General features: G+C 43.1%; 4 protein-coding genes across 6 annotated transcripts in view; 3 read left to right on the top strand and 1 right to left on the bottom strand.

The window, feature by feature from the left end:
- The first annotated feature begins 892 nt into the window (after positions 1 to 892).
- Positions 893 to 2,838, top strand: foxq1b (forkhead box Q1b). The gene has a single exon (XM_023823464.2). It carries the CDS (start codon positions 1,367 to 1,369, stop codon positions 2,348 to 2,350), a length of 984 nt encoding a protein of 327 aa, XP_023679232.1. The 5' UTR covers positions 893 to 1,366; the 3' UTR covers positions 2,351 to 2,838.
- A 7,640-nt stretch (positions 2,839 to 10,478) lies between these two features.
- On the top strand, positions 10,479 to 14,405 carry foxf2b (forkhead box F2b). Its single transcript, XM_023823467.2, has 2 exons — positions 10,479 to 12,007; positions 13,775 to 14,405. The coding sequence occupies exons 1-2, from the start codon at positions 11,035 to 11,037 to the stop codon at positions 13,951 to 13,953; spliced, it is 1,152 nt and encodes a 383-aa protein (XP_023679235.1). The 5' UTR covers positions 10,479 to 11,034; the 3' UTR covers positions 13,954 to 14,405.
- A 16,400-nt stretch (positions 14,406 to 30,805) lies between these two features.
- Positions 30,806 to 32,945, top strand: LOC111850034 (forkhead box C1-A). The gene has a single exon (XM_023823455.2). It carries the CDS (start codon positions 31,079 to 31,081, stop codon positions 32,501 to 32,503), a length of 1,425 nt encoding a protein of 474 aa, XP_023679223.1. The 5' UTR covers positions 30,806 to 31,078; the 3' UTR covers positions 32,504 to 32,945.
- An 8,044-nt stretch (positions 32,946 to 40,989) lies between these two features.
- gmds (GDP-mannose 4,6-dehydratase) overlaps positions 40,990 to 72,089 on the bottom strand; it is a 197,740-nt gene continuing 166,640 nt past the window's right edge. For all 3 annotated transcript variants that reach the window (XM_023823733.2, XM_023823732.2, XM_023823735.2), the window contains 3 exons: positions 69,882 to 69,978; positions 42,943 to 43,011; positions 40,990 to 41,597 (listed from right to left, as the gene is read on the bottom strand). In XM_023823733.2, coding sequence (XP_023679501.1) covers positions 41,535 to 41,597; positions 42,943 to 43,011; positions 69,882 to 69,978 — 229 coding nt within the window. In that variant the 3' untranslated portion in view covers positions 40,990 to 41,534. The remainder of the gene's footprint in view (positions 41,598 to 42,942; positions 43,012 to 69,881; positions 69,979 to 72,089) is intronic.

Here is a 72,089-nt window from a genome sequence, read left to right on the forward strand (position 1 = left end):
GGGTCGATAAGATGCCAATAGCTTGCTTCTTCTTCAGTAGACACTTTTTACACGTGGGAATAAAGCTCTTGGAAAAGACGTTCAAGTGCAACACCTGTCATTCTCATTTAGTGCACTAAAGGGGTCCAGGACTTTAAGTGGTTAAATCAACAGGTGTATACGTTTGAGGGAAAGTACAATACACAGCAGAACGTGGACCGATGGAACCTATAAAATTACACTAAGCAAACGTCATATTAAAGTTATGTTTAATGAAGGATTCATCAGCAACTCATGATAACATCATAGGTAATATTATTTCCCATACAAATGACTGTCACACGTAAATGTTAAAAGTCCGTGTATTTTATAGAAACCATTTATTCTCATTAAAAACGGTGACCCTTTTTTTAAAATGAAGCAGCTACCAATTTCATATATGTCAAGGATTAATTCTTATAGATCTATAATTGACGTGCGATTTTTTTTTTGTATTCAGCATTAAAAATACACGGTGCAGTGCTGTCTATAGACAAAGGTTAAATGAAAAACAATAATTGCTGAAATCGTCGTAGGATGATGAAAATTGCTTCCAGCTTTGGTGGTTTTTAAAGCGTCACGTTGCCTGCTTCAATCAGTGGTCCAGCAGGAAGTGTATCTTAAATAATTGAACATATATCCATTTCAACTTAAAGCACATTTGCATGCCTATATATGTACATGTGCATAAATACTTCCCTATCCTTCTGAGATACAGGTACATCTATAGTGATGCATGGAAACAAGCGTCGGGTACTGGAAGGGAACAAAAATCAAAGGCATCGCAGGAAACTAAGCGGTGTCTGGGAAACGTACGCCACCTGCTTGTCTCACGCGACAGTCCTGCTGCCGGTGCACACCTCTACTCAGGTCTGACAGGTATGTGGAACAGCGAGAACAACTTAGCAAGGTTCCCATAAAATCGCTCAGGGCACTAAAGAGTAAATGCAATTTATACAAAATTATAGAGTGCATTATCACGCACTTGTCAACATACATTATATTGGTTACGTTGTTTATTTGTGAACGCGCAGTTATTAAGTCATTTTAATACATATCTGAAGTCCCGCCTCGTGGGCTGGACCGCCGAAGTGATAATATTATAATAGGGGCTTCTGCAAGTCTCAAGAGACACTTGGGGATTTAGCTCCTCTCCGGTTATGACTTGGGTGCTTTAAATTAAACGTGCCAGGTGAAACAAAAGTGTGCTGTTTGTATAGCCTAGAAGAATTGTTCGCAACGTTCTCTGATTGTTCGCTTGCTTTAATTTTACACGCGAATAACGACGAGAGCTTGTCTAGCCGACAACTGCCGACAGCAGCAGCGAGAGGCATAGACAACCAAAGCCATGAAACTCGAAGTCTTCTCCGCGAACCACTTTATGGAGAAACCGCAGGAGTTGTGCAGCGATGTGGAGGGCAGCGTGCCCTCGCCTCTCTCCGGGGAAGAAGAGCTGGGCTCCGATGGGGACTTCGTCGCCAACAGTCCTGCACCTGCTATTCCCAGCGCTGACGGGAAAGCCAAACCTTACACACGGCGACCCAAGCCACCTTACTCCTACATTGCCCTGATCGCTATGGCCATTCGCGACTCTACAACTGGTCGCCTCACACTGGCAGAAATCAACGACTATCTCATGAAGAAATTCCCCTTTTTCAGAGGAAGCTATACTGGCTGGAGAAACTCGGTCCGCCACAACTTGTCGCTCAACGACTGTTTTCTGAAAGTTTTACGGGATCCATCCAGACCCTGGGGGAAGGACAATTACTGGATGCTGAACCCCCACAGCGAGTACACGTTTGCCGACGGGGTCTTCCGCCGCCGAAGGAAGCGCATCACCAAAAAATGTGCCAACAACCCAGAGCACCCTTCAACCGAGGATGCACCAAACCCTGCGGGCGCATCGTCATCCACAGAAGAGGGGTCTAACACTAAGTTCTCCAGCTCCTTCGCTATTGACAGCATCCTCAGCAAACCTTTCAAAAGAAAGGAAGAGCGCTACCCTGAGCCAGACGCCACCGCCGCCGGGACAAGAGCGGTGTGGTCAAGTAGCGCACAGGTGATGCCTTACGTAATGGGCTATCCGACGACGCCAGTGTCCCACTTACAGCCGTTGTTCCCAGTCAGCCCCGGTGCCGCCCACTTACTGCAAGCATACAGCGGCGGCTACTCAGGGCCGATCCTCGGCGTGGAGCAGAGAAGGGACATTCTTACCGCTTTCCACTTGAGCCCAGAGTGCTTGACAAGCGCTGAGACTTTTCCCCCTGTTCAGATACCTGCCATGAGACTGGGTAGCTATCACCCATTCAAAATAGACTCTTTGCTTTCCTAAGACATACAGCAACGTAATTTTCTTTTTTCCCCACCGGCACTTTCGTATATGCACTGTAAATTGTTTAGTGACAAAATGCATTTTACTGCACTTAGCGTGTCAACGAGACAGTGCGAAATCTGTTGTTGTTAACATTAGCTAACCACGATGACTTGTAAAAATGTGTGTTCAGGTAAATGCCAAACAAGAAAGGAATAATTTTGAGGAACGATATTGTAATTTATTCCTATTTTGACGATAAACGGTTCATAGGTCATTTCTGTTGTACAACACGGCACTCACATGCCAAAAAATGGTAAATACTTTTATTCTATTTATGTTATGTCTTGCGGTTGTTGCTGTCAATGTTGTTTTTCAAACTATTTTAAGTATGATTGTAATGTCTGGTATCGACAAAGCTCGAATCGAGCTGAACCAGTCGTCATTACACACTTGTAAGTCATTCTGCCTGATTTGACCAGTAAAGTATTGTGTGTTTTACTTCTAAATTATGTGTTAGCGTTATTTTTTCTAATGAAACATTTGGTCAAAAAACATGCATAAAACATTGACGTCGAGTTAATGGCAGACGTGTGTCAGCGTTCCAGCCAAATCTCTTATGTGTATGTAAAGGCGACAAACCTGATTGCACAAACTTACACAGACGCCGATAAAAAAAAATAAAATCTTCACCTTTGGGTGGATGATCCGGCAAGAACATGAGGGTAAGTGGCAGCACGTCAACATGTCGTTGTAACACTGATAGGCAGGAAGATGATAATTTATTGCAGTACCAAGAACACTATTTCAGTCTCCGGTCTCGTATCACTTAATTTCGAATTAGGCTTTGAAAGGCCTTGTTTGCAGCAGTTCACAACAAAAATGATTATTTAAAAAAGAAACGCAATTTCTCCCTGTGCAAAGTTGCAAAAATATAATAAATATTGATTTCGTTCCGCAGATTTACATGTAGTTCAGTTTATTCAGCTGTATGAAACACGGAAAGCTAGTGATTTTTTTTAAATACCTCCCGTTCTTCGTCTTTGCGCAACTTAATTCTCCTTCTGACATGTTCGTTAAATGTGCATTATAGGACTTACTATAATAAAACCATTTCATGGAGATACAATGGCCTCATTAAAGTGCTACAAGTCTGTTACAAAAAAGTAACCGATATAACCACCATGCTCCACAGCTGAATCATTATTAGGCTACTTTATGAATTATGAATTATGAATAATTATATTAATCGACGTTGTATAACTGACAAAGGAAAAAAAGTAGCAAAATTATTTCAGAATTTGTATGAATGAAGCATTTATACGCAAATTAAAGAATTATCCTTAAACAAATTAAACATTTTATAACGAAACGGTATAGGCCTATCTATAAAACGTGTTTAGCTATAGACATGTGTAAGGTAAATTCAGACTGAACAGAGTCTAACATTAACTCTAGATTTCCCATCAAAATGATTGCCTCTATAATAGGCATTTCCTTTTAAGAGCTGAAGAACATAAAATTTAACTGTTTAGTCAAAGTATACCTAGATATTCCCGAAAAAACAACATGTTTGATGGTATAATATGCGTTCTACTGAGATTTGAATCCACAACCGCAGTCCAGATCGTTTACATACTACAGTTTATTATTGACTTGTACCCTACCTTGGTTTAGACAACCTGACAGTTTATTTATCTCCGAGGGCTTCTTTCCTTCTCAGAATGCGAGACCCACTTGAAGCTTCATTCTTCCCTCTCAAAAAGTCCAGTGTGCAAAATGTGTAGATGTCTCGGTTCGTTTTGTTTCGAAGATCAAAATTCGTCCAGGAAATCGCTGTTTGGAACCGTGAAAGTAGGAACATTTAAGCTATATCCCTTTGTAATTTGATAAGTTCCAGGTGACAAGAACAGTACAATATTTAAAGTTTTTTTCTCAAAAACAGTCTGTAACATCGGACGAAATATATATAATTAATGGAAGAATCCATCAAACATTTATGATATAAATAAAATGACAACAATAATACTTAGTGGATTACAATTAAAAATAAACATTACTTGTATTTAACTATTAATTTATATGCATATAGACATGGAGAATGAAACATCGTTACCTTAAAGAAAAATCAGTAGCTACATTAATTAAAGTTTAATTACAATAAAAGTTAACCGTCACTAAGATATAATATGTATTTGGTCAATATATATGAACAGTAATGCGTTTCTGTTGCAGCTTAATTTTGCGTTTTATACAACGTCATAAAAAGGTGATGCATTTTATAAGTTTGAGAAAAAATATTTACAGTGAAAACATCACAACGATTAAACTGCCGCAAACACATTCTGTGTAAAAACATCTTTACTCAATGGGGTTATTTGTTATCATTCGTAAATGTCCAATCTCGAAGCATGAAACAACAAATCTACTGTTTAAACTGAATCTTAAAATACTTTCATAAGGCTGTGACACGGATTGGTTCTGAGAGCCAGAAACAGACTCAGGCGCTCCTTAAGCTTATACATCTCTCACTTTGTCTTATAGACATTACTCTAAAACGTGTAAAGTTGTGTTAAGCAAATTATACTAAATGCTGTATAATATATACTACAATGCTACAACAGATAAAGCAGTAACCTAAACAAAGCAATTAAGGATAGCACTCTGTAATTAGTCTCACAATGTACTGGCATCCTAATAATAAGAAAAAAACCCTTTCCAGTATGCCCAACTATAAATGCATGTGGAGAATCGGCAAAAAAAATAGTACAAGCCTTTATAACGTCTTCTGGAATCAATATAAATGTCTATGGCGTCTATAGACTCTAATAAAGTTTAAGTTAGTTATAAATTAATTACAGAGTTTACTGAAATTCCGGTACCATTCAAGACGTATTTTAAAACAACACTGTAGCACGTGGAGGCACCGTAACATGTAAAATGTACGCCACAATAACACCAAATGAGCCGTTTTCATAATCAAAAGTTAATTACAAATTCTGTACCAAAATTAACATGTATGGATATTGCTAGCTATTACCATCCGGAGACCCCCTGCAAATTATCGTTAAAACATTCGAGCTGTCCACGGTCCTGAAGTGATGACGTGACGTAAAAGGTCCAGCGTATCACTACTGCTATCGTTCACAGTCTGGGGAGACACTGGGGGGATGGGGGGTCTTACACAAGACAATAATAACAATTATAACAGTTAGCCGGTAACAATGTAGTTCCTTCGCAATACTAAAAACCCGTTTATAATAAGAGCAGTGACAAAAGGAAGCGTTTCGGGCATCTTTTAATTGTTTGGTGGTGATGAAGTAAAAGGCAGATTACATTCTGAGATGTCAGCAAACCCACTATCGACAGGCTGCACTGTATAGATGAATTCCCGGAAATAAAGAAAAGGAGCCCAGGCGTGTATAGTTAATAAGTCAAAGCCAAAAATATTTCAACCTGAAAAAAGGTTAAACCAGTCTAACTAGGCAGTTAAATAATGACAGTAGGACAAACATCTTAAGTTACAATTTATGACACAGTCCCAAATTAATAACCAGTACTTTTATTTTTATAATGTCATAAACGGTAGAGTAGTCATATTATCTATGTTTGTGAGTGTATGTGTCTAAAATGAAAAAGTGCTATCTTATTACAAAACGAAGTTGCTTTCAATTATATCGTACGATAATGTCTTGCAGTTAGTCAGCTCACAACTGAATAATTAGTACTCCGCAATTTAGCTGAATCATATTTCATTGCTCGACGTGGGGGGCTAAAATTATACTCAGATCACGGAATTAATTAAATTAATATGAGATATTAACAAAATAATCAATTTAAACATTTAATGGGGTAATTGAAATGGATACAGATTCATATGTAATTCAATCGTTTCCTTAAAGGCAAAAGCAACTCGAACTTTTAAAGGTAGTTGGTAATATATACTATTATTATTGTATTATTGGTGGATGATATATGCCGCTTGCACAACTGACCAAAAGCCTCTTGTAAATTAGGACTTCACGGTCTCCGCTCCTTTCCATGTCGTAGGTGACAGGTGAGAGAAAACACTTACGTAACCTAGTAACTATAACGTAAGTAACCTGGTTCCAAGCACAATGCTGCAACCTGCAGGTGAAAAGCCAGAATGGCACACCTGTGCACACAGAAAAGCGAGGGGAGTTTCAAGCCACCCGAGGTGTTGATGGGACCTGAAGTTTTCAGTTTGATATTGTGTGTGTGTGTGTATATATATATATACACAGTATTATATATAAATTAATTTTATATACACAACCTCTTAATCAGTAGTTATTTTTCGGCAGTATAACCAAATCATACTGAAGCATATCCATGAACTTGTTCACGCGGAAATGTCGTTTTTAATGTTTTTGCAGAATGGTTATCGCATGAAACATGACGGCGAGAATAATGTCGCTTATACCCTTCCTACTTGCTACTGACCGTTCAAGTGCGGTATATTACAATGGTTTCTCCAATCAGTCCCAGGCAATTATACTTTAGACACGAAGATCAGACCTGAAACGAACAAAGGGGGAGGGGGTGTTTCGTTACAGTGACCCATAAAACAAGATAATTTGGCTGAGAAATAAAGAAAAGAAGGAAAACACAGAATTCGCTTGTATCTTTACTGTGCAGCTACGTATAAGGTGTTGAGAACTCCAACAAATATCAATTTACATTACCGAGGTATGTTTCAATGTCCATTTATTGTATTTTAAATTAATTATGGTGTGCATACATTTGCGAGAGGCAAGCAATCATAAGCTTTCCTGGACTGAAGATATTTTATTTTACGCTATTGTTTTATTTGCTATTTAAAAATGTATTATAAAGAACAGGAAAGCGACAAAACATTCACACATTGTTAATGTAATCGGCTTTCTCCTTCACACTTTAAATATTTGTTGATAATGAGTAAAATGTATTACCGATAGACAGATAACACTCTGCATTGTCTCCACACAATGAAACAATTTGTTTACTCATTTACACTACACTCGAACCTGTATGTTTGTAAAAAATTTACATTACTTTCCATCATCACCAATAAAAAAACAAATAACAAACAAGCAAACAACACCAATAATAATAATAATAATAATAAAATAATAATAATAATAATAATAATAATTGCGTTTGGTTTAAGCTTTAGGATCTTCGAGATTCGCATAGGGATTTTGGAAACAAACTGCAATTTCGTTTGCCTAATACATTAAAATATCAGTTTATCAGGCTCCACTGACACTCGTTCCATTCTGCCTAAAACTAAAAAAATCACATCGTTTAAGTAATTTGGTTGTCTGTTATTATTGATGTGATAATTAAGACTAAAACAAACCAAAACCCCTGATTTAGCACTAATCGGCAGGTGTAAATGAAGATGTATGTCTGGTTCAAAACGTCGTTCCGAGGTTCAGAATGCATTGTATTTTCAAGCTATATGTTTAGCGTCTTCAAAGTATTTTGGGTGCGCTGCAAGGTTTCCTTTCAGCCTACGACGCATCCTGAACACGACGGGGGTTCTGCGCCTTGATGTTGCAGGAAATTCTGCTGCAATTCGGCCCCTTTGCGTCTTTCTGTTATGTTGGAAATATGATTTTTATCTGTACATCCTTTGGTGAAGTGCAAAGGTTACTTTTGATAAGCATTGTTGTAAAGATGTTATTTTCACTCAAAAGGAGCGCCATCGTGATGAGAAAGTCACGGACCCTTTAACATTTCTGTCTCACGCAAATAAAATGAATAGTAATAAAAAAACAAAAGTCTTATACTTCACTTTCAAAATAATGTCCAACTTGAATTTAATTCAGCAGAAACGTTCGCCTACAAAGTAGTGCAAAGCAAAACATTACAAGTAATTGTTCATCTTAGAAAACCAGTGATCAATGGATATGAGTTCCACAGAATATAACAAAAGCAGCACAGAATACGGTTATTGGGAATAAATGTTTCTGCTTTTTATTTCATAGCTTTACATTCCTGCCCATCACGGCAAGGCCAAATAAAGTGCCCTGTTTCGTATTGGAACCACAGTGTCACAGTCCTGGTTCAGTCTATATACGCTTGCAATATGAGTTTTATTCCCGCTATCTTAATGTTTAAATGCAGGTTTAGAACAAAAATTTAGTTGTATGCTCATTCACGATAATCTATAACACACTCCTTCTGAAGAATTACAAGTTACCTTTTCGACAAAATCTTAGCCACTCATTTCACGTATACTATAAGCCTGCATGTTTGCCATTTTTACAATAATAACAATGTAACGTAAAACAATTCAAAACTCGACATGCGTGTGGTTATAAGGTTCCCTAATTGGAACTGATCACTGGAAAGCAAAGCCCTGCATGCGCGCAAATGCTTTTAAGTGATTTTTATTGTTGCTACTATTACATCTCCACTAGTAAAATAAGAACAGTGAAGGGCAAGCAAATTATACAGAAAAGAGCAAACTACACGTTAATCACTGTAGCCACGACTGTGGAATCTCTTATACTGCCCTATACATTAGTACATAATCAGTACTAATATAAATTTAGATTATGTATTTTATAGGATCCACGGTGGGTTTCGTTATAAAATAAACCTCTTGAAAGAATCGAAAATAATGGAATTGTCTGGGACTTGAAAAGGCCCGTTATGCCGGTGCTTGAAAAATGACATCATTGTATATGTAGCTGAAATTATGGACGTCGCGGTAGCGAGAATAGCCTGGGCCTTCAACAAAATTTTGACATTATTTTTAATCATGCAGACATTTTAAATATTACATATTCTACACCACTTCAACATTCAGATAGAAGTACAGCAGCACAAATGAATATTGCACTATACAAATTTAATCTCGAAAATATATGACAGGGGTAGATGCGTTATGTTTAAAAATCTGTAATGTATAAGCATGTATAAATACTAGTGTAGACAACTGCGTGAAGTTGTACTGCTGTTTTCATGCGTCTTTTTAAAAAAAAAAAAAAAAAACTCCGTAATCACGTCGCGCGAGAATATGCCTTATTAAATTTGATGATCATTATAGAACAGATAAAGTAGGCCTATTTCAAAGTGAAGGCAATAACAAACATGAGTAAAGAAGTTCATGTAACTTAATATAGTCAGTACATTACTATGATATACATTGTACATTATAAAATACACTTGTAAATTACAGCATATTATAGTTTGCAGTCGATTTTGAATACACATGAGGTAAGCATATAACAAAAACATGATTAATTTCAAAGAATAAGAATATATTAATATAATAATAATAATGCTGTTTTGCAGTAATAAGAAAGAAATTGCGAGAAATATTTTATGCAGTGTCTGTATTAGGAAGGAAGCTGTCGACGCCCGTTCGCTTAATTTCGTTTTTCTCTCTCTAATTAATGTGGAGCTCAAGGGATAGGATCCAGGCTCGAGCAGTAAGCTGACACTTGGCTCTGTGTGTGGTATCCGGGCAGTACTTGATGGAAAAAGCCTGCTTCCACTCATGTCAAAGCCATTTACCCAGAACAACCCCCTACACACATGTATACACTCAGGAAAGACCACCTTTTCACAATTTCAGCGCCGAAAACTGTTTGTTTTCTATGAGCGTAGGTTACATACGTACTCGCACGCTCTTGATTTTTAAAATTTGCTTTCCATTTTCATTGTTGACTGCTCCGGTTTTCTGTAGAAGTGGAACTTCTTTGTTCAGTAACGCATACACGTTCAATAAGTATACATTTAACATTGCGAACTTGGTGAATCCCTGTAATAGCAGTAAAGCGCTCATGTTGCAATTTAAAAAAGGAAAAATAAGATATTAAAAAGACCGTTTTCTTACAAGCGTAAACTTAATCTCAGTCCCATCAATCAATACCATGACATTAGTCTGTGGAATATCACTCTGACTTACAAGCAGCATGCAAGTATAATAATTCGAAAACTTTACCTTGCACTTTTGGCGTATGGCGATGTTGACTGGAATGTCTGAAGGAGGTTTGATAAATGGTGTAATTGCGTGTATTACAAATGTCAGACGGGAAGAGGGTTTCTGGTGCCGCTGTAGCGCCTCCTGCTTGGATGGTGACTGGACAGGGGCCAGAAACAGGAGGGAGGTGGACCCTGGTCGCCACTGATTTCTTGAAGGGATTTAGGAGGTCTGGAGGAGGTATGGGAGGGGGGGCAGATTTACGAATTGATAGGTGGTCGCGTTTTGTTTGGCTGAGCGGGGTACGCAAAAGTCAAGGCGCTCTGTGTTTCCTCCTCTTAAAGGATTAAGGCGAGTGATGGCCACCAGGTGGGGGGCAGAACAGCAGTCCCTGCGACAGAGAAGCGCCATCTCGGACGAAGCCGCGTCAACCACACAGAGAATCGCGGCGTATCTTCGTAATACGGAATTACATTTGGAGACTAACCTCTCTCCCCCTCTCTCCTTCCGCGCGCGCGCTCTCTCTTTCTGAACAGACCTCTACACACTTCACTTCGTTTACAACGCACTGGAGAGACCATCTGAACCGGAGAGTTTGTTTTTTTCCACGCAGTGCATCGCGGTGAAACACATTTAGCGGTCAAGTGGAGTTCAACAAGGAGTCTGTTCCTTCTATCTAGAACGGTCAAAATTTTACAATAGATAATTATAAATTGATACAATTGTTTTGCTTTGTTCTTCGGGGTTTTGCGTTAGTAAACAGAATATGACGACTGAAACTGCGCAGCAGCAACTGGATCCGCCGCCAGCTTTAAGATCGAGTCCGGCATCTGGAGTTATGCATACGGCTTTGATGAACACGCAGTCCGTCGTAGAGAGTGCGGCAGGAGCCTCGTCCAAAGGAAAAAAGGCGAACTCTGGGCTGAGACGTCCAGAAAAACCACCCTATTCATATATCGCCCTCATTGTCATGGCGATCCAAAGCTCCCCGACCAAACGGTTAACGCTGAGCGAAATTTATCAGTTCCTCCAGGCCAGGTTCCCGTTCTTCAGAGGATCTTACCAGGGGTGGAAGAACTCCGTCAGACACAATTTGTCACTAAATGAATGTTTCATCAAATTACCAAAGGGTCTAGGGAGACCGGGTAAAGGGCACTATTGGACAATTGACCCCGCCAGTGAGTTTATGTTTGAGGAAGGATCGTTTCGCCGCCGACCCCGGGGATTCCGGAGAAAGTGTCAAGCTTTAAAACCCATGTACCGGATGATGAATGGAATTGGGTTTGGTACCTCCATATTACCTCAAAGCTTTGACTTCCAAGCACCCACGGCGTCACTCGGATGCCACACTAACAGTTATAACTTAGACATGATGACGAATTCCATGGCAGGGGGCTACGATGGGCTTAGCGGTGGACACCACGTTCCCCATATGTCCCCTAGCCCTGGATCAACATACATGGCCAGTTGCCCAGTGACATCCAACGGGGACTACGGGCCAGATAGCAGCAGCAGCCCGGTGCCTTCCTCCCCAGCAATGGCAAGTGCCCTGGAGTGCCACTCTCCATATACAAGTGCGTCGGCGCATTGGGCATCGGCAAGCGGCTCTCCGTACATCAAACAGCAGTCTCTAGCTTCCAGCAGCCCAGCATCCTCCGGCTTACATTCCAGCATGTCGTCTTACTCGCTGGAGCAGAGCTACCTCCACCAGAACACCAGGGACGCGGCTGACATTTCAGGTGAGGCGATTTTATTGCCCCAGTAAGCGTGTTGTATTAAGCCTTTGGAACCCTTGTCTACGTAGGCATTTAGACAGTCAAGCAAGAAGTCTATATCACTGGGGCATGTCGCTGCTTTCATTATGCACTTTGCATAAGGAATTGCCACGTACTTAAAGTCAGTTTTGGTGCCAAATCGTATGATACACCGAAAGGATGCGCAAAAATCTGTCATTAATATCCACCCTACATTTTTTAGAATAACAATGGTAAAATAAAAAACTGAACACACACACAACATATATATATATAATATTTAATCAATCTAGAGCGAATTTCTACGCATAATTAATTTTGTATCGCAGCAAATACTAATACTAATACTTAAGCGAAATTTGTCTTGTTTTGGGTGATGTAGGCCTATTGTTGGTTAAATTTTGTATTGCATTAAACTATTCTATTTATTTCTACTAACAAGTATTATTCGCCGATTGCGTGTGCACGTTTTTAAACAGCGGCCTCCAAGTTGAATATTATCTGCTTTGGTAGCAAATGAATTGTGAAAATTGGGAGATATAACACATTTTATTTGCACATATACACACATTGAAATATATAGCTATTGTAAAATAGTAAGTCGATATAAGTACACGCAATAAATTACTATGGCGTTATCATCTTTGTGTTGATGTTCTTGTTATTATATGTATAGACGTAGGTGTCGTAGGCCTATATTTTGCACGACTAAAATTTTTTTTTTTTTTTAAACGTACAAAACAGTCAATGATATGGAATGTATTACCGTAGGACAGTCATTTCCATAAATGTCTCACGCGTCCTGTAAATCTATTTGATTTAAACGGTACAAAGGATACCGGAGATGTTCCGGCCTAAAGTTCCTACTAAAACTCGGGTCAGAAAAGGTTAGCAAAACAAAGGCGCCCGGTGCGGGACCACACTGAAGAGGATTGCACGCTGCGCGGACCCAAGGGAGACGTCGGCCTTGTTAAAGTTTATGTGGGATTTTTAACCATTCAAGGTGTATGTGCTCAATCGCGCAGATGTCCTTAGTACAATCTAGAGAAAACCGTTTCATAATTAATGCCAGCATGAAAACATTTCCGTATGGATTTCTTAGATCTCACGTTGATGTACACGTGCTTTCAGATATACCAACTACAATTATTTAATCCGGCCGTAATTGCATTATAAAATCTTTTAAAATGTTAAACATGTTGAATAGGTCTAATATACTCCTGTTTGTTAATCTGAAAATATCATAATAATATATAAATAATTACGTAATTTATTGGAGCATATTTAATTATATTACGTATTATTAAGATATATTGCATGTTAGTGTAGCTACATATTATTAACTCCTGACACTTTCTTCAGTATAGGTCCTTCACCATAACAAGATTATACAAAAATGTCTGGAAACGCATAATTAAAACTATGGTCGTTTCGTTGAAAACGCGTGTATGTTGTATGGCCACGACACATGACGTAATCCATTTAATTTACAGTTATAGTCTCGGGTCTAAAAACGCTGACCATGCAGCATATTATATATAGGAGGACTTTTGTGTGACCCATTTGTCTTTGGGACGAAGGGGGTCTTTTGTGATTAATTATACAAACACGTATTTTAAATACAGAATACATCCCAATTAGAGAAACTATGCAGTCACCGTTTGAAAAAAAGATACACTATGAACAGAGAACAAACATTTTCCAGAATGTTAGCCCAGCACAGGAATTAAATGTGTTTATTTTCTATTACAGTGGGGATACCGCGATATCAGGCCCACTCAAGCCCTGTTTGTGACAGGAAAGATTTCGTTTTGAACTTTAATGGAATCTCATCATTTCACCCTTCGGCCAGCGGATCCTATTATCACCATCACCACCATCACCATCATCACCAGAGCGTCTGTCAGGACATCAAGCCGTGCGTGATGTGAGTGACGCACGCCGAGCAGTGTGAGGGCTAACGCGAGCAATTACCATACAATACAAGTGGTCGTGTGTTTTTTCAGCAGGCCTCGACGTATTCAAAAAGAGCAGCGCGAACCCCCCAATTATTTGCAGCACAGTGTAGTGTAATAAGCAGTACGCTTACGCATACAATAATATAAAAAACATATTAAAATATGCAAAATGTTTCTGCCAACAAACCACTTCGCCTTGTTCCTATTTTGTTTAAAAGATGCAAATGCAAGCTTCTTTTAAAGAAGCTTTTTGTTTAAAAAAATATGATTGTTTCCTGTCATAAATTGAAGTGATACGACTATATTAAACATAATCTATATTCAAATGTATAGAAGTAAATATCCACGTACACAATTCTTTTAAAAATAATAATTCATTTTCGTTTTGCACTTATTGTATTCCTTTTAGGATTTGCTTAAGTAACTTGTTGTAAAGTGTTCAATAAAGATGAGATGTTTTAAAACACTTGTGTCTCTTACTACGCTGCACAGAAATGTCTAAAATACATTAGACCTATATAAGTATACATAATTATTATGGCGGAATAATGGTTGTGCGGAATGACATTCTCAAACAGAAAAGATACTGCCGGCCTTGCAGCAATTACATCAGCAGTTATAATTTTATATATGATGAACCAAACTGTTAAACATCATTTTAGCCAATTAATAACTATTTCGCAGACAACTCCACTTTGGTAGGTAGTTCATCAACAGACAGAACACGTATGATTTGTCGGTTTTCCCTGCTTAAAACGGCTAACGTAATTGATTTCAATTGTAGATTTTACCGTAGATTTTACAATGTTTCATTTAGCTTATATATCACATGTATATCATATTTAAAAATACATAATGAAAATTACCTCCATTTTACAATTGTGGGTGGAGATGAAATGTACATTGTTTTATGAAGGAGAAGTGTATAGCATATAGCAAATTACAGATTCTCTTTTCAAATAGGCCAACACATATGAATAAACACTTCAACTTTTTATCAGCTACTTTCAGAAAGGACTAAACTTCCAAGTAAAATCTTTCGTCCACTTGTAACTAACCAACTTCAACATTTTATACATATTAGCAACCGCAAATGCAGAAAATGTTACTAATTCCATCATAAAACCAATGAAATATACTAAATAAATATGTAATTTTAAAGCCATTGGACCACTGAAAAGCGTGTAATGCTATATTATATTAGAGGAAACAACCTCCTTGGAATGGATCACGTAAATATATACTATGTTTATGCTGTCAAGAAAGAGTAAAAGCGCGAGTCTGGAGAACTGTAACTGCATTACGAGCCAGAAATCGCTGTCATTGAATAAATTTGATTCTCGGAGCTGCAACCGATACTGTAAACGAAACAGCAATTCATGAGATTTTCTTTATATTTTTAAAAGAAAGACTGACTTTTTTTCTGTATATTAAAATTCTACCACACTGGTTTATTTATATTACACGAAAGAGACCTTCACGGCCATATGTGCTTCGTGTTTTGGGGGAATGATATTCAGTCGTTTGCCGTCTTCAAGCGGAGTGGCCATATTCATTCATTTCGCCGTCTTACAGCGCCACCTAGTGCATCTTGCAAAGACCTGGACAGAGGACTTCTAATCCTCAAAGACGAACGGGTATGGAGGATGGATGGATGGGACAGCCAGCTGCTAAATGTGATGTGAAAAAGAAAGCCAGAGCACATTGTAACAGTATAACGGACTTCACACCCTTACTTTTGATGGCAGAGAAAATAGGCTTTGTGAGTAATATAAAAAAATTAACATTAAAGCAAAATATACTATACTCCTACAGCGCAACCAATGCAGCATGCTTTTTAAAAGGAATCAAACTGTCCTTTTCAAATTTGTCTATGGAATACAGAGTATACGTCTGGACACCATTTGATTAACACAACTTAAATATTACTATGCAGTCTACGAAGTTTATTTAAAAATTATTTGATGCCCACATTTTGGGAAGAGACGGGCTATTTAATTACAACAAAATTGTTTTATCAGCAGAGCAAAAGAAATCCGCGTTAGATATTCATTTGTAAAATCGAATAACCGCAAGTAATCGCAGCACATCCAAGCAGAGAAGTTACTCCAGATGGTAATTTAAAAACGTAGAATTCAGCGGAAATTGTGTAGATACCGTATGAAGTGGTATACATATATTTTTACACAGTGCCTGTATATATATAGTTACTACAAACTATTCTAAAATACCTTCTAATAATTCTACGTTCTAATAATGATCTAATATTGTGCTCATGAGCAACAAACGAAACCCTTGTACTGCTGCGCTCAAATAATCACGTTTTTTAAATGTCAGTAATTCTTAAATCTCCGAGAGAGCAGTGGAAACTATTCATGGAATCGCTTTTCTGCACTGTATTCAAAAAAGGAATTCTGCTTCAGAGACGTGCAACAAATCATTCTCACACTTACACTACACGAGGGCAATTTAAATTGACCCCAGTGTGTATTTTAGGATTCAACCGTAAAAGGAATCTCGCTAATGTAGTAGATGCTAGATTTTTCTATATAAAGGCTGCCGCCGTGCTTCTGGCCTTACAGTAATTTCTGACGCATGCCCTGTACTTTCCACGCGCAGCTGTTATTTGTCTTTTGCGCAGCGAAGTAACATTCACAGCGTTTTCTTTCTGTACGTAGTACTGTAATGGGCTGCTTTTGTATACAAGAAATCGAACGAGTAAATGGATAAAGAGAGAAACAGCTTGCCTGTTTATGAATAACCGGAATAATAATTTTAATGAAGTTCATATCAGGTGTTTCAAATGTGCCATTTTTGAAAGTAAATGAATACGTATTTAGATGTTTTAATTAACGTATAAGAAATATGCTATTTTTAAATTTTGCAAAAAAAAAAAATAATTGAAAAACATCAATAGTTATTCATCATTAAGTCATACAACAAAGTACAAATATAAAAAGTACCTAGGGCCTAGTACTTAGAAAGTATTTTCAAATTGTTGAATTTCTGAGTTCTCACAGACACACATATTTTATATATCCGCGTGAAAATGGAATTACACTTTTACACAAATTACACAAAGCACTTTTTGCAGTTTTGACAATACAGATTTCAATAATTGCGGACTGTTGCATTTCCCGTCAGCTGTGTATATGAAGATAACACACGTGATGTGATAAAAAAAAAATTTAAGTGCTTTACACACAAACATTAGAACACCCAAAGAAAAAAAAATTGTTTTAAGTTTTTCCATTTTTTTTTAAGTCCAACAGCTGAATGAAATATAACGTGCAATTGCCCCATCTAGCGGTCACATTCAATAACGCCCACAAGAACGAAAGAAGTCTAAACCCTAGTCAAAATGAGCTGACCCAGGTGGTTACGGGCACAAGCCAGTAAAAAACCCAAGATGGGGCACCAACCTATCTCAGGGCACACTCACACACCATTCACTCACACAGGCACACCTATGGGCAGTTCAGTAACTCCAAATAACCTCAGCATGTTTTTGAGCTGTGGGGGGACACTGGAAGTCCCACAATGAGAACATGCAAACTCCACACGCATGGAGCCATGCCGGAGACTCCAACCCCGGTCCTAGAGGTGTGAGGCAACAGTACTAACCACTGTGCCACCCCTGATGTAGTATTATGAAAAGCTTATTACATTTTTTATTTAAAGGGGGAAAATAACACAATGACCTTAATTAGCCCTGAATGACAGGGCCTCAAGTCTGAGCTAAAGAGTAACGAGATTCTAGCAATTTACTGCTCAGGGAACACCTGAGAATACAAAGGTCCTTTCAGAACCCCCCCCCCCCACCAGCCCCCCAACAGACACAGACACACACACACCCATACACCTTTAACTGGACTGGCATCTGTGGTTAAAGGCAGTCTTAACTGATTGCCCTGTTTACAGTGTCAGTGTAATCTGAATTTCTGAAACCCACCCCCCTCAAAACCCTCCACCCCCTTCTGCCCCCTTTTTAGCATGATGAACACCGACATGTCTCACAAAGGATACTTTTGCTGAGGAGGTTTGCCACAAACATCCTATTCTGATTTCAGAGAAAGACTCATACATCACATATCAACTGTGTTTAGACTGTCCACAGACAAGGGGTTATGAATGCCCACACCTAACTATGAAAAGAGTCAGACTGCCCTCTAGAGGCAACCACAGGTATTGGCCTGACGAAGAGAATGTCAAACCACAGTGCGATAGCCACAGCTGGTTTTCATGTTACTTCGAAATTATAATCAATTTACATGTAAGAGGAGAGCGAGTGGACATCCTTCACAAATAACGGGGCCTAATGAACAATTACAAAGGAATGCAGAAATAAAGCTGGGACATCCTGAGCAGTTAAAAAGCTTGAATTTCTTACCGTTTTTGAAAGGTAATATCCATAAAGCCCACAGGTAGAGTAATATCTGAGAAATTGGGCATGTGACCAAAATGCTTAAAAATTATGCAGGATCACTGGCCACTTCTCATTTAATTCCTTCACCCAAAATACAAACAGTTTTCTGAAATGGAACAAAGAATACATTTTAACAGTAGAATAACCATCATTACAGTAGATAGATAGTGTAGTATTCTGTTAAAGGTATGCATCCATCATTTACAGCCAGCAAGTATCAAAACCTCAATTCTCCAGCATAATTAATGCTCTTCAATAATATATCAGCTTTTACCTCCACTCTATTAATCTTCCAAATTGGTTATGTGAACCATGACAGTTAAATATTAGATTTTCCTTTTTCCAGTTTTATTATGTGTTAAATCTCCTTTTCCTGGATTTTTCCCAACGGAACCATGTCACTCTGTCTCCATGGATAACTTTATTCCTGTTTTAGTTTATCCCCATGTGACATTTTTGCGGTCATCTTTGGGGCCCGGGTAGCAGTCTGGCCTGGACCTCGCCTGTGCTTTGCGTGTATCTTTAGCTCTAGTTTTGTTAACCCTACTGTCGGCAATGGAGAACATTTCTATTCATAAAATGAACAAAAAATAAACAAACATCAGTATAACTTCAGCCCCTGCGGGCCAGAGTCTCGCCAGCTTTAAATCACATCTTAATATACATTAGATTTACACTTCAGATGTGAACTGGTGTGACTCACCTTTCAAATAATCACTTCAATAGAGCAATTATGAATGGCGAGAACTAAACATCTCACTCTGGGTACACAGCTGTACCCGGTGTGCGTGTATATAGCTGTCAGGTTCGAAAAATTCCCATCATTCTTGTGGACTGACTGTAGGCTAAAATATGATGAACAGAGCATGGAGGCACTGATTGCGATCGCCATTACACTTCCTCTGCCCAGTCATACAAACACACGTAAAAGAACACTCTCATTAACTCAGGTTTGTTAGTGAACAAGGCACGTCTTACACGAGTTAAGCTTTCAGCCTTGAGGCTCTGAAATCGTACCTGAAACGCTGATGAGAGACACAGCACTTTGAGGATTCTCAGATTTAAATTCCATTTCGCCAGCATATTTCGAGGTTGTACCAATCCTTGGTTTCAGAGACCTTTACAAGCAAGTACTGTTCTCTGCGCAGAAATATAGAATAACTGTCATGGGGGAATATTTTGTGCCTGGGACATGGCCAGGCGCATAATGATGAGCGCTAGACAACAGGATAACAAGGGTTATATCAGAAAAAGATGTTCTAAATACGGTATGAATATGCGTTAATAGTTTGCATGTGCAAGTCTTTTGAAACTTATTTAGATTAGATAAATTTGAGGCATTCATATAATCACTAACTACACTCATAAACTCTAACCAGGCTGGATTATTATGAACAATAAAACAAGAGTAACGTACCGGAGAAACTAAATGAATACATCTGAGATAAGCTGATTACTTACAGTGTAGGCCTACATAAAAGGTGCTGACCCATCCGTCAAAACTGCAGTCCCAGATATCTATGGTGTAGCTTGCATTTCCAGCTTCTTAAACCAAACCACTAAATCACACATTTTAATAGTCTACATATAACTTTAGATGGTTTTTGCTGCTAAAGAATTAATACACATTGGAGCGTAAAGGAACATGATTCAATCTTCATGGCCTGTTTTCTATCACTGATTGGCAGACACGTTTGCTTACTTTGCTTCAGTTAGTCTGCGTGTGTTTTTCGCTCCTTAATCTTAAAAGCTTGAATCGAAGGCAACTGGACTTTTTTTTCTCAATTTCTTGAAAACATTTCGCCTCTAAAGGATAAATACCTAGAACTCCCCATCATACTTTTAGAACTGAAGAAGCCTTTCGGATAAGAGATGAAACGTTTTCAAGAAACTGAAAAAAAGAAGTCCAGTTACCCTCGATTCAGGCCCTTAAGATTATCATGTCCTGGACGCCTGAGACCCTGCAGACTTTTCGCTCCTTACTATATCAAACATGACCTCTGACACTATACCTGCTTCTCAGTCCATTTCTCTCGTCACACAAACGCCGAAATTCACTGTTTTTTATAGGACCACACGCTGAAACCCCAAATGTAATGACGCATTAAATCACAATGCAGCTTATTTCACATTCATTGTTTTGTAACTAAATTGCATTTGGCTGACCTGTAATGTGAATATAATAACCGTCGGACTAATATTTGTTTTAGCTTGAAGTATTTCTTTTTCTTTTGTTAGACAAGGGGGACATTCTACGAAGCGGCAGTTTTTCATTAGGCAGCTAACTGAAGCCAAATATAAAAACTGTCCAGTGGCAATGTCACTTACCACAGGTATCAAGTTATGTCAAATAGATTTTTATTGTCATTTCAACCATATTCAGTTGGTACAGTATACAAGGAAATGAAATATCGTTCATCCAGGACTATGGTGCTACATAAAACAGCACAGACCTACAAAGGTATGACATAATGATATAAAGTGCATATGTGTGCAAATGTGCAAACACTGGAGGACAGTGCAATAAGACAAGACAGTGGCACAAATTAAGGCAGTGCAGCGTCAACCAGTGCACAGCTCTGATATTTACAGGTACAAAATGTAGCAGGTCGTGCAGAGATCTGACAGTATATTAATAAAAACAATTGTAAACATGACAATGGAAGAAATGACAAGTAACAATATTGTTACAGACTCAGGGCATGGTGCAGACGGGGAAAGGAAGGAGGTGATCCACTTGCGGTACCGAGATAAGGACAGGGATGGACAGGCCTGACAAATATATTAATAAAATGTAAGATATAAATATATATGTAAGATAAAATCAGTCCAGTCTCTCCTCCTATTGGACAGTTTTCACATTTGGCTTAAGTTATCCAGCTAATTGGGAAATCCTGCTTTGTGGAATACCCCCAAGTAATCACACGCTTCTCAAGTATGAATATGAATGGCAACAACAAAACCAACATGAGTTTAAAGAGCATCAGTGAATTAATGGATAATACAGAAAGCATTGACTTACAATTCTGTGAAAGTATTCTTAACAATAGTATGATTGTATGAGATGTTTAGTGCCCAGAGTAAAAGGCTACTGCTTGATCTCCACAACCAATCATTCATTACACAGCAACCAGACCTACATAGCACATATATGTCTGGCCAGCATCGGTCTATAACGTAAACAAGTTACACCTCAATGATCCATCCGTCTTTTTGTAACCGCTTATCCTATTCAGGGTTCTGGGGCAGGGAACAACCCAGGGTGGGGTGGCAACCCGTCATAGGGCACACTCGCACACCATTCACGCAAACACGCACACCTACAGGCAATTTGGCAACTCCAATTAACCTCAGTATGCTTTTGGACTGGGGGGGCAACTGAAGTACACAGAGGAAACCCCCCCCAACAGCACAGGGAGAACATGCAAACTCTACATGCATGGAACTTGGGTCCCAGGGGTGTGAGGCTAACCACTGCAACACCACACTGCCCTACCTCTGACCGATGTAATACTCAAACCATTTGCTAATTGGGAAAATGTTTATGCAAGGTCAAGGTTTTGGATCTGCAGTGGTTACAACCTCTTTTCAGTCTTCCCGCAATGGCTCTGCTACTTGAAGGCATCCCGCTGGTGCTACACTGCTCCCCTCCCCATGGTCGATTGTCCGTTGGTGGCTGCCAGTGTGCCATCTCCAATTATCAGGGGAGCCATCAGATCCCGAGCTTGTGAGCACTGACACGGCAGAGGAGGCTGGGAGACTGGTGGATCCTGGGCTCCTAGCAGGAGTTGGCATTGCAGGTCCCTCCTCGGGCACCCTTCACCTTATGCGGCTTAGAGGGAACCTGCTGCCCCTCTTGTTCCCCTGGATCAGGTGGCCTCGTGCAACCACTCCAGGTCCCACTGGTACTGGTCCCACTGCTCCTCCACCTCGCAGTGTTCCTTAGCCAGCCAGGCCTCCAGAGCAAGACATGCCCCATCACGGTCATGAAGCGCAGCCTCTGCAGCTATGGCCTCCTGCTCCAGGTGGTGGTCCTCTCACATCCTCTCCATTCTGTGCTACTCCCACTCCATGGACTTGCACAGCAGCTCCGCATCCTCCTCCAGCTCACAGCACCTCTGGGGCAGCTAGGCCTCCAAGCTGCGACACGCCTCCTCGCAGCCGAGTAACTCCACTTCTGCTAACTCAGCCTGCTGCTTCTGATTGTTGAACTATTGTTCCCAGCTGATCAGCAGCTGCTCCAACTTCTGCCACTCCTGCTCTATGGACTCATGCAGCTGCTCCCAGTCCTACTGGTCCCATTCCCACTGATCATCCAGCTCACGGTACTCCTGAGCCAACTGGGTCTCCTGGCTGTCACATGCTTCCTCGTGGCCAAATAGAACAATCTCTGCCTGCTGTCTCTGATGGTTTTGCTTGCAGCTGGGGTATTGCCATGACTCCTTGAGCTGGCAGGCTGAGAGCACTCGATGGCCAGTGAGCAGTCAGAGTCTGCAGTAGCACTCATCTTCCTCATATGCCAATGTTGCCATCTCCCGTGGAGGTCTGGCAGGCTGGCTGGAGCAGTTTGAGAATGCACTGCACAGGTCCAGTGTGCTTCGGAAGGACAGAGCAGCGCCTCCTTCACTGCAGTGCTCTCAGCTCATCTGCTGATAGTTCTGGTGCAGGCCTCTGGGTAAAAGTGTGCAGCACTAACAGAAAAGCTTCCCCTCATACACCCTATGGACGTCTTCTCCACAATACCACTGCCTGTCCCGGTTTGAGGCTCCACAGCTGCCTGCAGGTCTGCCAGGCTGGTGTGGACTGTCAGGGCAATATTCAGTAGAACCCGCTCCAGTAGCACCAATGTGGCCGCTCCTAGAATCCCACTTTTCATATCGATGCAGCACTTGGCAGACCAAGGCATTACAACAGCAGAAGAGATGAAGCGAGACGGTTTCACACAAAGTTGCTCTTTAATTTAACCCTTAATAGGACCCCACAGCAGGCAACAACCACACACCGATATCACATAACGGAGAACCGCAGGGAGGTCGGATGCTGGACAGTAAGGCACACATACAGTGGGTCATTTATACAATGGCTAAAGACATGCCAGGACCAGACCGGGTTCTCATATGACAGGGCCAGGGCACACACGACAACTGGGGACACAACAAGTACTTACAATAGCAATTACATACAGGGCCATACATACTGTAAATGGCTACTTGGGGCCATTCTGCTGGCACTCCAATGCGTTACCTTCAATGGACACAGTACAGCTTGAAATAAAGTTTGACAATTTTGAAACAGTTTACTTTTAGTTTTCATGTTGCCCCGTCCTGTGTCCTGTGTCTTGAGGCAGGAATCTTATAAATTTGTTTAGGTGGTGGTGGAGAAGGCAGCGGTATCTCGCAAAGGGCTTCGCAAAGCTACAGAGAGCCCTGTAGTTTAGTGTATTTTTTCTTGCACCTTGTAAGGACACAGCCTTTAGTATTTGCCTGCCTGCCTCTGTGTTGATTCTAAGCCTTGCTTAAAGCCCAATCTTTCCTCTAAATGTCTGTTTCATTTTCATCACGCTGCTTGTACATTGTGGGTAGGAGGCCTGTCTCGTTTCTCACCCTTTCTTTATACATTTGTACTCATTAGTTTCCTGTGTGATTGTAAAGAGTCTGGCATCCATGCAATTGTGTTACCTCACGCTTTCAGCCTGCTTTGGGTATCCCCAAAGAGGGCTTACAATAGGCTTCATTTTAATCATCAGGTTGTATGTCAGACACTGCTTTTTCGGTTTTTTTTTTCATCTATAACTCACAGTACTGCTAAGATTGTTGCAGGAATTGGTGTTTCAGAACCACTTGCTGAATGGCGCAGTGGAACATTCATCATTTTATCATTGACACACGAGAGAACTTTTATTCCTTAACAAGCCCAGTCAACAAGACCTTTCAGAAAGGTATCATTACATCATAATGCACATCAACACTCGCCATCTGCTCTTTCCACTGACTAAAGCAGTGTGAAATGAAGATGTTGGGGGTGTGCGCTAAGATGGCAATATGATGAAAAATGCGCCGCCCACTCCCAGCCACTGTGCCCCCTGCAGTCTCCTCCCAGTACTATAACATTACCACAGGTGTGCAGAATAAAACAAATTGGAACTTTTGCTTGAACTCATGGTAAAAAAACAAATCCCTCCAAACTTCTTGCCAACTGAGTCAGCACGCTTAATGTTCTCATTAACCACAGGACCAAAACGAGGAAGAAAACATAAGTAGATATTGTGTGTGGCCACTAATTCATACAAACAGAAAGCAAGAGAAATACACCTCAAAAAGTCAGAAGGCTGAGAAGTGACAGCATCGCATGACCTGAAATAATCTTTAAAGACATATCAGAAGAGCAGATGAAGAGGAAGGTTAAGTTCTGCCACAGTGAAACTCCCAACTGCATATCTGCAAAAGCTCAATAGTCTATCACGCTATTAGTATCTTCAATATGCATATTTTGCACATACATATACATATTTTTTCAATTACTTTGTTCTATTTCACTATTTTATTAATTTTTAATTTACCTTTTATTATCCTTAACCTTATTTATTATTTATGGGACTTGTCAGGGAAACTCATGTTATTACCAGCATTTACTGCTGTATGCTGTACAGTTGTGCATTTGATAATTAAAGTTTGATTTGATTTGGTTTGGTTTGTGAAGCAGGAGTAACAGAAGGTGAAAGGCAGACCTCAGAATATGTTTGGTAAACATCTGTGATGCCTTTATATGTGAGGCCTTTACTTCTTTATTAAAGGACAAACCACAATTGTCACAGTGTTTGACTTGAACAGAATCTCTGTTCCTTTCTCTGACCATAATTTATAAGGAATGATGATTGTGTGATCGTGCTGCATTGCTACACAAAAACCCGTCTGATGTGTGGTTTTGCTTTACCCTTTGGTGCTCTGCTAGGAAAATTAAAATCAAGAAATGATATTTATACAGCTGCTGAATACTTCAAACTATTATCCACTTTGTTTTAATAATCTGTGACTGCTGTGCAACAATCCCCTCAGTCCATAAACCACGCCTCTCTACACCGTCTTTGCAGCCCATACAGGTCTGGTAATAATTAAAATATATTCAGCATTGAAAATGAAAATATGTGGCATAGCAGTATCATACAAATGAAAGAGATTTGTTATAATTGTTGAATACCTCATATTACCACATGTGGCAAACAATGTTTTCGTGTGTTGGATTTTTATTTGAATCGCAAAATACACAATGTATTAATTATTGCTAATTCTTAATTTAAATTTCTTATTAAGTTAAATTTCTCGTTTGGAAGTACTAGTTATACAACAATATTAACGTTTTCTGGCGAAACAAAACACATGATGTCGGTTGGGGGAAAAAAAAAATTATATTGCAGACAAGAAATAAAGCTTTTCTCGGACTGGTGACTGTAAGCAGTGATGGCAATTTAGGAGAAGTCCCTTTGAACGCAGGGGGGCAGGCTTTGTCAGGTTTTGCAGTGGCAAAGCTGAAAACTATACACAAACGCTAGTCAACAAATGAATAATTAGGAATACATATTCAGAATACTCCGGGGTTTCAATTTAGCCTAGTATTAGCGACGATTCGATTTTTTTACATACACCTGCTCTACAATTTATTTGAAATTCGAATGCATCTTCTGAAAACACAAAAGAAAATGAACTGTAACTCTAAATAAACAAAACAATGACGTTTTATTAATGTCATGGAACAATTGTAACACTTTCTTCAAATAAATAAAATGATAACGTCTAATGATAATCTTGCGAAATTAAAAAATAAATAAATAAAACGATAAATGTTTACCAAAGCTGTGAGCTAAATTAAAGTGAAACAAAATTAAATTTTTAGACCCAGTATAAGAAAATAAAGTTGCATGTAACTGAAATTAAATCTGTGTATCGAATTTGCCGTGGTAATTCTAGAATTAGCACCAGATGAATATAACTCCCTAAACTTTGTTTGATTTCAATTAAACAAACAATGTTTAATGAGTTATATTCATCTGGTGCTAATTCTAGAATTACCACGGCAAATTCGGCAAATTCGTGTAATTTTTAAATGGATCACAAATTTTGAAAGTGCGGAATCGCTAAATCTTGTAATAGAAATGTGAAACCGCTACTTACATTTTGTGTTTTTTATCACACCCAATTGCCCTGTCACAAAATACGCTATTGCTAGCGTAACGTTACGCGAGTTTAAAAACAAAGTGCCGAAAATGACCTAACCTACATTTCTTGTAGGGTACAACTGATCTATAAATACTTGAAATTCCGAAAAACAGACTGTGAAAATTATCTATTTTTCACATAGGAATAACCTAGAAAAAAACCCTCCATGCATTACTCAGAACATGGGATGCAAAGCTAAAAGAGTATGAACTATATATTTTGGCACTGCACATTCTAAATTTAGATAATATTTCGCTCACAAGCCAAAAATACCAACCAATAATAAAACTTACGATTTTATTAATGTTGTGTTGGATTATAATGATCATAATAATCATAATAATCATAATCGTTCCCAAGCACTTGATAATAAATATGCCTATTTAAAAAGTACGACCGTGTACATGCCAGTCTCTGACGTGAACTCGATTTTGCACGTGAACATTTATAAAAGGCCATTTATATCTACTTAGTCAAAACGTAGTAATTTCTCAAATAAACATAGATTTATATTACTGATTTTTTTCATACATTATATTGGTTACCACAGAACGGTTTGACACATATTGCGAATTACATATTACTTATGAATTAATCGAATCAACATCTTACTTGCGAATTAATCGAATCAACACTGGAGATATTTAAAAGTATATTTATATGTGATTATAATGTACTCCACTTGTTTAGCTATTGCAATGGTTCTCGTATTTCCGCGATGACATGTTGTAGATGATTTAAGAGGCTTAGTTAATCCTTGTATGCCTTTCTACACTGAAAGCTTTCTCCCATTAGCAGAGGATTTCACATATCAACAACAACAGCAGACTAATTTGTCCGTGGACGCATCTTGTTGAAACCGCAGTATGAAATGACACCAGAAGGCGCGTAGCCGTCCGTTTGGCTGACATCGCAGCTTCGAAGAACAGCCGTTAGAGGGCGCTACATGCGTACAAAGCTACTCTGTATCGGACAGGTGGATCGCAGTCAGACCGCTCTGCTCACCGTAAGGACAACGGCGCACTCCTAATATAGACACGAATAATATTATGTGTTCAATGAATATAGTTTTCATTATGTAATATATAGATTAATGTGAACACAATATATACAACTATAAAATATACTAAATATAAATAGTATCTATATATATGTCTAAACTGGTTGACTACTTGAAGTGTTAATTGTAGCACTCTCTGAAAGACATTTAATTTATCTTTTTATGTGTTTATTAAATGCATTTTTCTGTATAATTCCTGTCTTTTGGTTTGGCGATTGTAGTATGTAAATTCCCTCTGTGCTTAATTTAATTTAAGCTCTCCTGAACGCGAACCGCTTTAACATCGGGTTTGATGTACCGACAAAGAACAAGCTGTTGTTTAGCTAAAACTGTCGCTTTCTTTGCAATCCCAGTCACTAACTGCCGTGAATAGACGAGAAACAGCCACACAGTCAACCAGAAAGTGTGTCTTAGCCTGCTGTATAATATCTGATATATTTATGCGATTAAGCTGCGCGAAAATAATACTTGTTTGTATTTTGTTATATGTTCAGTCTATTTAAAACATTGGCCGCTCGCAATTAATTTATGTGACCATCTGTATTTTAAATTGCTTCGATACTTTTCCACAGTAAAACAAGAAATTTATTGGAAAAACTACACATGCAGAAGTACCATGCAGTTGTATATCGGAATTGCCCTAAATAAACAACAGCCTGCCTTTTAATCTGCTATTAAGGTCCACCCGCACTCACTTGCAAGAGGAGCGACAGATGTAAGAGAGTATGACTATGACGTTGGTTATTTAACAGGTAATTTGCATAAATATGTTGACATTTAATTTGCCAAACAATTTCGCACTTGTACGTTGAAGTGTTTTGGAGAGTATATCCGTGTATTTTGTTTTTAAATTATATGAGCTTTTCGCCAGAACATGGATAGGATACTTAAGTTATTTCTGTCTGCTATGGGTAATTACTTGAGGTCATCAGATAAAACAGACATAAACTTGCAGACTGAAGTACCTCAGAAGTGTTTTGATGTTAAATGTTTGTTTTGAGGTGATACTGATTCCACTTGAGGTTTTTCCTTTGCGCATTACGGAATAAAACCTATGCTGATAATCTTCTTGTGACCATCTAAGATATATCACCCATTTACTGGTCAAAATACTATAGTAAATCTAAGCTTGCGATTCGGGAAAGCTAACAGCCAACACGTTATTAATTCAAACATATCATATTTACAATTCAGTATTCCTCACAGTAGCCTAACAGCAGTAGTAGCATTTTTGTAGCAGTAGCGATAGCAGTGCAGTACTACTACTACTACTACTACTACTACTACTAATAATAATAATAATAATAATAATAGGCAACTAAACATTTTCTTTGTGACTTCAGTAAATAGTAATGTGAAATAACGAACAATGACGGAAGAAATAGCATTTGAGACACGACTCCTAAATGATTAAAATAACACAGAGCGCAGAACACCAAATGACGAAATAATTCATGTGAATGGCGTTAAATCACGACGTTTTATCGCAATCAGCAAGAAAGTATTATTAATTCATACTGCATAATTACAATTCCAAATTACGATCAATTTCTCTGCCCACAATCAACATCATAGAAAATATTAGTTGCTATGCTTTTCAATCTTTTGTCTGATTTTAAATGTCAGAAATCCAGTAAAAAGCAAATATAAATTGTGCGTAATTATAAAACAAATGTAACCATGGAACGAAATACCATAGTTTATCATTTAGAAATACAATAAAAGTTGTAACATTACATGTATGAATCTCTACAGAGTTAAATCTACCTAATATGGTACATACTATATTTCAATAACCTGAGGGAATTTTTTTCAGAAGTGTTTAAAATATAGTAATCTTGATTCAAACTATTTATTTACAAGACAGTTAATAAAACAATTAGCATTTGTGTTGTAGATGTCAATGTTTTATTTTGAAAAGCGCGTAAAACACCCAAATCCGCATCCATCCATCCAGAACATGGTCGCGGTCTATAATAATAATATCGGACATTTTTTGATATTATACAATTATATAATTTTTGAAACGCCATAAGAACCTTAAGCTATACTTTCATATTTTAGATATTGATTAAATATAAACATCCGGTAAACATTCTAATTATCATGAAGTTATTTCCAAGCAAATAAACCCGTTTGTTTTGGAAAACAAAAGTGAAAAATTTGGATTATGCTATTTACACCTTTTGACTGAGAATGACACCTGCAAGTTTTTTGGAATCCGTTTGGTTCACGGAGGAAAGTCCCTTTGACACCTTCACACGTCGGAACATTCTCACACCTTGTTCTTTTTCTGCCAAATGATTCTAATTTAACAGTAATTAGATTTCGTATTCCGCCCATTCCTACTGCACGCGGTGCACTGGGTCTCCCGCGCGCTTTGATCTCGTGTTGGTGTTGATTGAAACATTTAACTCCATCTTATGTTAATAAACCTTGGAGTAATCTTCTAAACTGCGGGACATAAACAAAGAAAGAGTCTGCATACGGGATGCTCTCCGATTATGAAAAAGGGAATTTAATAAAGAAAAATGGACGAGAATGAATTATTTACTTTGCAGTTCATTTGTTTGCGTGACATACATCCCCTATCATTAAAGTATTATATCTGGCTAAATAACCTACATTTAGGTTTAGGTTTTTTAAATAGTATAATGAGTATAATCATTTAAATGAATGTGCATGCAAAGCGTTTTACTGAGAGATTTGTTGCTCAACAAATGATTAATGAATTATGAAATGCATAGTTTATATTTTTTTTATTTGTGTTATTTATGTTATTTATTTATTTATTGTAAAACCCCATGTCAAACAAACATACGTATCTCATTGAGCGCACATCTTGGGTAGACAGTACGATTTGTCGTACTGACAAAACACAATAGATAAGACATATATTCAATTTACAGTAGAATCAGTATTCAGAATCAGTAAACTAAGTTTGCTAGAATTTCTGAACAACGCACATTCATTTCAGTAATTGGTATAAACTGAAGTGGGCTGGCATTTCCTAACACCTCGTTTTTCCGAGGAGTGTGTGTGGCCGTAAGGAGAAAAGCGTCCCTCCAACTTTTCCAGACTCGCCAATTGGATGCCGTGGTCTGTTGGGGAGGAGCCTTCAAGCAGTGAAGGGAAAGAAAAAGTAACTGCGTAAAAACTCCCCTCCAGTGACGGATGCTCAAAGTTCACGAGTTCTCCAATGTTGCTTTCAGGAGACAGAGGCGGCGACTGCTGAAATCTTACTGACGCTTTTCAACTTTTTTTAGGCTTTACGCTAACAGGAGCCTTATTTTTCTATTCAGAGTTACATATAGTGGGGGAAAAAACTGGAGACACGCTACCTTTGACTTTGGAAGTTTCGCTCTGGTTAAGCAATACGGAACTGTGGAGAGAAAAAAAATGCAGGCGCGCTACTCCGTCTCCAGCCCGAATTCACTGGGCGTAGTGCCCTACATTAGCGGCGACCAAAGTTACTACAGAGCAGCCGGCGGTGGGTATACTGGAATGCCAGCCCCAATGAGCATGTACTCTCACCCGGCCCACGACCAGTACCCTGCCAGCATGGCTCGAGCTTATGGACCGTACACACCTCAACCTCAGCCGAAGGATATGGTCAAACCGCCGTACAGTTACATCGCCCTCATCACCATGGCTATCCAGAACTCGCCGGACAAGAAGGTAACCCTCAACGGGATATACCAGTTCATTATGGAACGCTTTCCATTTTACAGAGACAACAAGCAGGGCTGGCAGAACAGTATTAGACACAACTTGTCGCTCAACGAGTGCTTCGTCAAAGTGCCCCGCGATGACAAGAAGCCTGGGAAGGGCAGCTATTGGACTCTGGATCCCGATTCCTACAACATGTTCGAGAACGGGAGTTTTCTGAGGCGACGGAGGCGCTTCAAAAAGAAGGACGCGCAGAAGGAAAAGGATGACAGGGACAGGCAGGGTAAGGAGCCGACAGCCCGGCAGCAGAGTCGGGAATCCGAGCAGCCAGCACAGGCTTCCCAGCCGGTCAGAATTCAGGACATAAAGACCGAGAACGGGACGTCGACACCTCCGCAGGCCGTGTCCCCCACCTTGAGCACAGTGCCAAAAATCGAAAGCCCTGACAGCAGCAGTAGCATGTCCACCGGCAGCCCGCACAGCATCCCGTCCAATCGATCCATCAGCCTGGAAAACTCTGAACATCATCATCACAGCCAGGCCCCAGCCCAGGGATTCAGCGTGGACAACATCATGACCTCCCTCCGAGGGTCCCCTCAGGGCTCAACCGAACTAAATTCAGCCACCCTCATTGCCTCTTCCAGGACAGGTATAACCCCTTCTATGTCTCTGAACTATTCTCCAAATCCTACGTCTGTTTATAGCCCGCCCTGTAACCAAAACGCTATATCCAATAGCTCGAACGCGACCTACCATTGCAATATGCAAGCGATGAGTTTATATGCCGGGGATAGGTCGGCGCACCTAGAACCTACAACCACCGTGGACGACACATTGCCCGACTACTCGATCACCACCACCACGTCCTCATTGACCCACGGCAATCTAAGTTCGGGTCAGGACGGTCACCACCCACACCAAGGGCGGCTCGCTTCGTGGTACCTGAACCAGGCGGGAGACCTGAGCCACCTCGGTGCCACTTACCCCGCGCAGCAGCAGAACTTCCACTCCGTCCGCGAGATGTTCGAATCCCAAAGAATTGGCTTAAATAACTCCCCGGTGAACGGAAATAGTAGTTGTCAAATGTCTTTTCCCTCTACACAGTCCATCTACCGTACATCGGGGGCTTTTGTCTACGATTGCAGCAAGTTCTGACCAAGATATTTCCATTTTCTCCTCCATTTTCTCGCTGTTTTTCAGTCAGCCCAAAATTCCTTTACTCGTACCCCTTCATGGACTAAAATGATTCTGAGAGACAAAAGCGTTATCTTGGTTTGTAAAGGACAGTGTTACTCCGAATAACACGTAAGTTTCTTCTCGCTTTTGAGAGCTATGTTTTTAAAAGATTATGTTAAAACAATCAAGCTTTCACTGACTGTTTATTAAGTGTAAATGCCATTTAGTAATTTATTTAAAAATGTAGCTGGATGTTGTGGACCAAACACCAAAACGTGTCAAGATTGAACTGCCTTAATTGTCCAAAACTTCCGTTATTAAAAGGGAACTTGTATATTGAAATATTCTTTCAATTTTGTCTTTTTTGAAAGTTTTCTGAAGGCATTGCAATGTTTCTTTAATAAATGGCCATTCTATTTGAGTTAAACCTATGGCTGATTTTTTGGCACTACACATAGCCTATATATAGAGTAGTGGAAATCAGGACAAAATCGCGCAATGTTTTGTGAACATATCTAGTTACGCAAATTTAATATATAAAAATGATACAAGCAAAAGTAAAAACTTAAATTCGACCTTTTTGTGCTGTTGCACTCTCAAAACCTAGATGTGTTCCCATATTTTCCGCAGTTGTATTTCCGCGTTATTTTATGGATGTTTTCAACATAATGAACGCACTTGGTTCCGTGAACTGCAGACAGTTTCGTTTTTCTCTTAATGGTTGTTTCAGAACTACTCTTAGAAAGCATACGTGGCCTATGCGCTGTATATTTTAACCATTTTATACTGTTACCGCAGTTCTGGGTAATATTTCCTGAACTTTTCTATATTTTTGGTTTTAAAACAAATTATTTCCCAGCTGTTAACGGCTGTAATTTTTTAGGACAGTGTGGTAACTTGTTTCAAAATATTTGATCTTAACCGACGGCTTGAGTGTGTGGACCAATAATTAGGAATACGCTAAGATAAAATATACTGTGTAATATTCGAATTATTTCGAATTTCCAAACATTTGGTCACATAAAATTTTGAACCAATTCAAGGTAATTTTCAGTTCCATACTTCGTGTGTGGTGTACTTCGGATTAACAGTGGCTTGTTAATCATGTTACGTTAATTGACTAAATCGTTTAAAATTCAGGTCTGTTTTAAATAAATTTTACATGGCATTTAGAATCCCAAAAGTATCGGTTTTAATTATTTATTTGCGTGGCCAACTCGGTGCAAGGAAGGCCAATGCGTGTAGCAATGTAATTATCATCTAAAATCTTAACCAGTAATGTGATTTATATGATAACCTCTATCATTTAAGGCAAACCCGAGCGATTAAAGCACATAACTAATTTGTTTGTAGAATTCATTATGACTCTACCTGTGACTATCCTAAAACGACCAAATAACCTTAGGGCTGCTTAATCAGTTACCTTGAAATTTCACCGTTGATAGATTATGTATAATTAAGATTGCCTTGCTGTTGAAGTTAATCATTTTATTGTGTTTTAACAATTTTGAATACTTTTACAGACGTGGCTCGTTTCTGTCATCGTAGTGACCCTAAGGCCTTCTTGGTTTTTATCAGCGTTTCAGCGTTTTGTTTTGATTGACCACGTGTGTTTAGAGCAGGGGCCGGTCGCTCAGTTAATACCCTACATTACGTCCACAAAATATTCGAATGGACAAATATGATCTATAGCAAGTGAAAGGACTTTAAAGATTACACAAAAATAAAGTATTCGCATTGGCTCAGAAGAAGAAGTGAGCTCAGATACCACCAGCACAGGCTTTGGCGGGCGTGCGGACACAGCGGACAGCTGATATTAAACATTCAATGTATCGTACATTTATCTTTCCTGATACAGGAAAATAGCCGGCGGTTTTAAAACGAATCATTTTAAAATAATGAAATATATGACCGGATAATTTTGAAAACGATATATTCCAAACTAAAGCACAATTAAAAGGGAGAGAAAATTACACAATTTCTAGCAAGCCGTTTGGCACTTTGATCAACTTCAGCTCCGCAAACATTAAATCAATTGAAGAAATTGATTTGATCATCTTTAACCAACAACCCACAGTTAGTTAAAACTACAGCAGCATGTGTAACATTACTATTTGTAATATTACATTACAATGTGTAATATTACTGAATCAGTAAACTTCATAACTATTACCCAAGATGCGTCTCAAAAATAGTTAGCAGAACCACCCATGTGTTACAAAGATATCATCCCCAACACTAAGTCTTCTCGGGGGTATAACATATATGGCCAGGAATAACAGTCAAAGTGCAAGTTAATATATTTTGTGGCCTGTTGGGATTAGACGTATGCATTATTTAATGTTCGCAAACTTAAAATATATGAAGAGTCAAACTTTTGACATATAATCGTCCGAACCAAAGTAATAGTATTTTATGTCGCCATGACAAATACAGTTGAATTAAAGTATATCGTGAATAAATCTTAAATGTATCAATGTATAAATCTTAGTTTACTGTATACAGATATTGTAAATGAGCGGTCTGTAGAGGCTTAAGCTCGGAGATTTTCTTATTTCTTTTGTTTTGTGTGATTCGAATGTTCGGGCCTAAGCATTACAGCTTCAGGGTCACGAAGCCTCGTTAGTCCGCTTTTGGATATGAGCAGTCTGTATTTGCGTGAGAGTTAGCGTTCCCATTAAACTGTAACTAAGCATTTTCTCAGAAAGATTTCAGTAACATTTATCGCAGGATAGTTTTTGTACCCACATAACAGATGTTTTAGTTATGGATGATTTTTGAAGGGTATGTCTGTATTTTGCAATGTCTAATAAATCGGCTTACAAGAACTGGATAATCGTTTTAGAAAAAATGACGACCGACGGGAAAATTATGACAATTATTTAATATTTGATTTGATTATCAGTAGAAAGTGTGAATAGTAAACTGCAGGATTTCCATCACTTTAACGCCAAGCGCACGTCCTTTTATTACATCAGCTCAATACAGTTTCAGTCATTCGGACGCACACAGGGCCATTTGCTAGCAAACAACTAAAAATCGGACTAATAAAAGTCGTCAGGTTCTTTCTCCAGTAATAAACAAACGTCGTGTTAGTCCAAGATTGATGACGCTCTTAAGAGTGGGCCAGGTCAGGAAGGAATAAAATTCAATCAGGGCCCGGAATCATTTTTCACGAGACGGGAAAAGGCAAAGGAACAGACGGAGGTCAACAGGGAGGATGCTGGGCTCCACAAGCGCTATCAACAATGCAGCGAGAAAAGGCGAGCCGGAGCCTACATATACTTAACGGTATATACTTTTAAAGCCACAGGCGTATTTTTTTTCCACGGTCAAGGCTTAACGTCATTTTATTATGTACAAGATGGACTGCGGTGTAACGGACACATAAAGAGATAATGATACAACAACAACAACAATAATAATAATAATAATAACAATAATAATCTTGGTCGTCTGAATACTTTTTATTATACCTGCGTTTTCAGTTTACATAGTGGTGCGTCAAGAAAGACAATTATATCAATGCCCTATTAACGATAAATATAAAATATACTACGCCAGCTCAGGAACGACACAAAAACAACTTAGTTGGTCTGAGAAGCAAAATTTTTTTAACAACAAATGTAAAGTACCTGCACATTATTTATTAAACTCTTGGTCAGTCCTTCACCACCTTATAAACACATTTCAATTTTTAAAATAAACTTACATAACGATAAGCAATTGCAGTTTTAAAAATGAGGGAAATGATAAAATCAAAATACTGCATTTAAATTAGTGCACGGTCGTAAGTAAAAATGCCGAAGTCATTAATGTATTATTATAATTTTAATCATCATTCTGTTAGAAGTATATTAAATGGTGTTGCTATTGGAATTATGTAAATACTAGACAATATACGACCCTATTATCCTCCACAGGGTAGTGATAGGATCAACACGTCATTGTGTTTAACCATAGAGGCATTTAAGTAACCACACAAATTAGGTCAATTTACATTATCAAAATGCCAATCAAGTTCAAAGTTGTGTTTAAAACGAAGCTGCTTTTTTCAGAATTATAGTGTAAACTGTTAAAACGTGACGGGCGATTCATGTAAAAGTGCGCTGTGTATTAGACCTATTCTCTCGTTACACAAAAAGAAGCTCTCTAAGTCCTGACATAAATTTAACGTGCATTATATAACCAAATGTAAACAATATTTAAATTTCTACTATGCAAAAAATGGTCACTCACACCACGGCAGAGATAAGCTTTAAGTAAAATCAGTGTGCCGTTTCAAAAACACCATCCTGTACGTCATATAAACCTTTTCGGTTTTCTTCTCTCCAATTTGATTTAAAACTGCTAAATAATCATCTGAAACAGATTTTCGGGAATTTTTAACTACATTCCTGATACACACCGCCACACTAAGCAGGAAGCGCGCTAGCCCGAAGATCGAGGAACTGGATTGCTGGATACCACCCCCCCGCCCCCCCCCAACCCAAAATAAACACCTTCGCTTGGTTCAGCCTGGGTGGGCAGACAGCAGCAATTTCTCATTTTCACCTATAGATCTATAATGCACACAACACCTACAGCTTGCATGGGATGTTGGAATCTGATTGCACGCATGCTCGGTATATCAGCATAAAAACGACCTGCAACATTCCGGATTCAGCTTTAATACAGCAGTACACACCGAACTCGTGGGCAGGTACAGTCTTCGTGTGACTTACAGACATGGTGATACGATTCCAACAGCAAACAAACCTAATTAAGGTTTTCTGGCAATTTTTCTGAGGCACGTTATATTACACTACATTTTTTTGTGGTTTATCGTACGCGAGGGTGTAAGTGCAAGCATGAATAATTAAATAAGTATAATTCTGAATGTTATTCAATTTCACCGTATATTAAATAATTACCTTTGAATGGTGCCTTATTCAGAGTATGACTGAAGACTTAATCGACTATTTAAGATTTGAAATAAGTTAAGAAGTACAATGTAGAATGCCAAGTTACAAAATAAATTCAAATAGTAACAGGTACGGAAAAATCATGAATGAGTCTCAGTGACACTTTAATGGCTTTTAAGGAATTATTGATTATTATGTTTCTAACACAATATCACTGATGCACAAGAAATTAAAACTGGTGTTAAACACCTCCCCCCCAAAGACACACACACACACACGGCATGTTTCTGTAATTCCTTAGTTCGAACTGTCTATATCAGGAAAAACGGAAGTGTCATGTCCACCAGTGTGCATAAGGACTATAGAGCACAGCCATTTCAGCTTGACTATGCCTATAGGCTGGTACGCAAAAATAATCAATGCTCTTTGATTGTCGCGAGAAAATAAGCCGTGGCCACAGACTTAAACACGTCTTTGATATATACTGTTTATACAGTTTTTGTTTGTTACTTTTTACCGCATAATGGAACGTTTTTATTTTGTATTGTCCATGAGGCGAATATAAAGTGTTCTATCCCAATCCATGGTATTTATGGGCAAAATCAGGGTCGTGAGTATTAATATTCCCCAATAATAAAATCAAAGCCTGGGAATCGTGCCACTGTAGAAATTCTGGATATTCAAACCCAACGCTAACAGGACCGGGTAAGCTTTTTTCGTTTAGATAACGTTATATTTACACTAGACCTTTCTTTTATTACAATACTCTGTTATATCGCATAAAACAGCTATTTTATTGACAAGAACACCTGAATTCCATGACGATGAGGTGTTGAAAATATTTCTTCCAGTTTACACACACAGGCTTATTCATTACAAAATGTAGGCTAATTTGGCCGTCGGGCACGCACCCTCATGTGCATATAAGCATTTAACTTGAGAAATAATGATATCAGTCTACCCCCCTCTGAACTCAAAGGCAAAATAGAAAACTATTTCAAATTATTCTCTATTTTTGCGGTCTACATCTTTGATAAGGAATATGAAATAATTATTCCTGAAAAGCTTTGTTCCAATAGGCTGACTGCTGTTTGTAGAACAATTAGAACGGGTATCGTTTGAGAAATCAATTAACGCCGGAAATTAAGTCTATTAAGCTACTGAAAATATTTAGCTGTAGGTCTATTTGTATTAAGGCTTCTTTCCTACTATTTAAAAATATATTTTATTATTTTATGAAGAGAAACTTGACTTAAACGCAGTTTCCTTCGATAAGCCCTTAAACGGTTTGTATGTAAACAGCCGGAGCATCGGTAATAGCGAACTGCTGGCGGTCCATATCAATAATTTACACTGTAGTTGAATTATCCCGCTACCTCCATCTATTGGATGCAAAGTGCCAGCTTGCTTAATTGTCTTGAAGTCACCCACTCCCGTTTCGGTTAAATTTCAAATGAAAACATTAGCAATCAAGACTGAAAAATATTATGACGGAATGTTTTGCTTTTCTCTACACGTTTTAAATGGATTTAGAAATATTATACATCTTAAAACAGCAACTAACCAAATAAACTAATATAGATGGATCGAAATATTTAGGGAATCAATATTAAACACTGCAAAGTTATATTATTACTATTAAATGAAATTATATGTTTAACCTCATAAAAATGTCTATGAGTATTTGTACAGTGAATTGTTTAAGAAACAAATTAGTTATATATATTATCAACTTTAAATATATTATATATACATGATGTGATACATTATGTATTTAAAATATTTTGTATAGCCATAAACAGTAAATAGTTCAATTGTGAAACGATTGTACTTTTATAGTTTTTCGTTTGCATTTCGGAAAACAGAAACATTTTTAATTATTTGTGAGCTAGTGGCCTTGGATCATGTCAGTACGTTTAAAGCCGTGGACTGTCAAAACATGACTTATACAACATGCTTCAAAATCGAAGACTGATTTCATTTACTGCTGTGACAATATTGTGCTTTGCATTATTTCCAATGCTGGCAAAACGAACGTCAGTCAACTGATGTTAAATTGAATATTGGTTCTATATACAGTTTACTTATTAATTAGAGGAGAAACACCAGAGAATCTGCTAAGGAAACGGTAAAAAGAATCACCAAAATGAACCGTTATCCGGATAACACCGCTTATGAAAATTTATATTCCGATACTGTTACGTAAAATATATTTATTTGCGATAAATATGCATTCCAATCTCCGAAGGAAATAAAACAAGTTGCTGATTTATTTTGCCAGATTAAAAAAAAAAAAACACAATGACGCCACCGTGAAACTCCGGCGGCGCACAGACATGGTTCAAGTTCTCCATCAGCTTAAACCTGGGTGTTTCAAGGTTTCGCCCCCAGGTAGGGGGTGGGGCACACCGTGCAATTCGTGGCAGCGTGGCTCCTGCACCTGTATAGCATGTAGACCGGCAGTGGAAACTGCTATGTTTTCTCTCAGTCAGTTCCAGGGCCAACCTCAAAGCGCCATCTGTTTCCAGTTAAACTCCACATAGACCCAGGTTGTGTCTGACGGTCAAACTGCGAGTTTAATGCCCTTGGTGTTGTCTTAAAGTAAAAGGGTAACCTGCCCTGTCGTAAACCTTCTTTGAAACCCGCAATTTTCCATTTTAGATAAATGTCAAAAGACCTTTCCATACAAAATAGATCCCCAGTGTTTCGCATGAAATTTATGGAGTTTGAATGTACCGAAACGAATGTGTCCATTTTCACTGCTAAAGTCCAATCGGATTGTCTCATTCACTTCGATCACGAAATTAACAAGTTTAATTAGCTGCTTCAATACTAAATGCTAAAAATCGCCTAAAATACGACTTAGTAGAATTAGTCTTTTTGTCAACTAGAATAAATACAAGCATTTAATTGTGCTGTTTACAGCCAGTCTTCGAACCATTTGTTTCAGCTAGCAGAAAAAAGACGAAACCTCCTGTAAGCGACTTTGAAGGCAAGAGTAAAAGGGCTCGGTCACGCCATTCACATTACGGACAGGAGGGCATTACAAAGGTCATTAAAATAGATGTTTTATGAGCACAGACTCCTGCTTCTTCGGACCCGACGCGGGTTGGGGCATTTCACATTTAACATAGACCTACCCAGCCGAGCTCCGGCACTTTTGGGCACAAAGAAGAAAAGCCTTGTGTGATCGCCGGGCGCCGTGAACAGGCCGAGGGGAAGCCGCCAGGTTCGCCGACCCCTGGATAACCTGGGACCGCTGGCACGGCTTTCTGAAACAACATTGCCTCTCCTTCAAGTTTCCCAGTAAAACTACCTTTAATAAGCGTCGAACGACGGCATAAAGTCTAATTATAGCAACTTTGTACACTGCGGTTCCCTGAATGACTCGATTCTGCTGGGTTGACGGGAAGGAGCGCAGGATCACCTCACATTACCGCTCCGCGTCAAACCTTTCTGGAAACATCCCGTCCAGCAAACTTTTTATATGGGGTTTTTCCTTGGAGAAAACAGGCAGGATATTTATGCAGCTTAAGAACAAATAAAAATCCGACACGAACATTGTCGCATTTAAAACGTGTTATATTTTTTATTCCCATTATAATTTCCATACGCTATTCTAATACAATTCGATTTATAGTAAAATCCATTTTTATTATATAAAACAGTTGGCATTTTAATAACCTACTACATGTGCAAATAGAATAAGGAAATTCAAAACTTAGAAATACAATACTAAAGTTGGAGACAGGAAATGAGCGGAATTCAGTTAACAATAGGTAGACAGAAACAGGAGAAATTAAAAGCGATTTTCAAATTTACCCGTAGCCTACCCTATCGTGTTGCCCGTTAAACAAAAGATAGGCTTAATCTGGAAAAGTCCCATACCAACCGCATCGGCAGGCCATATAAAAAGTAAGCAACAGAGGACACCATAGAGGCATAATTCATCTTTTTTTTCTGTCCCAGGAAAACATCGTGAAAGACACCGAAAAAAATCAAAGTCATTGATTGGACGAAATAAAAACGACGACGCGAGATGAGCTAATTGGAGCATAGCCCAGTTCCGGTCGCACAAAGTTCGGCTGGATCAGGTCTTAGATTCGTCAGGCGTTTGGGTTGGATCTCATTAGCTCGATGTCTGCGTCCACCATCTCCTTCACCAGCTCCTGCAAAGCGAAGCGTTAGATGTTTCGCATGTGAAATAAGCAGGGGGACAACTGCCGTATGCAGTTCCCCACATTAAAAAAAAACCCAAAAAACCTCAGATCGATTCGGAAGATATCATAACGTCTTATCTATACAAGCAACGGAAGTACATTATTCGGCTAAATAACTATGAATAAGTTAATGGATCGGTGCCCTAAGGCTGGTTAGTTAGGAGAGACTAGTGTTATACCAATTTTAAGACGCAAGGTCGGAGTTCCATTGAGATTAAAGAGGAATAACTTTCTAAGTAGTACTAAATAATACTAGATTATCACTAGATAAATATTTTCCTTTTTTCTTTGTTTTCGAGGTAGGTAGTAGTAAAAGCCCCCTTTTCATTTTCCTGCTCATAAAAATTACAGTGTAAACAGAAGCTGTCTTTATGTCACTAGGATGAGCACCTATTGTGTCCAGTGTGTAAAAGCAATTAATGCAAAAGCTTGGACACCAATTTCTGAAAGCATCTTTAATAATTCACTTCCCCCATTCCTGCCATTTATCTATGCACTGTAGGAAAACAGCAAAACAACACAAAAGGAGAGAAGAAAGAACAGCACAGCCCCGATTCTGCTCTTCCTCCCTCCTTTCAGAAAGGACTGCGGTTGTCGCAGATCAAAACCGATCCTAAACCTTTGAGAATTCAGCACATCAAAGCAGGGCGGACCTGCATGCTGAGTGCCGCCTACGCGGAAGCCTTTCGTGTCCCAGCAGCAATGGCTCCTACGTCCCGCCATGTTAGCAGTCAGGCCCGCGGTACAGATGTGGTCACATGACCAGCTACTCATGACTGAGCAGACCCTAATGTATATTGTGACTGGGGGGGAAAAAAAAAGTTCAGTTTAATCTGAACTGATGAGATGGGCAGAGCGACTTTTTGCAAACATGAGCTGTTTGTGGAGATCGCAGTGTGAACTGTGCAGCTGTGCAGCACTGATGACACGGCTTCAGAGGCGTCGTCCTCAGACCACCTCAGTTCTCCTGTCCAATGAATCCAGTAACTCTTAAGCGTTCTTATGCGCATTTATGCAGAAGGTCAGTGGTCATAACGTAGGATCTGGTGGTGGGAGGGGTACCCCCCGTATTAAATTTGCCTTAGTCTGTCCCCCCTATAAACAGACATTTTTATTTAAATTATTAAATCGTGTCCTTCCAATATCATACTCCCTCCTATGACCTTGATACGACCCTTCTGTAAATGTATGCTTCATATACGACAAGCATACCGCTGCCTTTAGCTGTTAACTTGTAGGCACCGGTACACGTGTTGGCAGCCTCGAGGTGAGATTTTATAGCGAAGGCGCTCACCTCAAATGTCACTTGAGGCCTCCAGCCCAGCCTCTCCTGCGCCTTGCTGCTGTCCCCCTGCAGGTAGTCCTGTGTAAAAGCAAACAAGCATTCAATTGGGACCCTGCTGACATCCCTTGGAAGACATACAAGCCACATCAGGACACTGAAGGAATCCTCCATATTTAGCAGGAATGGAACCTTTTTATTACATTCCATGCCATTTTATTAGGTTTCCAAAATGTATTTTTACTGCAGACACATCAGCAAACATCTGCTGTGTGGTGGCATGTTGTAAGAATAATAGCTGGGCCACCGCAGGGAGGAGGGGGCATAAGCCGGTTAATGATGCTACCCCCCCCCCCCAAACCAGTGGGCCTGGTGTCCTTGGTTATGGGAGGTGATGTGGGGGGGGGGGGTTAAAAAGGGGTCAGAGAGTCTTGTTAGCTATCAATCCCATGGCCTTCCCAGCCCTCTCTGCTCGGTGCCAAAATATGATGAATTGTGGGGCTCTCGTTTTCCTGTTGTGTTCGGAGATCCACTGAGAGATGGCTGCAGACCACCAGAAGAGACCTCCAGAGTGGTGCTGTGGCGGCCCAAAGCTTTCTGAGAACTGCTAACGGTCACACCCGCCCTCAGCGGTATGTCAAAAACACCACTTGAGAACTCCTCAGCATTTCGAATCAGAAAACCGGTCCTTGTGTGTTAATAAATAACGAATGAGCTTTCTCACCATTTAGAAACACTGGAGCACACTGGAGCACACTGGGAGGTAAGACTCAGACAAATAATTCCACACAGAGGCTGATCAGACAAAAGCATTTACATGAAGTAGTTCAGATGTCATGGTCATCATGACAAAATATAAAAATACTACTAATGCTGTGAATAGTAACTCTTCCACAGCAGTACGGGTACAATTTTAGAATGCGGATCCGTACAAGAATAGTACGGAATAGTATGGATCCCCACCCCACCCCACACACACGTTTGAGGGTAATAAAAAGATGCTGCCCTTCAGAAAGGCCTTTCCGATTTTCCCATCGGCGCTGCAAGCAGAAGCCGTTACTCCAGCGGGGAGCCCGTCTAGGAGCACCATGGCTCCGACCTGCCTAGTCATGTGACCTGCAGCCCCCGCGTTCCACATGCGAACGCTGTAGTTTTTGAGCCGATGCTGCAATTGTAGAAGGTCACAGTAAATTAGCTGGAGACTTTGGTGGTTCCAAGGATATAATGAAGTTATTCTGTTACTAATTACAGAAAATGAAAATAATATATCACAGTAGTGTATATAAGTATTATAATTGCGGCAGTTATTAATGAGGGAACGTGTATTACACATAATTATGTATTTGAAATGGGAGCAAATTCATTTCAGCTGTTTTTGTCACGATTGTGGCTGAACGCTTGCCATCGTTTGTTGAGTCTAAAGCCCTCACTTCGGTTTGGACTGATGTGCAAGGGCACACTAGGTTTGTATAGTCACTTATTTAATTACAATATTTGTGCATGAAGTCGGAAATACAGTTAATTCCGGAATAAAGTAATTCCTGCTTGGTCATGCCATACCTTATACAGATAATAAATGGATAAGTGATTAGATGATCATACTCTTTCCATTAAATGTACATGTTTTAGAAATTGGACAGAGGCACCCAAGCTGCCTGGAGTACTGTTAGTTGCAATGCCAGTTTTCTCCATAGGTGGCACTGCTCAGCACTGTTCGATGTCACGAGCCTGAGAGTGCATCGCAATGGGCAGCAGGAGGACTGTCTTGGCATGAGATGATAATAATTAACAGTCTGCTTCAGCCTTGATGTAACTCCCTGTGATGGTTCAGCCCCTCATACAGACAGACAAAAATCATTTAATTAGTAGTATAAGCATGCTGAAGCTAAAGAGAAAAAGTATGCAGAGTATCACACAAACAAGGTACCGGTATAAGAAATGAACATATGTTCAAATACAGAGTGCTGCAAAAAGCTTATCTGTGTTCCTTTGCTGTGGAAGAAAACAATAATCGGGAAAGTCAGGTGGACTGCCCGGTTCCTGGCATCTCCTCTGTGACAGGCTTAGCAGTGAAGCGTGCTCGGTGTTCACACCCAGATTGGAGAGGAGTGGCCTGCACGCGTGTCGTCACAAAGGAAGACACTGCAAAATCCAGTGCACAAAATGGCCGTTTAGCGCTTGCTAGGGCCTACTCTGACGAAGGTGAAGACCACAGGGACTCACTTTGCAGTGATGAGACAAAGGTAAATCTTTTTGGAACTGATGCCACCGAAAGTGCATGACGTCACAAAGGCGAAGCGTATAATGGCAATTGCAAAGGCACCCAGAGTACGGTACGGAGGTGGCAGCCTTCTTCTATGGGCCTGAATGAGTGCTGTAAGTGTTGGGGAACTGCACTCCGTTTATGGCAACATAAATCCACAGATGTACTACCAGAAAAGGGTGAGAGTGATTCAATGGCTGAGCAAGACGCCCAGCCTCAAGCCTACAGCAACCTGAGGGGAACTCAGAAGACAGGCTGAGCGTCATTCTCCATGCAGCTCCCAGCCTCTCTAAGAATGAAGAAGGTTAGACTTGTTTATTCCATGTGTAGAAAAGTTGGTTCTGTTCTTAAAAATCAAGTGCGCCATACAAAATATTAAGACTTTGTGGAATTTTTTGTAGGGTGTATTCATTTTTGCAATACTTCATTTGAATAAAATGTATTATTTTATTATCCTAATGATACTGATAAGCAAGCTTTTGTGTTGTTAACGAAACAAATGTTTAATAAAAATCAGTTTTGCCAAAATGTGGCTAAATGTTCTGGTGTTCACTGCGAAATGGATAAAAATCTTAATTCTGAAAGGGGGTGCACTCATTTATGCTGAGCACTGTACCTCAAAGGGGGTGCACTCATTTATGCTGAGCACTGTACCTCAAAGGGGGTGCACTCATTTATGCTGAGCACTGTACCTCAAAGGGGGTGCACTCATTTATGCTGAGTACTGTACCTCAAAGGGGGTGCACTCATTTATGCTGAGTACTGTACCTCAAAGGGGGTGCACTCATTTATGCTGAGTACTGTACCTCAAAGGGGGTGCACTCATTTATGCTGAGCACTGTACCTCAAAGGGGGTGCACTCATTTATGCTGAGCACTGTACCTCAAAGGGGGTGCACTCATTTATGCTGAGCACTGTACCTCAAAGGGGGTGCACTCATTTATGCTGAGTACTGTACCTCAAAGGGGGTGCACTCATTTATGCTGAGTACTGTACCTCAAAGGGGGTGCACTCATTTATGCTGAGCACTGTACTTCATTGTTTTTCACCTGAATGTTGACCTACCGTTTTCTCAGCCTAGTTACCTTCAGTTGAGCACAATCTCATTCGTAGCAATAATTTATGAAAAAAAAACTGTATACAGCGCGACTACAGAATCACCTTATAAGGCGACATGATGTTACACCTCTGACCCAGATATATTGTCCCCCATTGTCAATATGAAATCTACACCCCTGCCAACAGCCCACGTTTTGGCTCCCTACCGGGAACTAGGAGGGACTGTCAGAGGGCCTTCGGGGACTGGGTTGGGAAACGCTGGTATAAACACATAAAATGTCTTCTAACTAACAGCTTGCTGGGTCGGCTGGGTATCGGGGGGACCTGCATGCGGGGTGACGTGCAGGCACAGAAACACGAGCAGCTGAGAATAACAACCGAAAAACAGCTCCTCCAAAACACTCAACCAGTGCCTGGTTAAAATAATTCACCAGGAATTACGAACAGATGGAGCAAAACATAATCATCATATGGATTCGATTTGGAATATAACTGAAGTTGTGGAATATCCTGTTTATGAAAGCAATCTACGCGTTAGAACTGTGCCAGGGGGATTGCGACCGAAAAAAGGCGTAAAATGGACAGATACGCGCCGTGATAGCGATCTCGTGTTACGTCACAGTCGGTGTGGCCTCCGCTAGCACCATTTCCGAGGAGCGGATGAACACAGGAGCATGTTCACCTGGCTCAGCAGCAGGCCTGTTATCACTGGAGAATAAAAACAATAACAGGAGAATAAAGTCACAAAAGGCCATTAGCCAGCACATGGCAGCTGAGCAGGAGAGTGACCGCTGCCAATGCGCCAGTCTTTTCTATACCTGTCAAAAGTTGTTGACATCTACGGGGAATATGTGACACTACAGTTTTGCAAAATTCCTCTGTCAAAATCTGTCGTTTGCGAGCAGGCCGACGTGATCTTAACGCTGTTGCCACTGGGGGCCATTTCAATGTCACCAGGGGGCAAGATGATTTGGGGGGGAAAGTCAGTTTCTTTGTTTAATTGCCAAAAGACTCAGATCAGTCTGGAGCCCCTTTAAATTCACCCACAAAATCACAGGATACAGAGTACATACAAAAGACACCATCCATCCATGCATCCATCACTGAACAAACATTCAGGCAGGCTAGCCAGTGGCAGAGAGCGGCGGGAGCATGATTGGCCAGGGGGGTGGACGGTGCCCTCGCGGCTCCTTTGCGAGGTGTGAAGGGCCACCTGCTTCAGCACCATCTGGCTACTCTGGTGTATCTCTTTCAGGCAGACACACAGCACCTCACGGCTGCGTGGGGGTATATACAACGGGAGCAGCCCGCTGACTGCACTGGACACTCTGAAAGCGGCTAGTGCTGTCTGTATTTGGAGCCCATCATTGCAGAGCTACAGCCCAGCATTTGTGTGTGAGACCTTTATCGTCACCGGCTCTCCTTCATGCTTCTCAAGTGCCACCTCTCCATGTAACACTGCAAACAAAGAGCATCCCCCCCCCCCACCCCACAGGCCGCACATGCCTTGCGACCATCTCCGACACTCACTGCAGACCTGTGAGTAAGCAGCCCTTTCCCTCGCTTGCGTTCATACATAAACCAGCGATTAAAGGCCAGCCTGCCCGCATGGCTGGAGGCCTCTGTGTCGATCCTGTGCATTATGATGTTAAAGTGACAGGACTGGTCAGTATCCAAAATTGAACTCCACTCCCAGAGACAACCAAGGCATTTCACGTTTCATTTTTCTTTTTCTGGGTCACTTATTCTTGCTCAAGCTTCATTCTTTGTCTCAGTTCCAGTTCAGCTTCATTTTGCTTTACGCACAGTGTAGCATTTACTCTACTCTTTAGCCTGACTTATTTAGTTTTTACTTCACTCTTTGTTTCACTACTATATGAATTTAACTGTACACTGCAGCAGAAACCTAATGTAGACCTTTCAAGTGAAACAGATGCATTTTTCATAATCTGTGGGATTCTTTCCGTTCCAGTCCGGCGCCTTGCTTCGTTCAGCGCCATTATGCTCAAAATGCTTCCAAACATCACTCTCCCTTTCATAAACTCCAAACGAAAAAAGTGCAACAAACAATTTTACTGTAATTTTAATCTTTTTTAACAGAGGGTTCTCATTTGGGTTTTTATTTAATCACATGGTAGCTTTGTTTAATTTTAGCCTTCATTAGTAATACTAGTTAGGGTTTGTTCCAGAATGGGTATTATTAACCACCGTGTGGCAGCTAAGCAGGAGAATGACTCTCGTTACCAGTACGCCTGTCTCTCCTACCTGTCCAAAGCCTACCTAATAGGTGACACTGCAATTTCACAAAATTCCCTAACCGTAATCTGTCATGTGTGAACAGGCCAACATGATCTTAACAGTCACTGAGGGCCATTTCAATGTCACCAGGGGGCAGAATGATTTCGAGGGGGAAAAGGGCAGCTTGGTATCACTGCCGAAAGACTGCCATGTTCCTAATGGGAGATCAGTCTGCAGCCCCCTTAAGTCACCTAAAAAAACCACAGAATACACAGTACATACAAAAGATACCATCCATCCATCTTTACTCTCAACTGTATAAATGTGTCTCAAATATTAGCGAGATGTGATATTCAAAAAGACGTATTGTACAATGTGCCTGTATTTGTACAAATGGAAATAAGGTATAATTTTTTTCATTCCATCCATCCATCAGCTAACCACTTATCTTTGTCAGGATGAATATATATAATAATAATAATAATAATACTGATGATAATAATAATTATAAAAACAACAACAACATGGGAAAATAAAAAAGCAAAGACAAATGTGCAATGTAACCAAAACAGAGCAGCTCAATCTAACCGCATTATGTGCTGCAGTCCTTATGATACTCACTAAAGCAGCAGCAGATTGGGAAAAGCCCCTGAAAATGCCTGCAGAGAACTACGCGCAAATGACTCTGCTTCTTGTTAAATCCATTACGGGAGCCGGACGCTACGGCGAGTCCCTCCGAGGACGCCCACACGCAGCCAACCCGGCAGCGCCTTCGCTTGGCCTGTTCTGAACCTCTGGATAAAAATGGTCATAGTAAAGAAAAGAGAAGAAAAGAAAATGTCTCCCACTAAATCTCAGAAGGGGTTTTGCACTCGGAACAAAAAGCTCTAATGTGGTTTTGTTAGGCCGTTAACAGCATTTCTGAAATCCACATAGCAGGCCGATTAAAGACATTAGGAGGTTTCGTAGGAGCAGATCTGGACCTTCCTCTGAGGAGGCCGGCAGCCACACCAAGCCCCAGCAGCCTGCTGTCCTGTGCAGGGTGGCACGCAGCCCAAACGTTCCCCAGAGGAGGAGAACTTCAGGTGACCTCCCAAGCCTGGAACAATGGAGGTGAGCAGTGGATGGACTCCTATTTCAGCCAATCAGAGGCTTGCAAAGTCCCTAATAGCTGCTCACTGTTGTCTGTTTGTGACGATTTGACTTGGTACCGAATGGGGCCTTATGATTGGTCAAAGGCTGCCCGCCTTGGCACCGAATGGGGCCTTACGATTGGTCATAGGCTGTCTGCCTTGTTGCCTGCACATAAATACACTGACACAGCACAGTGTGAAATCATCTGAAAGGGAACAAGCAAAGCAAGAGCAATGTTTACTTGTTTGGAATATAAGGTTGTGAATCATAACACCAAAAAAATATGTGACGCCACACTGCAGGTTGACCTCTTTGACTTGCTGTTGAGGTTTCCTCTTACAGGAAGAAGACAGAAAGACATCAGGGTTTTCTGAAAGGAAATCCTCATCCTCAGTAACCTCACTCACTGCCCCCTCCCCCCACGCCTATCCCCCCATCTGATCCCAATGCATGGCTGTGCCAGGTGTGGTTCCCCCCCCCCCTCACCCAAAAGGGCCGCCCTGCCCAGTAGTCAGACCATCCAGGTTAGAGCAATGGGTTGAGGACGTTGGGGCTGACTGAGGGAACCAGACCACAGGCACTCAGAGAAGGAGAGAACGTAAGTCAAAGATGACAGATAAAAAGGCGGCCAGTCACTCTCCCCACGCCGACCTTGTGGGCGAGCATCGTGTGAACTGACCCCTGAGAGTACGCCTCTATCACCCGGCATAATATTATTACTGCTGTGACTGTCTGGCTCTTTATTAACAGATAAAGGACCGTCACATAAACGTGTCCGTGGCCCCGGGGGAGGGGGGGGCGAGACCTGCTGGCACAAAGGCCCTTTTCTGTCTGTTCGGCCACTTGCTGCACAGAAACAAAAATTGTCTCAGAGAGGCCTGAGAAAAAAATGCAGGAGGCTAAATGTTTAAATATTTCATTTCCTGAGCTCCTTCTTTAGACGTCTTCCTCTCCCCAGCAGGCCGCTCTCTCCCTGCCCACATCTCGAGGCACTCCGGGCCGGGACGGCCCATCCATGATAAAACTGGGCACCAGAGGCTTCATCCCGCTTTGAACTACCCGGGGATCCCCTGGTAAACACGGGTCATTTAAGCACGGCCGGGAGTGCCATTAAGCATCCATAATGTCAGTCCTTAAATTCTTCTCTAAACATCTCCTAGAATATTTGTATTTGCAAAGTACTTACTGTCAAGATACGATGATGTATATTTATTCAGCGAGTGCGTGCATATGTGCGCGTGTGTGTGAGTACGCATGCTCGCCTGCATGTGTATAAACAGAGTAAAGGACGTCACAAGAAGGCTATTAATCAGTGATGCATATGTACAAGTGCCGTCACATTGAAGAGTAAGACACAAAGACGGTATGGAGGCCCCAGACTGGACGGCCTTCGCTCATTGTGGTGGAGATTCCAGAGACAAATCGAGGCAGTTTCTAAAAACAGTGGCCCCATCATCGGCAAGAAAGACGGAGACGCAGGAGACGCACGCGTGCCACACATCTATTTAGTTTCTCCCTCGTCACCGTCTTTGGGGCGCCGAACCGTTTCGCTGCCGCGTCCACTGTGAATGGGGGGGGAATTTTACACACTGTTACCTTTCCATTTCAAGCAGCCTGTTATTCTTGGTAGATGGAAAACATGTGATAATGCAGTGAGTCAGCAATAATGTTCGCAAGTGAAAACCGAAAGTCCGGTCCAGCGCCACACAAAAAAAACATTAATGAGGGAGGTCCAAGTGGTCTGCAGTGAACTTGGGACATCCTCTTTAAAAGCTCCCTCACAGTGTACATCTTTACATATCACCACCCAAACAAAGCCCTGATCTTCCAGACAGTGGTAAGATCAAAGACAAAATGAGGTTCTCCTTTTTTTTTTTAAAAAACAACTTTTCCCCATTCTTCTGTATGTCTGAACCGAAAACCTAAAACATCAAAAAGGTTGTTTTGGCCTTATCTTAATTGACATTCAATCTCAATAATTATCTCATACTCTGGGACTGTGGGTCTGCCTCGACTCCAAAGCGCTCTGAGCTCAGACGTAGCCAAATGTCCTCGTAATCTGTGGCGGCTCTAAAAATGCCTGGCTCTGATAATTAATGCTGACATAATATTCTGTTTATTTACACATATGAGAGAGAATGGAGGCACTGTACAGGCAGAGATGCTTTTCACACACACACACACACACACACACACACACACACACACCCCAAATATGGGGTATTAAACAACTCTGCATTTCAGTCCACAAAAAACTTTTTACATACACGACACGGGAGTAACTGCTGACAACTGCAGAAAAAATACTGAGTAACAGTAATTAAGAATGTCACTGATTACAGTAAAAGTGTACTATTGATTCCACTATCAATATACCTTTTGTTACAGCTACTGCTACCATGACTAATAAACCCACCAATAAACACTGTTCACTCAAAGCACATCAAACTGAGCGGACAAGTGTCTCATGGCTCCTGTGTCACTGGCCACAGTGGTGGTTGGCAGCCATCGATCCAGCCTCCATCTCTCACTGGATTTTGTAAAACTTGCTGTTACCTTTCAAGGAAAGTGCTGTTAATTCAGTGAATCCCAGCTCCTCCCACTCCTGACATACTAACACGCCCCACTATTGTTTGTCATACAAGATGACAAACACTCAGGCAGGCTAGCCAGTGGCAGAGAGCGGCGGGAGCATGATTGGCCAGGGGGGGGACCGTGCCCTCGCGGCTCCTTTGCGAGGTGTGAAGGGCCACCTGCTTCAGCACCATCTGGCTACTCTGGTGTATCTCTTTCAGGCAGACACACAGCACCTCACTGCTGCGTGGGGGTATATACAATGGGAGCAGCCCGCTGACTGCACTGGACACTCTGAAAGCGGCTAGTGCTGTCTGTATTTGGAGCCCATCATTGCAGAGCTAGAGCCCAGCATGTGTGTGTGTGAGACCTTTATCTCCACCGGCTCTCCTTCATGCTTCTCAAGTGCCACCTCTCCATGTAACACTGCAAACAAAGAGCACCCCCCACCCCCACCCCACAGGCCGCACATGCCTTGCGACCATCTCCGACACTCACTGCAAACCTGTGAGTAAGCAGCCCTTTCCCTCGCTTGCGTTCATACATAGACCAGTGACTAAAGGCCAGCCTGCCCGCATGGCTGGAGGCCTCTGTGTCGATCCAGTGTATTATGATGTTAAAGTGACAGGACTAGTCAGTATCCAAAATTGAACTCCACTCCCAGAGACAACCAAAGTATTTCACGTTTCATTTTTCTTTTTCTGGGTCACTTATTCTTGCTCAAGCTTCATTCTTTCTCTCAGTTCCAGTTCAGCTTCATTTTGCTTTCCGCACAGTGTAGCATTTACTCTACTCTTCATTTTAGCCTGACTTATTTAGTTCTTACTTCACTCTTTGTTTCAGTACTATATGAATTTATGTTAACTGTACGCTGTAGCAGAAACCTTTCTAGTAAAACTGGCGGAAGCTTAATCACATTTGGACTGTGAATAATTTCAAACAATAAAAGAGTCTAAAAGCAACAAGAAAGCAAACGTGGTTCCGGCTGTGGCGCTAACGAGAGTGAAGGCGGCGCTGTGTGATGAGGAAATGTGCCGTCCTGCAAGCCTCTTCCTTTTAATAAAGCGTTTTTGGCACCTTGTGAAACCGGCTCTACCGATGTTTTTATTTTGCGTCTGGCAGCCCTGTAACCCTGGCTGTGGAAGCGGGGGGGCAGGGTGGGTGTAAACCCAGAGCGGCTAGCATCCCCCTCGGGACTACCCTTGATTCAGCTTCAACCCCCCATATCACACCACACCCCCCCCCCCCCCAAAAAAAAATGTGACGAATCCCCCCAAAAACAACCCCCATGTGACCCCTACCTCTGCCGGCGTCATTCGGTTATGACTCGCTTGTGTGTGCTCTACCTGCATGGCGATATTATTTATTTTTGAGGTGAATGTCGTTCAGTGTTTTTGATTGTAAAAAAGACGCATGACCCTGGGAGACGAGGGGTTAAAGACAGCAGGAGCAGTGAGAATGGGAGTAAAAGAGAAAGGAAAGGAGGAAGCCATGACTGGCAGATCTCGTAAGACACCCCCCCCCCAGCCCTGCCTTCTTCTTAGAAAAGCATGTAGTGGAACACTTCGGGTACCCAGGGACTGAAGGAATGCTGGCAAATTTCGCACACGATTTACATTTGCTTTTTTTTGAGTGGCATGAGCGGGCCTGCCCCCCCATCCGGGGTCAAGGTGCACTCGCATAGAGGCCTGCCCTGTTTACAAGTCAACTGCTGCAATCCTGCCCCCGAATACAGCAGCCACAGAAATACCTTCTCTCTCTCTCTTTTTTTTTTTTTGAAACTCAGAGAAAAAGCTTCCATTGAAAGCTGAAGTGAAAACCCAATCAGATAGACATTTCCTCATCCACCACCGATCTGCTGCAGAAGTGACTGCTACATTCTTATCTTATCCTGGCCACAATCTCGAATTCCGTCATGCCCAAACACGGAGAGAGGGAGCTCTCGATTTAAAACGGGAAAAAAGAAGGGCCAGTCCCCCTTTTCTGGGGCTGCGTACCAGCACGGGGCTGTGAAGGAGAGAGAGTGAGAGAGCCAGGTCCTCTCGCTAATGATGGAGCGATAAGCCGTGAGAGGAAAACAGCGAGTGGTCTGTGCAGGAAACACCGAATTAGGGACATTGTCCACCAGTGGCGGGGGCGGGGTGGGGGGTGCAGGAGCCGCCTGAGGGTGTTAGGGGGAAAAAAAAAAAAAAAACAACGTGAAAGCCCCACATCAGGAAAACCAAGTCAGTCAGCAGCACCGGCAGATAAAAACAGAATCCGAACAGTGCATTTTAAGGAGAGAAGAGATTTAGCTGCCGCCAGCCAGGGAGAACCAATCAGGCGTGTGGAGTCCTTGCTTGGCCACACCCCCCCCCACCAGCCCCAGGAAGGAGCCAAGGGGAAGGCTGAGTGTGTTTAGTCGGCGGGGAGTGCCGACGTACCTCTGAGCGGCCAGGGCCCCAGAGGAATGTCGGGGCGCTGGAGTTCAGGCACGACTGACAGGGTGTATACGCAGCGGGTGCGGGGGAGGGCAGCCAAGGAATTAATTACTCAATCAAGATAACCGGCAAAGGGAAAGCCATTAAGGAGGTCAAGTCACAATTAACCCCACGCCTTTTCACCGCCGAGAAACCGCCCTCCTGCCCTCCTCCTCCACCCCGCCACTTCCACTCCCATCCTCCAACCCCCCCCCCATCCCCCCATCATACAGGCCAGGCTGCAGGCAAGAAAACAGGCCATTCCCTCAATGTCTCAGTGCGAGAGACACAGACACACACACTGCTCATACTGCAGAGGTTATAGGAGGTGTCAGAACCTCTATGCTCAAACTAACAGGCACGCAGTTCCCTGCTGAGTTGCATGTAGGCCAGCGGGGGCACCCCTGAGCACCGTGTCCCACCTAACCTGAGGCCCGTGCCTTCATGTGAGACAAGCCTTTGCACACGTTTCCCCTGCTGACATTTTCAGTCCATGCTTGGATTATGGCGACATTTTAAAGCGAAGATTCCTGCTGACTTAGCACTTCACATGGGTGGCAGCCCTGGCAGAGGCGGACCGTAATGGGCTCATGCTGTATTGGCCGTCCTGATTGGCTGAAGCGCAATGAAACTGAATCCATCAAACTAACTGAAAATTAAATCTGTCATGAGAAGGGAAATGTGCCTTTGTTTACAAACAATGAGTATTTAAAAGCAAGTTAGGATGATAGTATCTTCAATCAAGGGGTTTAGGAAATGGGGGGAAGGCGCACTCCATAATATTTAATTGGCCTTCATCTGTCCCTCTTATAAATAGACCTTTGCCTTTATATTATTATGCCCCCCCACATATCAAACATCTACACCACTGCCTTCAATGCTAAATATGTTTAATCAGTGAAATATTACATGCTTACAGGTTTGTCTGGACATTACAGTAAGTGGTCAACTTCAGACTTTCAAAGGAGGCAAACTTCACAGTGTGATGTACAAACCCAAGATCCCCTCTAAGACGTCGGCCGCTAAGACGCCGCCAAGACGCCGCCCGCTAAGACCCCGGCCCCTAAGATCCCGACCGTTAAGACGCCGCCCGCAAAGACGGCGCCCGCAAAGACGCCGCCCGCAAAGACGCCGCCCGCAAAGACGGCGCCCGCAAAGACGCCGCCCGCAAAGACGCCGCCCGCAAAGACGCCGCCCGCAAAGACGCCGCCCGCTAAGACGCCGCCCGCAAAGACGCCGCCCGCAAAGACGCCGCCCGCAAAGACGTCGCCCGCAAAGACGTCGCCCGCAAAGACGCCGCCCGCAAAGACGCCGCCCGCAAAGACGCCGCCCGCAAAGACGCCGCCCGCAAAGACGTCGCCCGCAAAGACGTCGCCCGCAAAGACGTCGCCCGCAAAGACGCCGCCCGCAAAGACGTCGCCCGCAAAGACGCCGCCCGCTAAGACGCCGCCCGCTAAGACGCCGCCCGCTAAGACACCGCCCCCTCTGCTGTCCTCGCTCAGCCTTCATACATTCCTGACTGGCATCACAGAGTGGAAGGGCAGAAAGACAATGCACGCCGGGTCATTGAAGCAATCCCACTGCTACACTGCAGCGCAGGAGGGTACTGGATTTTAATTGATTGACTAACAAAAATTAAACACACCCATTTAGTGAGTTCTGTAAGACAGAAAGAATACAGTATTCTCTGAGAAGAATGTGGAGCTTGTATGCCTGTATTGCACTCTAGCAGCCTCTAGGGGCACCTGCTCCAGACACACTGAATAATTAGCAGTGTGACAGTAAGTAAAGGCCCAGTCCAGATTTGCTCCTGTTGTGCTGATATCCCCCAACCCCTGGCCAGCCCACTCCTCACTCTAGTCTGTTTCTCCCCCCACTGGGTCATACAGGGTACCACTACCAGGGATGATGACGGCTGGCCTCTCTCTCGTGAGACTGCTTGCTTGGCCATTCTGCCGTAAGCTGGGCCACATGGACTGACCTCAAAGTCACATGCCACAGAAATGGATACCATTCCAGGAAACTAAGTCCTCAAAACTGCGAAAACAGCAACCGTGTCCTGCCCTGGCAGCCCCCCCATCACCCGTAATCTAGCAATGGAAACTAAACAAAGACTGGGGGGGGGGGGGCAGCAGTGACCCCCATGGGACAGGGAGGTGCGGGACGCATCCTTCAGGCTCTGCAGGCAGGAAGTCCTGGCAGTGGCTGCTCACACATGACATCACTGAAGGCCCTCAATTTATCATCATCGAGAAAAAACGCACAGCATCCTGTCAGGAAAGCAGTATGGAAAATCAGCACTGGCCCAGCCCACGGCTGGAGGCAGGTCTGCGGCACTGAGGCCAGGCCCCCCCTCCCCCTCTGCCCCTTCTAGACCCAGTCCCCCCCATCAGGGAACCATCACACTCCCTCTTCCACTTAATCCTTAGCCCCCTACGATCACACTTCCTCTCTGCTCCATCTTCGTTTCCTCCTTGCATCCCATTCCTTTCCCACTCAGTCCTCTTTCCTTCCTCCTCCCTGCTGGTCCCCACGTCCACTCCATTCAAGATCACTCTTCACTCCTCCTTTCTGCTCCCAGACCCCCCCTCGGCATGCCCGTTCTGCTAACACCACCCCCCCTGCAAGACCAGTGCACTGTAGTGATGATCCCCGTCAGCCCTGGAATGAGCTCTGGACACAGTGCCAAGCCAAGGGTTTTCGGTATAAATTTTCGTTTTAAGGAAAGCACTCACCTGTCAGGAGTGACATGCTGCCTTTTATTTGAGTCAGAGCACAGATTTCTTTGGCAAACTCTTCTGATGAGTTGACAAGGATATAGAAAAAAAAACAAAAAAAGGATTTTCTGCTCTCTTCTTTGCCTGTGATTTTCACACCCCCAGCCACCTGCTCCGACTGAAGCGTGTTGAAAAATGTTAAAAGAAGAACAATGGCGGGCGCTGTACTCGCACTGTACTCGCGCCATCATGACACACCTCCAGCCCCCAGACATGCTTACCCTGAACTGGCTTGCTGGCCCGTGGAGCCTCAGCAGAGCTCATGGTCCTGCTTTGGAGGGAATTAAACCATTTCAGAAAGATCCACTCCCAGAAGTGGAAAAAACACTCCAGGCCCAGTAGGTGCTGATAAAGACAGATGAAAACCTCATGAGAAATAGAGGTCTGGGGTTGGACTCCAAAAGGTTACGGTGAAAAACAGCAAAAAGGGGAAAGCGTGGGATCTTTATTGGCTTGGTCATTGGTTGTTTTTTGGTTTGTTGCAGAACCAACTGCCAGCAGAAACAAAGGATCCATGAAATGTTCAGGTCACTCTGGGTTTGGGAAACGGCGGTGGCTTCATTAGGGAAACAGTTCGTTGGTGTACAGAGTCTGAATCCCGCCGCCACATGAAATAATCATGGAAGACTGACAATTGTTTTTGCATCAAAAGAATTCTGGGAAAACCCAGAGCGTTACACAACTGGAAAAATCAGAATCTCTGTAGCCACATTTACAAAAAAAAGGTTTTACAAGTCTTTGCAATCACACTGGCAATCACTAGGATGACTAGGATTAGTGTTCTTCCTTCATAAGTGTATGCATGTTTAGAACAGTGATGTGTCACTTGTGAATGGTACCCCAGGCACGGACCGACCCCAGGACATTGCACAAGCCATTCACTGAAAACCAGGAAAAAAAATCAATAAGGGCTGACCAAGTCTACTGAGATGGTAAGACTTTTTAAGGGGGATTATGTGCCTTACATCACATTAAATTCTCTTCCCTGCAGTTATGATGGCCTTGGCTGCTTCTGGTTCACCTTCGGACCAGTAAAACACATAGATGCTTGGGGCACCAGCCCATCTTCACATGTGCTGTTTGGGCCCGCCGGGTCCAGCATTACGGGAAATTCAAATGACTCTGATTACCGATGACGCAAGACAATTGGCCTGCATTTGCATCTCTTTTGAACGTGGATCCTTTTGACGTTAACTCAACTCTGTCCTCTGCTTCATAAGGAGATAAGAGCAGCGGCATTTTCATATTTACTTGAAGCTTAACTTTGGTGTCGGTGCGATATGACGACGGCCATGCCCCACACCATGTTGTGACAGATCCAAGTCCATCAGACCTATGGAGATGAAGGCACTGATTCTGTAACTGCCATGTTTCAGGGATAATAAACAATCAAGGAAAGAAAAAAAAAAAAGCCAAAACCCAGTTTCCTGTTTTGATAAGTCGCTCGCGTCTGCTGTCAGGGTCAGTATTTGTGTGTTATTGATGTGGCTTCAGGGGCTGGAATGGAGCAGGTCGCTGAGGCGCGGAAGCCCTTATCACCGAGACACCGTCCCAGTCACTCGTTGCCTTCCGGATGGCTCCTGTCGGTCAGACCCAGGTCCCAGGCCCGCCGATACCAGCCAAGACAAACCTGAGAACCCCACTCACTCCCACGGTTCTGCAGTCATCCAGCCAAACATACGGCTCCCATGGCGATCCATGCTGCGTCATGTCTGTGCGGCAAGTTCAATTTATCAATAAATCACTCCTACTCACTCCAGACACTTTCCGCCATTAGGGTAGGGAATCAGAGCCCCTCTGTCCTCTCCGGAAACTGTATGGAGGATCAGAGCCTCCAAAATAACTGACGGGCAGATAGCAGCAATCCGCTGGAGCTGTGGGAAGCAGCAGCAGGGGTCCTTCAGAGACGACCTGATGCACCAGTTGCTTTCTCCTCTGCCAGGTAGGTCGAGGTCGTGGGCGTAAAAACAGCAAAAACAGTCTGAGCTCCGTCTGCTGTTGCTATACAATTAGCAGCAACACCCAGCATTATGGGCACTCAAACCCACGATGCGCTAGATCTTTCTGAAAAACAAAAACAACCCAGGGGCATCGCCAGGCAGCATCACAGCTCAGGGCTGGCAAGCACCTTCATAAAGCCTCCATAATGTTATCATTCCAGCCCAGAGATTCATTCATTCCTCCCACCTTTAATCGGAAGACTTTTCTCTTGTATAAACAAATCCTTCTGCAGGGATTTCTCACTAATTTCCAACACAACACTTCTGTCCCCTCGGTGTGTCTCAGGTGCACTTAGCATGTTTTTAGTCATGGTCAAAATAGCAGACATCCAAACAAGTCATGCCCGCCATGAATATTCAGGCCTGATATCTCAGTGATCTTACTCAAACCTCCGTCGGCCTTGCCGGCACAGCACAGCCCTTATCACGGCTGCTGATTATCATCACGTTATTGTTATTGTAGCTGCTGTTGTCGTGGTTGGCGCTCATGTTTTTGGTATGACGCAAATGGCAGCAGATACACGTGCCGTCTCTATATGCTGCGTAAGCGCAGACCGTCCGGTGTTACGGAACGCTATGGCTATAGGTAGACCCCCTTCCTGCTGTAGTTAAGGCGTCCACAGCCCCAATGGATGAATGAGTCATGTTTCCTCCATAATGGAGATACTGGCAGGTACAGATATAATTTCATTAAGATCCAGATGAGCCAGTAAGCGGAAGGGTTTTCCTCAAACAATGGCAAACACTAGCACTGTATAACAATTGCCAGAGGGCCTGAGTGGCACATAGTTGACATCCCAGCGCACCCCCCTGAAGCAAAGAGCCCCAAATTGTGAAATAAAGTGTCTCCTGTGCTCACTACTGAGCTATGCGGCTCACCGTATAAATTACAGGGTGCCCGACTGGCAGTGGCACGCCTCAAGGTGTTATTCACTCTGTAAAAGATGGTTGCTGTGCTCTGTTACCAATGGGGGCCATCGGCCACCTCCAACAGCAGGGGTGATCCTTACTAAAGACTCCTACCGGGGTGACATCATCCAGACAAACAACCCTGTACGTCCATTGGAGGACGTCACTTATGTCCACTACAGTGTATGTTTAGTGTACAAAAAACGCGGCCCTGTGAAACATATATATTTTTAATTTATCTAAAGTAACATACATTTCTGAGAAGCAGGGTAAACAAGCAACTGGGTTTAATGGGCCTTGCTCAGGGACCCAACAGCTAGACCACTCTGTCAACCCTGGGACTTGAACCGGTAACTTTCTGATGACACTGTCAATGTCCTCAGCCACTGAACCAGACACTGATGTACTGTTACCTCATTCCCAGAGACTGGCAGCTCTTACTCATTTGGCTCAAGGGTGCGCTGGTGCTGGTGGTGTTCAGGGACAACCTTCTGGTGAGGAGCCCATGTTCATAAAAATGACACCAGCAGCTGTTGTCACCGAGACTGGAGTCAAAAGGGGCCGAATGTCCCTCAGTGGGCACCAGAGAGGGTCAGGAACCATTTCCAGACAGGTGAACACACAACCAGGCTAATTATCAACTAAGCGCAGCAGAGCGGGAGGGGATTTAAATGGCAAAGTTTCATATGAATATAAGGAAGGTGATTTTGGAAAAGCCCCCTTGCCCCCCCTTATGGCTCCAGAGTTCACGCCCGGTGGACGGCCTACACATATCACAGCCCTGCACACACTGCAACACCTCCGCTACTGTCCAGTAAATCAGTGGGGGGAGAAAAAGAGATTTAACGACCATCTGCTGATAAACACAGGCTGTATGACAGTATGAAGCTGCCAGGGGTGCTGGCAGGGGGGATGGGGGACACTGCACCCAGCCATCTATCTTCACTCATATGATGAGTGATGATTCCTGGGGGCAAGGGACTCTTCCCCAATACTCTGGGGAAGGAGAAAAACCTGACAACATGTTATGCATATATCTGCTTGTTTCCAGGTGATGAAGAAATGATTAAAATAAAGGGTGATAAAATACAAATGGGGAATAACGTACTACTTCTCCTGTCTTTCCAAAGAATAATCATTAATGGATGTTCTCACAGTGTCCTGGAAATGTACCCGGAATACTGGAAAGTTCTGGAGTTGCTGCTTTATGCGTCCCAAATGTGAAGCGGGCCATGTTACAGAATTTATATGCGCAAGTAAAGCGGACGTCGCCGCAGCCAGCACTGCTGCCGGATCAGCACCTGCGAGCCCCGCGCCGCCTGGCCCGGTCCAGTCCTCCAGGAAAATCCCACGACGCCGTTTCCATTAAAGCTGTGCTTCTGTATCACGAGGGGCCCGGCTTACAAGTGTTCTGGCTCCACAGACCCTCCGGGCTGATGCTGGAGGAGCAACTTCAGGAATCCGACAGACTCCTTACACCTGCTCATCCCTGATGAGAAAACGAGAGCTCCAAGCCATATGGGTCTCCTCATAAATACCCCACAATGGGTAAGCGAGTGCCCTAAAGCGTAGGGTGACCAGGTTTCCAAAACCCCAAACTGGGACACCTGTATGTGTGTGTCGACTGGCCTATGGCTGCATCACATTAAACCTTACTTCAGATGGGCAGCGTGTTAAAACTGGGACATATTGTTATATTTCGGCTATTTCTCGGAATGCTGGCATGCACAGCCTGAAATCGGACCTGTCCGATTCAAATCGGGACATCTGGTCACCTTACTGAAGGGTCCATGTCCCAGAAGCCTGAACGGAGTGACACAGCAGTCACCAGAGCGTCGCTCTCCCAGGACTGCGGTCATTTTAATTCTGAACCTGTGTGAATCCACTGAGACCTGTTTAATCTGCTAAACTCCCATAGTTGCTTGACTGTTGAGCTTCCAGGCAGGGAGATCTGGAACTCTCAGCCAAATTCAGCAGCTGTGGGCTGAATCGTCACATGTGTCCTCCGTCAGCACGGAGTCTCTCTCTCTGGCTGGAGATTACAGTCCAGTCAAAATAGCGGCTACGACACCTGAATATAGCAACACAGGGAGGCTGCTCTTAATGGATCGAGCTGTGCAGTTTACATCTGCTCCACTGCTACTCACTTAAACGACTGAGGTTAATGAAAATAACAAAAGTGTTTATGAACACTTAAATGTTAAAGCAGCTTTTAAAGCACTTGAGATTCAGATACAGATTGTTCCAGAATCATTCAGCAGCCCAGAGAGGAAATCTGGCCCATGGCAACCTGCTTGACGCACGGCAGAAGCACAGAGGCACAGGGAAGCGCACGCAGATGCAGCAAGCGTAAAATATTCAAGCCGGGCTTGATTTGGTAACTTCCTTACACGTCAGATGGCCACTGGGAGCGCAGGGCATGTCGACAGCACTGTCCGGGGCTGACAAAGGGGTTTTGTGCTTTGGGGACGACCAGCATCAGCCGCATGGCGGCAGGTCAAGCCCGCTTATATAAACTACCGCGCTGCGGTGCTGACAAAACCGGAAATCTGGAAAACCTATGCACAGGAAGAGGTCCGTGATGTTCTGTGACAGGTGGCCCGCCGGTGCGTACTTAATCACGCCTGCATGCCGGGTGAGATGCCCTCTAAGGATGAAAAGAGGTGCGTAAGAGGCATATTTGCAGTGTGGCTGCTGACAAGTATGCACGAGGAAAGCTGTTGGTCAGGAAGTCCATGAACACTGCAGCTAAACTGCTCTGCAGACCCATTGGAACCAGTGTTCATGCTTGTGCTTCCTGCTCCTGACTGTGATTTCGTATAATTTATTATTATTTATTTCCCCCCAGATCCGAGGCCCCTGCCGCTCCCCACACCCGGCATTAAAACCTAGACACAAACACACGTGCGCACATTTGCACAGGGACAGCACACGTGGGCACGCCGCCACGCACCTGCATGGTCTCACGCACAGGGAGTAACACACTCGCTCACACGCACACGCCGGCTCATGATCGCATGCAGCCCTGCCGCCAGATGCTATCACCATGGGCTTTTTAAAAAATAAATCGCTGGTGAAACCCGAGAGCTGGATGGAGGCCGGCTAAGCAGGCCTACCTCTGACCTCCCCACGGCGGACGCCCCCAATCGATTCGCTCCTAGTGTAAGCGCGGTTTCCCATGCTCCCCCGGGGCTGCGGCCAGCAGGAGCTGACTAAGCGCAAAAAGCCGGCTGACTGCGATCTTTTCTTATGACACCAGGGGGATTTGGCGGGGGGGGGGGGGGGGCAGGGCAGAGGGGGAACATGCTGGACGAATTACAGGCCCAAGGGAGGCGGAAAGTTGACACCGACGGTCAAATTAGAAAAGAAGTATTTGCAGATTTTAAGTGGATAAAAATAAATATCGGGAGTAACCCCAGGATCAGGAAAAAAAAACCAAGAAAAACAGCCAGGCCTGGTCGATGAGGGAGCAGCAATGAATGGCAGAATGTGCTGGTCACAGATGGTAAACTGCCAGTGTCACATGGGGAGTCCCATCACCAATCAGAGGCTGACACACACTCGCATGCCCATCTGGCTGCCAACAATGGATGCCCTAACCGACTGCATTCCAGGCCAGGTGCATTTTTTTAATGTCCCGCCCCTACAGAGGCCCTATTTCTGCACGAAAGCAGGTACTGAAACGTGGGCAATATTGCCAGACGGGCCCTGCACCTTGCTGGGGGTGGGAGGTGAGAATCGGAACCTAAAGGATGCCTTTGTTCTGATCGCTCCATGAAAGCACCCGGTTATGGAACACCTGACCTTCCAAAATGACAACAATGCCTGCCCCCCCCCCCCAGTTTTGAACTTGACACAGACCTGAAACATACAGCTGCTCTTTATAGTCAGTGTGGGAGGGTGGTAGGGGGGCTCGAGTTGTGGTGATTTGGGCAGAACTACGCTTAAGTTAAGTGGAAGCTTTACAATCAGCTCTTACAGAGTAACGCTCAAGTAGCAGAACATCATTAGCGCAGTTACAACTGCCACAAACTCCAGCTGACGCAGCACTTCAAAGGACATGCAGAAGGTGGGACCCACATCGCAGCCGTTCTTGGAGCAGACTGACCTATCAGGGAGAAGCCATTAAACCGCCAAAAGTGCTACAAACACTGCAAGTGTTCAGACATGTTAGAGAAGTGTGAGAACACTTTTCTTCTGAGCTTTGTGAACCACACTGAGATGCATCATCTCCACACAGCTCAGATGTGCTACACTGATCACGGCCACCTTCATCCCCAGCCAGGACCTACAGGTTATTACTGCTCTGGGATTGCATGTCTTCTTTCTTCTGAGAAAACTGTAATTTGAGGCTTGGGGAGCAGCAGAGTGAAAGGGAAAGAGAAAGAGAAGAATCTCCACAGCTCAGATGAGACAAGCAGGCTGTCAATCGACAGCATTCACAAGGCATAGGAGGTCATACCTGTGATACAAAAGAGCAAAATAAATGTAGCAATTCAGAGATGGCTGCGGGGCACTCCTCCAGCCATCATCAGCACCCAAAGCGAGGCTCACGCACTTTAATTAGCTCACGGGGAGGGGCCCTCTGCCAGACAGGCGGGGCTTATCTGTAGCTAAGGTGGGCTGAGGAGGGGACCATCTGTAGCAGGTCCAGAGCTCTGTGCATGCAAACGTGTGTATGGCCAGCAAGCCATAGCACACATACCAAAGGAACAGCCCCTACAAAAAACAACCATACCTCAGCTAAAATACCAGCTTTTCCCTCCAATCAAGTCACAGCCAGGCTAACGCTTCATGTCAATGGCGGGGTTACATCATAACAAATACCGCCAAAACAGCCAATCTGAAGACAATTCCTATATACATATAGGAACATTTTTTCAAGGAATATATCTAAAATTCCTCCAGCTCACAACAACCATTATTAATGCATTGGCTCAGGCCATTGCTCAGACCATGAATGCATTATTTGACATTCAATGGAATACAAATCAAAACTAAGAGAAGGTGCTATGGGAAGGCTGAGGTGAAGCACATAAATGCCACACGTGTTTGTTTCTGCCAGAATCGAATCACTGGAGGACTCAGACTAGATGAAGCTTGCATGGTTTAGGCTATTGAGGAAGTAGGTCTTTATGTTCACTTGAAGAATTACGCCTTTATTAGACAAATGAAAAGTAAACAAGAGAAATCAGTGTGACAAACGGACTTGCTTGTGCAATGAGCAGGTTCATTGTTCCCGGGTGATTTACAGAACTCCCTAGAGCCAGCCCTGGCACTGTAGTGACAGGCGCTAACTGACAGGTGAATCACGGTTCCAAAAATGTGACTGTTTAGCCATAATGTACCCCCACGCAAAACCCTATTGATAATTTCAGGGAGACTTTATTTAACACCAAGTCTGATTCTCGCTGCCTTGACCAAACGCAGCACATCAAGAACTAGAACATGGAGGGTATCACTGTGTTCCACTGAGGCCCTTTGAGCTTCCCTGCCTGATGGGGAGGGGATGCCCAGCCCTTGCCCTGCACATCTGTTCTGCAATACACACACACACACACACACACACACACACACACACACACACAATGCTGCTTTTCTCATTTTGTCCAAATACGTTTGGGCTTCAGGGGAGGGGGGGGGTGTCTTTACTTTTATCTGTAGACAGTTCAGAGTGTTGTACATTCCCATAAAAATGAGGGGAAAAGAAAATAGAAAATTGTGATTATTTGACGGCCACCGCGCAACCAGAGCGGCAGCTGCAGCGACCTAACCCTTCCCTTTTCCCTGCCATTCCTCTGGCCCCCCACTCTCTGTTCTCTGGGGGGGATGCCAGTAAATCTGCGCATGTCAGACATTTGGTGCGACAGCGGTAATGAGGAGTGACATCAGCATCGGCGGGGCAAAGGTGCCAGGTGAATCTGACAGCTGCCAGTGAAGTGGCTGACATGGTCCGTGCCAGGGGACCCCCATGGGGTGGAGGTGACCTTCAGGGTTGAGCCATTTCCTTCAGTCCCACGTATCCTCTGATTAGCGCCCAAGTGAGAGTGTCTTTCTACAGGTATGTCTGCGTGTTCAATGAGCATCTGATCATCCTGACCTACCCTGACGACGGCCAAACCGACTCTCCCCCGCTCGCTTGCCTCGTCACAGAGGCTCATTAAGGAATTCATGGACAACGCCTTCGCTCCGTGTCGACATGTTCAAAGCTCACAGGAACACCTTGTTCTTGAAAGCCCACGGACTGAGACCTTTTCAGACGAGCTGTCAAAGTTGCCTGGCCTGTAAAGCCACACGACGCAGACAATTCTTCTTCTGTTCATATAAAAAAGGTGCCTGACGAAACGCACGTTTCTGCATTGCTGTCAATGTACAATACAAAATAACAGAAAGAGTACTTAAATATTCTAAACCAAGAGTAAATCTGAAATATTTATCATCGAGGAGGAAAACCCTGAAAGAGGGAAAGTCTGGATGCATCACGACAGCAGGGGGTGAGAGGGGGAGGGGGAGGGGGAGGGGGAGGGGTTTGGGGGCGGCGCAACACATGGAGCATCCGGAGTCTGTGCTCACATTGTAGGCCTCCTGTCAAAGCTACCCCCAGCAAGGTGGTCAGACTGGGGGCAGATTTGTTGACACTCGCCTCGCTCAGGGGGAGCAGAGAGATCTGTGTTGTCACTCGCACTGGTACTTCCATGGGAAGAGGCCGAGCGTGCTGACGGGAATGTGTGCATCCTCTCTGGGGGTCAGGGCTAAATGGCTCCCATCCCCTCACCCCTTTTCTCTCACCTCATCACTGATAACTGCCAGGCCTGAGGACGGCGGCAGCCACCCCCACCTTGCCTACCACACCTTAGGGACAGATGGCGGCGTGCCAGTGAAGCCCCCTTGTTTCCTGCCCCCTTCCCCACATGCATGCAAGTCATGGCATGAGGTCACAGTGACCCATCCCATGTTACCCTAAGGGGGAGGATGTCGCATCCCCAGGACCGTGTTACCCTAAGGGGGAGGACGCCGCACCCCCAGGACCATGTTACCCGGAGGGGGAGGACGCCGCACCCCCAGGACCATGTTACCTGGAGGGGGAGGACGCCGCACCCCCAGGACCATGTTACCCTAAGGGGGAGGACGCCGCACCCGCAGGACCATGTTACCCTGAGGGGGAGGACGCCGCACCCCCAGGACCATGTTACCCTAAGGGGGAGGACGCCGCACCCCCAGGACCATGTTACCCTAAGGGGGAGGATGCCGCACCCGCAGGACCATGTTACCCTGAGGGGGAGGACGCCGCACCCCCAGGACCATGTTACCCTAAGGGGGAGGACGCCGCACCCCCAGGACCATGTTACCCGGAGGGGGAGGACGCCGCACCCCCAGGACCATGTTACCCTAAGGGGGAGGACGCCGCACCCCCAGGACCATGTTACCCTAAGGGGGAGGACGCCGCACCCCCAGGACCATGTTACCCTAAGGGGGAGGACGCCGCACCCCCAGGACCATGCTACCCTAAGGGGGAGGACGCCGCACCCCCAGGACCATGTTACCCTAACGGGGAGGACACCACATTGATGGGGTTCAGATTGAAATAATAAAACACGAATGAGTTACTGGAAAAATTACGCCCAAACACACACAGATATGCCATACACCCACACACACAAGCATGCACATACACTCACTCACTCACTCACACAAAGGTTTGTAATTATATCTCTGTGGGGACTTTCCATTCAATTCTATGGGGAAAAATCTAATCCCAACATGACAACCTTAACCCCTACCCAGCCCTAACCTTAACCATAAGTAACCAAACAAAATATCAGACTTTTGGAATTATACTTTTTTGATTGTAGTCACAGATCTTTGTGGGGACCAGAAAATGGTCCCCACAATGTGAAAATAACAGGCTTTTATAACATTGTGGGGTACATTTGGTCCCCACAATGTATTATGAACATAATTCACGCACGCACACTGACACACACACGGTCACAGGTTTCATGTCATCACCATACTAGCACTAGGGCCTGAGCAGTGTAAAGTTCCTTGTGGGATTTACACACACAAGGATGCATCACTCACCTGGGATCTCCCATAATCTCCCGGCTGCCCACTGTGTTTACCGTCTTCCTAATCCTCCACAACACTGGGAACCCTGATCTGTCATCGGGCTGAAGCTGGGCCAGATGAAATGGGCATTGCTTGCCTTCGGACACCACGGCGAGGAGGGAGAAAGCTTCTCATTTCTGCTGTGTGGGGCGCGGCGGGGCAGGGTAGGGCTGGGGGGGGTGTTTATGTGCTTTGGGGGCTGAAGCCCGTGCTGACTCAGCTGGGGAAGGTTTAATGCTGACCATCACCAAGGTTTGTAGTTTGTATGAATGGAAAAACGAAAAAATAATTTTGTGACCCCCCCCCCCAGAGCAACTGAGACACACAGTGGAGAGCCCAAATGTGATCAGGCTGTGGAAGTGAAGTGTTGGGGCCATTTGCCCCACACAAGGGCAGACAGGGGTCGCTTGGGGTGTCACTGTCGGGGAGGAAATGGGAGGCACTTACTGTCGAGGAGCCGAGAACATAAATAAACAAATGTTAATGGGCACTGAGCGCCCAAAAGGGTTCCCATCAGAGGTCTGGCCGGTGAGGCCGAGCACTGGGAGGCCCTGGCACTGCCCATCGGCGTCACCGTGCGAAAACGGGGCAGATCAGAAGCTTCAAGGCTCCATCACTGCTGTCCTTTATTAGCGCTCCACACTCCGGCCGCAAGCGAAGCTAAAACGTGAGGGAACGCAGGCTTCCGCTAATGGCTGGAAATAAAAAGCAATTACTGCTGAGGTTATCTGCCTGGGCTTCCTTATCAGGTCAGTTTAGGGCTGCGTGATCCACTGTTTGGAGTAAGATAAGGACATGAGAGTGCGTGATCCGCATGGAGCTATCAGCGGAGGTGTCTTCCAGGCCCTTGGCCAGGTGCGGCTCCCAGCAGGGCCCTGGAGCACAGTTCTTACCCCCTCAGCTTATGCTAATGTCGCTCTCTTTCCCGGGGAGGACGTACTACACGTGTCACACTTTATCGGGCTGCTCCATTACCCATTAACTCAACAGCGCTCTGGATTTGCAGCCACATTCTCACAAGGTTAAAGGGAATCTTCTCACAATAGCGGTGAATTCATTCCATTGTGGATGACCCCCCCCCTCCCTCCCCCGACCCCCAACCCTGTCCAAACCCAAGGCCGAAAACTCATTTCCTGGTATCGCGTCTTCGGTGAGCAATGAAATGTTAAACTGAACATGCCACCTTCGGACCAAATCATCCCATCTTACCACTGAGAAGGTCTCCATGGTGACCCAGTTGGTCAACCTCCCCAGACTGGTCAAGCGTGCAGTACGTGAGAGTTTTCTGTGTGTCAGTGACTGGGTGTGGGGGGGTGGCCAGGATCATTTAGTGGAAGCTATTCACACGCAACGGGACCAAATGTACTAATTAGCCGGGTGAGTGGGCAGATAATTCCCCCATTAATTTCACTGGAAGTGCTGGACTTACCACTTCAGTGGGCCGGTAGTACTTCAGATCCACCCTCACGTGAATGTCCCCGGTCTCCTGGCAACGGCCCACCTCGTTCTCATCTTTGCCCTCCCACCTGTGAGGGGAGTCACATGGCGCATCTGTCACACTGTGCTGAGTAACATCACATGCAGGTCATTTCAGAGTGACATTCAGCGCTGTCCAATCGCAGACCTGCTGCTGTGCGCAGGTACAGCTGGCCACATGCGAGGGACAGAGCGGGGTTAGGGTAACTGGGAACTGTGGGTGTTTGTATTTTGTTAGATCACACTGAGACCAGTATAACAAGCTGAATATGCAGCATTCTAGCCTACCACATAGTGCTCTGAATGAGTGCTTTAACTTTTAATAATATATTGAAAAAGATAATTACATAAAAACCATTAACAATTTAAATAAAACTAAATCGTTACATTATATCAAATGATTAAAAACAAATGCAAAAATGGTAATTAATTAATTCCCAAACTGAATAGTTCCAGCCAAAAGAAACAGCTGTGAGGATGATTCACTCAGAAAACTGCAAATAGATAGGATTTTACAAGCCTCACATGTCTTGTAGCCGCATCACCTACCATTAAACTACAGCACTGCAAAAGAATATAAGGAAAACCATTTAATTTTTAATGGGCAAACCTTTCTGTGGTCAGCAGAATTCTGGGAAGTCAAACACATCAATTTTGTTGAAAAACAAAAAGTGGCAGCAGAGAATAGGGAACCAAGCCTTTTATAAGCGAAAGGCAAATGGCTAGATCAGTTAATTTCACAAGTATTTGCTGATTAACATGCAACATTGCATTAAATTACAGTGATCTATGCTTTTTAAATTATAGGCTCTAGGGTGATTACATTTAAATTGCATGTATAAATATCAATCATGTCCTGACAATATTACCGCTGCTGAGAATCATAATGCAAGTCTCTGAAGTTACCTCGCCTTTTGACGCCTTGTCAATAAAACCGATATTTTAATCTGACGCGGACGGTCAAGCATTGAGCCAGAGCCACCAGTTTGCTGACCAGCTGTGAGCACCCTAGACTGCAGAGGGAGCCACTGTTTATACCCCTGGAGAGAACATTCCCAGATGACCCCAAACTCAGTCAAAAACACGTGCTGCTTTTTAGCACGTTTTTCCTGCCAGCAATGCCCTCCAAAAATGGACCATCAGAAGCCGAAAGGGAACATCTGGAAAAACAAACATGTTAACTGCATGTTTTCGCTGTACCCACTGCTGCTGGCCTGTTATGAGCGGCTGACACATTTAAAGCAAAAAAACACAGTGGAAATGAGCTGTGTGGGATTTCACTCTCAGAACGGGAGGAATGTTCCACTCTTAACCTTTTCACACGGTGGCTGAAGAGAAAAGGCCACCACACAAACTGGGTGCATTAGTAAGTGCCTCCCAGAAAAAGAAGAAAAAAAAATGGAGCAAATGAAGTTTACCCCCTGTCCCCCCCCCAGCCCCTTTTGCATCTCAAATGACAAGCTGAGCCGTTAAGATGTGACAGCACCTGCAGGACGTCCATTTGGCCGAATCAGACAGCCATCCGTTTGGTCTTTGTGTGAAAAGGAATCCCAGAGGCGCTTCACACAGGTCACTCAGGCATGCCCAGGTGGGATTCTCACACACTCCGGAAAGGTGAGAAACCTCACAGCGCCACACGGCACCGGCCAGAAAGCCAGTGGCATATTTAAAGTGCTCAGCAGGGGTTTGGTTTTCATGTTTTCATGACGGTTTCCTCTTTCCCATCTTAATTGTGTTGTGACAGCGACACAAGCTGCTCCTTGTTAAAAACAAGCCACCAGCATCAGTGTCTAATCACAAACAAAGGAACCGCATGCCAGAGATGAACTACCAGAGCCATAAATGTGTGATTTATAGCGCCGTTCCTCAACAGCGGGCCAAACTACATTGCGCAATTACAAGACGCGAAATATTTTAAATACACAGAGTGAAAAGGAAACTGAACTTCAGCCCTATGGTTTATCGGTGCCTGGTATTTGAAATATGATGAAAAGTTTCAGCCATTCAGGAAATGGCAAAGGTTCCTCACAACGGCAGTAAGCAGGCAAACAGTGCTCAGGCGCGCCAAGCTCACGGCCTGCATTCAAGGAACTCGTTTCCTTCCGAATGGATTCGGGGTAGAAAATAATGGTGCTGATCGATATTCCCACCAAAATGTGTG

This window comes from Paramormyrops kingsleyae, chromosome 1 (assembly GCF_048594095.1).
Source record: "Paramormyrops kingsleyae isolate MSU_618 chromosome 1, PKINGS_0.4, whole genome shotgun sequence".
Taxonomy (NCBI): domain Eukaryota; kingdom Metazoa; phylum Chordata; class Actinopteri; order Osteoglossiformes; family Mormyridae; genus Paramormyrops; species Paramormyrops kingsleyae.

Excerpts from the sequence above, each read along its gene's own strand:
- foxf2b (XM_023823467.2), top strand. The coding sequence starts at position 11,035 with ATGACGACTGAAACTGCGCAGCAGCAACTGGATCCGCCGCCAGCTTTA. Across the intron at positions 12,008-13,774 it reads GGACGCGGCTGACATTTCAG|TGGGGATACCGCGATATCAG; the intron begins GTGAGGCGATTT and ends TTTCTATTACAG.
- foxq1b (XM_023823464.2), top strand. The coding sequence starts at position 1,367 with ATGAAACTCGAAGTCTTCTCCGCGAACCACTTTATGGAGAAACCGCAG.
- LOC111850034 (XM_023823455.2), top strand. The coding sequence starts at position 31,079 with ATGCAGGCGCGCTACTCCGTCTCCAGCCCGAATTCACTGGGCGTAGTG.